Source organism: Silene latifolia, chromosome 3 (assembly GCF_048544455.1).
Source record: "Silene latifolia isolate original U9 population chromosome 3, ASM4854445v1, whole genome shotgun sequence".
Lineage (NCBI taxonomy): Eukaryota > Viridiplantae > Streptophyta > Magnoliopsida > Caryophyllales > Caryophyllaceae > Silene > Silene latifolia.
Genome location: NC_133528.1, coordinates 30,392,547 through 30,464,635, shown reverse-complemented (window position 1 = coordinate 30,464,635; position 72,089 = coordinate 30,392,547). Strand labels below are relative to the sequence as shown.

Genomic DNA, 72,089 nt, shown 5'->3' with positions numbered 1-72,089 from the left:
TTATAGTTTGTTTTTATTCGTTTATCGTTTTTGTTTATCGATTGTTTAATTAACTACGAAACTAGTTTAGTCCGAGTATGAGTTAAAGTACCACCATGAACACCCGCGTTGACCTGAGATAGGAAAGAAATCGCTACATCAGTCGGTCGTACACCCCCGTCTCATTTACATATCCTCGTGTTCAAGGTAGGGCATAAATAAAACGAACTTCTAACTTCGCTCCTCGTTTTGACCCTTTGTTTGTTTCTGTGGACAAGGCCCTCGGGAACTGCGTCCGCGGGATCCACACTAGGCATAATCGACTCGAGGTTCTTTGAAGAGGTTTTGACTCAATAAAAGTAAAACAAGCTCGAAAATTACAACTCGATAAACAAATTACAAATTACAAGCAACAAAACAACGAAGAACAAAAGGTATAAAAAACGAAGCAAGAAAGACAAAGAAAACGGCCAAGCTCACGGCCCAAAACCACGACCACCCTCACGGCCAAGACAAGGCCACCCTAGTTCCTAGGTTAGGTTCATTGGTTAGATCGAATGATTGCGAAACGGATTAGAAAATGAATTAGAAAACAAGTTATAAGCGACGTTGATCGATTGAAAAGAGGTCTTGCAATTGTGTATTCTACACGGCTCAAAATGGGTCAAATTAGGTCAAGTTCGCTAATTAATTTAACTCATCGAGTGTTAATAAGAAGGTGCTAATCACGCACTCTTATACTAGCGAGAAATTAGGTGAAAAGAAAGATGTATTCAATTAGGTTATAGAATTGTTAATCGATTTTTAAAGCTACGTCGATGCCACCTAACATGTCTAATTAAGTTATCAAATTGACCTAATGTCGTCTAAATACGTCATATGTTAACAATCAGAGGTTAAACTAACATACAACGGATCCTAGGGTGTGTCGAATTGGCCGAAATAACAAAGGGTCAAAAGCGAGGAACGGAAGTTAGAAATTCGTTTTATTTATGCCCTACCTTGAACACGAGGATATGTAAATGAGACGGGGGTGTACGACCGACTGAAGTAGCGGTTTATTTTCCCATCTCAAGTCAACGCGGGTGTTCATGGTGGTACTTTAACTCATACTCGGACTAAACTAGTTTCATAGTTAATTAAAACAAACGATAAACAAAAGCGATAAACGAACAAAAACGAACTATAAAAGAACAAACATAAAACGAAATAAAAAGGGAGAAAGAGGAGGATTTGATGCACCCTCAACCTACATGTATCGTTGACACCGTCTTGGGTCGTAATCGATGGTAGATTTTATCTCGAGAGGCCGTCGTCGACGAAGAAACAAGCAAACACGCGTTTTTTTACAAATCTGGACAGCAACTTTCAAACGATGATTTCTCCCTCGTTTCACGACGAAAATTCTATTTAAAAGATGTTTTGAAAACTAGAAAGAGAGGAGAACAGGGATCTTAAAGCAACCCCTGCTCGTTTTGGGTTATTGGGCACGAAAAACGAGCACAAACAGAACTGGACAGACAAGAATAAATCACAAAAACAGAGTGTATAACACTCTTTTTTCGAGGGATTTCGTGTACTCTCAAGGGCAATTTGGCTCGTAAATCTTTGTCTAATGTGTAGATGGATGTTGTGTGGTTAATTAGGAACAAGAAAATCGAGTTTTGATGGAGGTTTGATGGAGGAACGAGTTGCTTTTCGAGGAGGACACACAAACAGTTCAGTTTGTGTGTCGGTTTTGTTTAGGGTTTTTGGGAGGCAATTAGGGTTTGTTTCTGAGGTTTAAAGCTTGTGGGTGATGGTAGGATGTATGGAGAACTTCGAGGAATGAATGTATGGTGAAGGGGTGGTATTTATAAGGAGTTAAAATAGGTTAAAAGAGAGGGAGGGGCAATCGGGCTTCATCCCGTATGGCTGCTGTCCAGCCGTTTTTGTGAGGGTTTGAGGGAGGTTTTCTTGGTGATTAAGCTAGGATAATATGGGTAGGATACTAGGGTATGGGTTAGGGTTAATGGGTATGGGTTTTGGTGGTGTTTGGAGCGGGTTTGGGCTCGCGAATTGGCTGCCAAAACAGGGGGGGCTGCATTGGTTGCGGGCTGCTTGTGAGGGGTTTGGGACGAGAATTTGGGCCGTGGTATGGGGGGTTCGAACAAGGGTGGATGGGTAGAGGCTTAGGTTGGTTAGTGTACTCGAGATTCGTGCCAATTCGTAAAGAAAACGGGCTCAAAAACCGAGCTAAAATCGAGCTTCAAAACACATGTTTAAAACGAGTTTTCTTCGCTTTTTAAATCGATTTTTCAAATCAACTAATAAATTAAAGTAAATGACTTTTCAAATCAAATATACTCATAAAATGATTTATCAAATCAAATATTTATTTTATTTTCAATAAAATAAACTTGGGAAAATAAATTCAAAATAAAATAAAATAAATTGAATTTACCTAAAAAACCATAATTTAAATATCATTTAAATTAACAAAATGAACTCACTAAAAAAAACACTAATTTAAATATCATTTAAATTAAATAAAATACTTCATCGACGACGCCCATTCTACATCGTAAAACGAGCTCCAAATAATGACAATGACGACTAAAGAATACATGTGTCCTATCATCATCGGGTGTTTGTCGGGTTCCCTATAAATTCCAATATCGACGGATACGGGTATCTACAGAGCCCCCACTTTGACTGAGGCTTGGACAAGGCGAAAGTCAAAGTATACCCCAGGTCCCTTTCGACCTGAGGATTCTTCGGGTCGTTTATAGTCCATTAGACTTGCGTATATAAGCTCGCCAGCCATAAGAAGAGATCATACCTGAAACTTCGTTGGGGATTGACTCTTGCTTCTGTTGCGTCAAATTGTCATCATTGGTCATCGACCCATAAATTGCATATATGGTGGATTGAGCCTTATCCTTAGGCGCCTACGTATCCGTTTCTGACGGAATCAAACCCGCGTCGTAGTTCGGCAACTGCTGACACATGCCCAAAGTTTATCATCTGCTGGCGTATGTCCAAAATTCATCATCTGCTGACGTTTGCCTAAAATTTATCATCTGCTGGCAGGTGTCCAAATGGGACGGGACTTTTCGAGGAGGTTGCCGCCGCTTTCATCATTTGCTTTCAGCTAAGGAATTCTTCCATTTCATACTCTTGTATTGAATTGAATTCTTGGTGGATGTCATCCTTTACATCTTGATAATGGTCTCGAAGCCAACGGCTTCGAGCCCCTGATTTGATTAATGGCTCTAAAGTCGAAGACTTTAGAGCCCCCAGTTGAAGCATATCCTGCTATATTTGAAACATAGAAAACGTACTAGCAATAATCATCACATAAGCACATTTGAATCATCGATCCTAAAATTAGATCATTTGAAAGATTGGGTCATCGACCCGAAAATTGAATTTGAAAATTTTGAATAATTGGGTCATCGACCCGCATTTCGAATTTGTCACCACTTAGAAAATTGGGCCATCGGCCCTTCAAAAATTGAATTTTGAATTTTTGAATTTCGAAGGATTGGATCATCGACCCACAAGGATTCCACTACTTGGATCATCTATCCACAATTCGCAAAAAGTTTTTGGAATTTTGAAATTTTTTGAAATCGAACCTTGATGGGTGAGCATGAAATACGACTCAGACACTCCGTATGACCCGTAAACAACGTGGGCGTAGCCCGCTACTGTAAAACAAAAAAGGAAAATAAAACCGCAAGTGTGCACGGGTTTTAATTCAAATATTGACTTGTTGGGGGGTAGAAATGTAAATTGGCCGTTCCGGCGCCAAAAGATGGCAAATGGGAATCATAAGGTCGTCGAACTTGGGACGGAGATTTCGTATGGCATGGACGTGCTCCCGAGGGCACATGGGAATCAAGATCACTTGGCATTGACAAGGTGGATTAAACTCACGGAGCAACAACGTTGGCTTCGCCCAGACACTAAACACGGACTCATTTTATGAGAACACTTAGACATCACACATCACTCTTGTTGGGAACATCCTGTCACTCTTCTCCTCGCCTCCTTTCTTTTCAGCGAGTTTTCATCATTTCTTACCACCGCCTTCTTTCTTTTCAGCGGGCTTTTACTATTTTTCTTCCACGCCTTCTTTCTTTTCAGCGGGTTCTTTATATTTTCGGTTCCCAACACAAACCTGCATCTATATGACTCGGCATCTTTGCCTAAACCGTTCGATAAAGCTCATTCTGAGACTTGATACTATTCATCTGAACCTATATCCTTATCCTAGCCTACATCGAGTGCTAAGACTGACTCAAACAAAGGTGGCTTCATTTGGACTTGGTTAAGACCCGTAAGAAACCGACAAGATGACAACTTGGTTGATGAGTGGATTGAATCCCTTGTTCAGAAGGACTGCCTACGTATTCGCGTGGAGCGAAATCAAATCCGACGTAGTTCGATCAAGGTGCATAAACATGGCATTTTGATTGTATGTACACACTCAAAGGTTTCACCTAAGGTATCATGTCGTATCCCATTCTAGCCTGTAAGGTACCGTTAAATCCCGTGTCTGGGGTTAGGTGTAAAAGGCTTGAATCTTTTGGGATGTGGAGCTTGGTAATAACAAGTTGGAATGGTTAACCATCATTCTGAAGGTTTGTTTTGTGGTGCTAAGGCTAAGGGCTATGGCTGCTGATGTGGTTGGAATGGGTGTCTCGGGTTTGATGAGACCCGAGTACAAATGGGTTGGGAATCGATGTGGGTTCAAAATTTCATGTCTGGACCCTAAAGGCTTGGCTTTACTAACACAAGCTAACTGATTCTCAGAATCCCTAACTATTCCCTCATAAATGCCTCGGGAAGGACTTAGGGGCATGGATGACTACTGATGGCACTACCTGACCATTTTGGCTTCGCCTTGAACTCCGATCAACATTTCGACATTTCTTTTTCTTTTTTCTTTTCTTTTCTTCTTCTTTTCTTTTTTTCTTTCCCTTTTTCTTCTTCTTTTTCATCTCTTCTCTTTTTTCATTTTTCATTTTTTTTTCTTTTGCTTTTTTTTGTCCTTTTTTTTTTTTTCCTCATCTTTTCATTGTTTTCATTTTTTTTCTTCTCTTCTTGAAAATGGTCTTCTGTTCATTCCCTTAGTCACAAATGGATACACCTTAAAAATTGGGCTTCGCCAACTAAATTGGGTTAGAATTAACAATTCCTTCTTAGAACGGGTTGATATCTTCTCTCTTCGAGAGGGGATGATTCTATGGGGAAAAGGCTTGCCTTCCGTCATCGATAGGGGAAACAAGGAGCTAGTCCGGGTTCGTCATTGAATCATCTAAAAGCTTGTCATAAGCACTGGTTCTGATGGAGGTTTTCTACCGCCAGACATGGAATAGGTAAAGGAATCAAACACGGAATCCTATTGTACCATACGTTTTGAAATGGGACATATTTCTACCCCAGGGATGCCTTTGAGTGTGTTGTGCATTTTATCATGCTTTCAGAATGATTGGGGATTGAAAACAAGACAAGTTTGGAAACGAAATTACAACTTTTTTATTGGAATGAGAAAAGTTTAACAGACTCGAAAGAACGATTCCTAGGACACACCCTTGGTCATCGCGGAACAAACGACTCAACTTCAAGAAAAGAAAGTCCTAGACTCGACTCGACTAAGAAAGAAAACAGATCCCGACTCATAATTTTTCAAATCTGGTCTTGAGCTTTCCCTTGTTCAGCTGTCAGCTTAGATGCTCGGCTTTTGTCCTTGATCCCTTCGATGGTCTGCCTCCATCCCGAGGTAGTCCTCTGAGGATCTACGCCAATGATGAAGGTTGGTGAATCGAATTGTCTTTTATTAACTTCGTTAATGAGAGGAGTACATTCTAGAGCAAGACTCCCGACTTGAATTTCATTCTTCGGGTTTGGCAAGAATTCAGAGCAATCCACAAATATTTTCCCGATAAACACTCCTTTCCAGTGACATGGGCGGATAAGATGGGAATAATCGACATTGTCTTCGACAGAAACAAAGTTGGCGTGATCGCCAAATGGATTGGTGATGTTATTAGGTTTAACAGCTGGGATCGGGAGCGTTCCGTTCTCAATCATGTCTTGAATTTCGTGCTTGATCGATAGCACCTTTCAAGATCATGGCCTTTCCCTTGATGAAAGGCACGAGGGCATTTGGTTTATACCATTTACCTTGTTGATCAGTAGGAGGGTCCGGAGTTGGACCAATAGGCTTCAACTTTCCTTGGGCTATGAGCCTTTGGAGAGCATATGTATAAGTGCATCCGATATCGGTGAATGCCCTAGGTGTTTGGCGTTGCGACTTCTTCGATTGCCCTTCTAAGAGATTGATGGCTTCATCAATATGGGTCGTTCTTTGGGCCTTGCCCTTAGACGATGAGGCCCCTTGGTACCCTTTCGGCTTTTCACCGCCTCGCCCTTATGACATCATCTTCTACCTTTATCCCGATTCTTATCAATTCTTTGAAAGATCCAAAATTCTGTATTTCGAGCATTGCGATAAATAGGTCGTAGATTCTTTACGAACTTATCTACCATTTCAACTTCATCAAGCTTCTTGGCTAATTTCACGCTTTCAGCGCGCCATCTTGCAAGGAATTCAAAAACCTTCTTTGTCTTTCTCGTGTCATCACCTCCAATGTTCTTATGTTGGTTTGAATCTCGACATTATCGCATAGTGCTTGCGAGAACTCCACCGTAATATCTTCGAAAGTGGGGAAGTTCTTAAGGTCAAGATTATAGAACCACGCCTTCGGTGTTCACCCGAGATTGGGCAAAAATTTCAGAGAGCATGTCGGCAGGTACTCCCTTCAGTGCTAAGTACCCTTTATAGGCCTTAACATGGTGGATCGGATCTTCGGTGCCCTTGAACTTTGGGATGTCGGTGAGTACCATATTCGTGGGCAACTTATCCCGAATCGGGGCATATGCCCTAGCATTCTCATAGTGAATGTTCTTCCCCTGGGAGAGTTTCAAACGGTCTTCGATGAACTTGAACCGTTTCTCCGGATCGATCGAGGGTGGAGGGGAATCTTCACCCAACTTAGATTCGATTGCATCCATTCGGGTCATCATGAGGTTCACGGCCTCAGTGAGCTTGTTAACAGCATCTTCCATTGCTTGACGTCGGGTTTTTGGCGGCCTTTCTACAAGAAAACCCCGTACTGAGTCAATATTTAAAGTAAGAGCCCCTGCACACTTAAGGACACGACCCCAACTTGACTCAAACAAAGACTCGACTTGAGATTGACTAACCAGAGGTTCGACTCACGGTTGGATCTAGACCTTGGTTCATTTTAGACTCGACAAAACGACATGACTCAAACTGTCATAAATCGTTATAAACCGGACTCGGTGTGGCCAAACCCGTGATTGGACTAACATAGCCCATAGGTTCGGGTGAAACGCCCTAAATGGCCTAGCTTGGGCGTTTTTGTGGACTATCCTAGACCAAATGGTCGACCAACATAACTCAAGGCCCAAGAGGTGAGCTTGGGTGACCCAACAAGGTCGTGTTCTAGACTCTTAGAACGAAACACACCCGGCCTAACACGGCCATGACCTGGACATGACTTGACGCATTTCATGCTTGGTTGAGGTTCGAGAGGCATTTTGGATTGGTTTTGAAAAAAACGAAAGATTGATTCGAAAATGAGATTTGAAATGGGCAAAGATGCCTGGCTATAAAAGCTCATTTTGGGCCGAAAATTCTAGTCCTATTTGGGCAGCATTCCGCGTTTTTAAAACCATGCTATTTTGAAAGTAAGTTGTTCAAAAGTTCGGTTTTGAAAAGGAAATGGGAAATTTCGAAAAAGACTCGGGAAAACAAATTGCACATTGTCATTCTCATGTTATAAGGATGTATGCTCCTAGACATTTCTAAGTCTCGGCAAGTCTTCTATAAGAAGGTCTATGCCCTCCATCCTTTTGCGGTCTTATAGAGCAAGGTGTCTTAAGGTAGAGTACCTAGAAGATCGTCCCCACCATCAAGAACCACGCGAGGTGAAGTGGAAGCGAGCAATGTGCAGCTTCCTGGCATAGTGGGACGTCGCCCCCCACGCATCACGAAGAAACGCTGGGACGGCCCGGGCAAGTCCTTAAGGGTTTATGCATGAATCGTAGCACTATGAGTAATGTTTTACTTTCCAACACTTTCTTTTCAAGTTTCACCTCGGAGGAAAAGACCCTAGAAACAAAGTGTAACTAGTCCTCTTTTCCCCAGCGGAGTCGCCAAACTGTGGACAAGGCCCTCGGGAACTGCGTCCGCGGGATCCACACTAGGCATAATCGACTCGAGGTTCTTTGAAGAGGTTTTGACTCAATAAAAGTAAAACAAGCTCGAAAATTACAACTCGATAAACAAATTACAAATTACAAGCAACAAAACAACGAAGAACAAAAGGTATAAAAAACGAAGCAAGAAAGACAAAGAAAACGGCCAAGCTCACGGCCCAAAACCACGACCACCCTCACGGCCAAGACAAGGCCACCCTAGTTCCTAGGTTAGGTTCATTGGTTAGATCGAATGATTGCGAAACGGATTAGAAAATGAATTAGAAAACAAGTTATAAGCGACGTTGATCGATTGAAAAGAGGTCTTGCAATTGTGTATTCTACACGGCTCAAAATGGGTCAAATTAGGTCAAGTTCGCTAATTAATTTAACTCATCGAGTGTTAATAAGAAGGTGCTAATCACGCACTCTTATACTAGCGAGAAATTAGGTGAAAAGAAAGATGTATTCAATTAGGTTATAGAATTGTTAATCGATTTTTAAAGCTACGTCGATGCCACCTAACATGTCTAATTAAGTTATCAAATTGACCTAATGTCGTCTAAATACGTCATATGTTAACAATCAGAGGTTAAACTAACATACAACGGATCCTAGGGTGTGTCGAATTGGCCGAAATAACAAAGGGTCAAAAGCGAGGAACGGAAGTTAGAAATTCGTTTTATTTATGCCCTACCTTGAACACGAGGATATGTAAATGAGACGGGGGTGTACGACCGACTGAAGTAGCGGTTTATTTTCCCATCTCAAGTCAACGCGGGTGTTCATGGTGGTACTTTAACTCATACTCGGACTAAACTAGTTTCATAGTTAATTAAAACAAACGATAAACAAAAGCGATAAACGAACAAAAACGAACTATAAAAGAACAAACATAAAACGAAATAAAAAGGGAGAAAGAGGAGGATTTGATGCACCCTCAACCTACATGTATCGTTGACACCGTCTTGGGTCGTAATCGATGGTAGATTTTATCTCGAGAGGCCGTCGTCGACGAAGAAACAAGCAAACACGCGTTTTTTTACAAATCTGGACAGCAACTTTCAAACGATGATTTCTCCCTCGTTTCACGACGAAAATTCTATTTAAAAGATGTTTTGAAAACTAGAAAGAGAGGAGAACAGGGATCTTAAAGCAACCCCTGCTCGTTTTGGGTTATTGGGCACGAAAAACGAGCACAAACAGAACTGGACAGACAAGAATAAACCGCGAAAACAGAGTGTATAACACTCTGTTTTTCGAGGGATTTCGTGTACTCTCAAGGGCAATTTGGCTCGTAAATCTTTGTCTAATGTGTAGATGGATGTTGTGTGGTTAATTAGGAACAAGAAAATCGAGTTTTGATGGAGGTTTGATGGAGGAACGAGTTGCTTTTCGAGGAGGACACACAAACAGTTCAGTTTGTGTGTCGGTTTTGTTTAGGGTTTTTGGGAGGCAATTAGGGTTTGTTTCTGAGGTTTAAAGCTTGTGGGTGATGGTAGGATGTATGGAGAACTTCGAGGAATGAATGTATGGTGAAGGGGTGGTATTTATAAGGAGTTAAAATAGGTTAAAAGAGAGGGAGGGGCAATCGGGCTTCATCCCGTATGGCTGCTGTCCAGCCGTTTTTGTGAGGGTTTGAGGGAGGTTTTCTTGGTGATTAAGCTAGGATAATATGGGTAGGATACTAGGGTATGGGTTAGGGTTAATGGGTATGGGTTTTGGTGGTGTTTGGAGCGGGTTTGGGCTCGCGAATTGGCTGCCAAAACAGGGGGGGCTGCATTGGTTGCGGGCTGCTTGTGAGGGGTTTGGGACGAGAATTTGGGCCGTGGTATGGGGGGTTCGAACAAGGGTGGATGGGTAGAGGCTTAGGTTGGTTAGTGTACTCGAGATTCGTGCCAATTCGTAAAGAAAACGGGCTCAAAAACCGAGCTAAAATCGAGCTTCAAAACACATGTTTAAAACGAGTTTTCTTCGCTTTTTAAATCGATTTTTCAAATCAACTAATAAATTAAAGTAAATGACTTTTCAAATCAAATATACTCATAAAATGATTTATCAAATCAAATATTTATTTTATTTTCAATAAAATAAACTTGGGAAAATAAATTCAAAATAAAATAAAATAAATTGAATTTACCTAAAAAACCATAATTTAAATATCATTTAAATTAACAAAATGAACTCACTAAAAAAAACACTAATTTAAATATCATTTAAATTAAATAAAATACTTCATCGACGACGCCCATTCTACATCGTAAAACGAGCTCCAAATAATGACAATGACGACTAAAGAATACATGTGTCCTATCATCATCGGGTGTTTGTCGGGTTCCCTATAAATTCCAATATCGACGGATACGGGTATCTACAGTTTCGGCCAATTCGACACACCCTAGGACCATTTGCATGTTAGTATGACCTCTGATTGTTAACATATGACTTATTTAGACGACATTCGATCATTTAAATAACCTAATTAGACATGTTAGGGTGCTTCGACATAGCTTTTAAAATCAATCGACAATTCTGTAACTTAATGAATGCATCTCTCTCTCTCTTTCACCTAATCTCTCGCTAGTATAAGAGTGCGTGACTAGCACCTTCTTAATAACACTCGATGAGTTAAATTAATTAGCGAATTTGACCTAATTTGACCCCTTTAGGCCGTGTAGAATGCACCTTGGCGTGACGTATCTCAATCGATCAACGTTGTTTCTAACTCGTTTTCTAACTTGTTTCCTATCCCGTTTCGCAATCATCTATCTAACCTAATGAATCTAACCTAAGGATTAGGGTATGCTAGATCGTGTAGGCCGTGTTTGGCCGTGTCCTTGTAGTCCCTTTTCTCGTCATTTTCTCATCTTTATCTCGTTATTTCGTATCTTGTAATTACTTTATTTATCGAGTCGTGTTTGGTAGTTTGTTTGTAATTTTCAAGTTAGTTTTCTTTTATCGAGTCAAAACCTCTTCCAAAAACCTTAGTCTTATTTGGTTAGATGGTTGTGCCCCAATGCATGTAAGAGCGTAGTAAATCGCATGTTGTTTAAAGCAACATGGCCCGATTTATGCTAATGCATGCTTTGGTGTGTGGCCTTATGTCTAATTCGATGAGATTAAGTGAAAGCACACATTACGAGGAGTGACCCAAGGCCGTGAGTCATGTAAGCCGTGGGCCACCCCTTTGTGCACGGTTTCCTAGGCCGAATGGCCGTGTATTGCGTCGTGTGTATAACGTTGTATTTTAGATCGAGTTGTATCTTTAATTTATCGTTGTGTCGGCATGAAATGCCTGGGTTGTAATAGGGTAGATCCCAACGGCTCCCCCATTCCCATCAAGCCTTGTTTGTTTCGTTTATATGTTGTTAGACCAATCAACCCACATGCTAAATTACAACTTTGACAAAGTTAGTTTAGGTTCATCTAAAACGACATAGAAATTGTTGTCACATGTTAGGGTTTTAAAACGATGTTTGCATATCATATATCGTAGTAGCTATGACCTTGTTTGAAATCCAATACTTGACTTAGTAGAGGCCGTTATTGACGGGCGGGTTTAGGTGTCCTTATGGGCTTCCTAACACGTACCCTCACCCCTTACTCAAGATCTATGGTTTGTGGATCCGTCTAAATACCATTGGATTACGAGAGTCATTCTAATCGAGTGATATAGGGTACAAGTCTTTATCTGTAATCACTCGTAGTCGATTGGCTTTATGCTTTTCGATGAAAGGTGTAAAGTTGACTTGAACGGTTCCAAGTTCCCAAAAAACTTGGTGGCGACTCTAATTTGTCTTAATTCGATTCGAAAGAACCTCGAGTCGATTATGCCTGGTGTGGATCCCGCGGACGCAGTTCCCGAGGGCCTTGTCCACAGATAGTAATAGATGTTGTGTTGTGGTTATAGGCTGTGCTTGATTGCTGGATGTGTCGTGTGTTGGTGTGGATTGCTTGCAGTTGCTTAAAGGTAGGTTCGCCTACTCAGTTTCTGTAGATAGTTTAGTGTCTCGATCGTTGTGTCTTTGTTGTGGTGTTTGTGTGGCAGCGTGTATATGATTGTTGACTGATTCAGACGGTTGTGATATTGTATTGTGATTGTGATTGTTTGTCTCTGGTTCTCGAGATACGTTCTCGGCTGAGTGGAGTCACTTGCGGGAGTGGCTTCACGCCTTAGTTTCGCACTTCGTGGAACCCGCCACGGAAGGGGATGTGCACATTAATGGGACAGGGTTATCGCTCGGTATGATGAGCGGGAATTTGGTGGGTACGGCTGCGGTCCCCCACTGGCAGGGCTGGTCCAGTGGACAGTCGGTGATGGAGGTTGATCGGTGTGGTGTGCCTGTGTGTGGCTGGTTATGTTGTACTGTATTGTTAGGTGTCGTTGGCTTTGTGGTATCTTATCTCAGTACTGACTTTGTGTGGTTGTCTTGTTTGTTTATGTGTCTGCCGTGATCCCTTATGGTGAGCAGTCTGTCTTAGCAGGTGTTGATATCGTTGATAGCTGGAGTCCGGGCAGGGATGAGTCTTCACGAGATTGATAGTTGATAGCAAGTAGTCTTTGAGTTGTATCTTTTATATCATCAGTTGGTTTAAAATACTTGTAATATAACATAATAGTTCTTTTATCGACGTTTGATTATTGTTGTTCTCGGATAACCGAGATGATAATGCTCTTATGTGCTAAGGAAGGCCTAGTTAAGGCTCCTATGGATATGGGGGTGTTACAAGTAGCATAAACTACATAATTGAGCTCTTAAATGCGTGTAAAATAGGGTGTAAAACATCATATAAAAGACACGCATCAAAGCATCTATTAGAAAGGGATAAACCTCTTCTCTGAAGATTATTCACAGTTGCAAGCTGCCCCTGAACTGCCATAGAGAAAATAATCCTATGACTAGGCAGAATCCCAAAGTAATTAAGACTAGTAACCCAATCCCCAACAGGAGTAGGCTGCCTGAAGAACAAATAGAGAAGTTTGACAGAGATATGTGAGCCAGCACACCAGGCATGTAACTGGTGTTGAGCCTGCTGAACAAATCCTGAAAGAGAGACAAACTTGTCCCTAATTTTGAGGATATATTTAATACTGGAAGGGAACTGGACTTTACAAGTAACTGACCATATGGTCTCCTGTTTCAGGACGTAAGTCTTGACCCAGGTGGCCTACAAACCAGCAGCACGGATATAGAGCTTCCAGACCCATTTCATAAGTAATGCCTGATTCCAAGAGAGAAGGTCCTTAATATTGAAGCCACCATAGTTCCAAGGAACATAAATTTTAGACCGGCTTTTGAAGACCATTCTTCTATCACCAACTAAATATTCCAAAAGAAGTCTTTGCTGAGTTTATTAATGTGATGAATGACCTCCATGTGAAGTAGGATACTGGAGCACCAGAAATTATCTAGACCAAAAATCACAGAATTAAGAAGCTGGGCTCTACCAGCATAAGAAAGGGTTTGAGAAGACCAGTGGTGAATGCTTCTCTGGATCTTAGTGACTAAGGAGTCAAACATGGAATTTTTGAGTTTAGACGTAGCAAGAGGGAGCCCTAGATATCTGAAAGGGAACTGTCCCAAACAAAACCCAGTAGCATCTAAGATCTCTTGAATAATAGGATGAGAAACCCCTCCAAAGTAGACATTTGTTTTATCAATGTTAGCATGTAATCCAGAAATAAGAGCAAACTGAGAGAAAGAGAAGTTTTGACAGCAGTGACAGAAGGCACGTCTCTCCTCACAAAAATCATTAAATCATCAGTAAAAATCAAATGAGTGAGATTAAGCCTACTGCATTTAGGATGGTAAGAAACATGAGGTTGAGAACAAAGTCTTCCGAGGGACCTAGATAAAATTTCCATGCTAAGGACAAAAAGGTAAGGAGAGAGGGGATCTCCTTGCCTAGTTCCACTGTTACCTGGAAAAAACCCAGAAATGGCTCCATTGATGTAATACTACGGTTTTATGTGTCCTGGGGTACTCTATCGAGTGGGGCTTACTCTGTCGAGTAAGTTGGATTTTATGCAAAAACAATAGTCTGTCTGATGGGTACTCGATCGAGTAAGTGTGGCACTCGATCGAGTAAGTGACATACTCGATCGAGTAAGTCGGTTTACGGGTGATTTGTGACAGGTTTGTTAATAATGCAGATTAATATATATTAAGTTCCGTCATCTTTCTTTAAACACTTTTACAAAACCTAAATCACAGTCAAGAGAAGTTTCAAGTTACGTTGTCTTGTCCCTTCGTATTATTAGCAAATCCAGAAGCTAGAGGTGTCGGTTTTCATTGTTCTTTATACCGTTGTGATCCTTGCGTCGTGGGTAAGTTTTACATATCATTTTTATATCATTTGGTTAATGTTGGTTAAACCCTAATTTGGGAATTTGGGGGTTTTTGTGATTATGTGGTTACGGTAGTGATAATATGTATGTATCTATAGGAGGAGGCTTTGTTGAGGAGAGATTCTGAGTAGCTGCTTAGATCGTGTGATTTCGTGTTGCTTTTCAAGTAGGGTTCCCTAGTCAGTTCCTGTTAATTGATTTGAGATTTTGTTGTTTTACGTACGTTTGTTTGTCTACTGATCATCGTTGGAGTGTTGGTGTGGTGTTGGTGTGGTGATGGTGTTGGTGTTGTAATGATTGTGGTGGAGTCACTTGCGGGAGTGGCTTCACACCCTAGTTCGCCCTCCGTGGAACCCGTCACGGGAGGGGATGTGCACATTAAGGAAACTTGGGTTTATCGCTCAGAGGTTGATGAGCGGGGATTTGGTGGGTACGGCTGCGGTCCCCCACTGGCGGTGTGGAGTACTTGTTGCGATGGGTACTCTGGCAAGACTACACACTTTAGTGTGTAGTCAGTTGTGTGGAGATTGATTATGGAGACTGGAGATTGATGTGTTGATTGAGTTGTTTGACATTTGTTTTATTGTGGTTTGTATCGTGTAATTAGTACTGACCCCGTTGTTTGTTTTGAAAAACTGTGGTGATCCATTCGGTGATGGCGAGCAGTTATTCAGCAAGTGTGATATGACGCATATGGGATAGCTAGGATGAGTCATCACGTGGCTGTTAGAAGAGTCTTCCGATGTGTCAGACGATGTCTTATAGTTGTGACAATTTTGCTAGTAGACATTTTTGAGTACTTTGTATTTCAGTTAACAGTTTTGGGTTTTGAACATGTAATCACTTAAACCGTATTTTACCTTTAAATTATGTTTTTTCATTGTCTTATGATTATCATTGCCTCGGGTAACCGAGATGGTGACGTTCTTATACCTAAGTGGTCCTGGTAAGGCACTTAGAGCATAAGGGTGTCATAAAGTGGTATCAGAAAGACGATCCTGAAACCTGTAACCAATGAACCTAATGAACATAGGGAGTCAAACTAAAATGAACCCGGGGTAGAAGTTGTAGGAGCTAATGCAAAGACTTGGGAGAAGTCCTAAAGTCGTGAACTCGCCCTACAATTTTGAACCGGTCACATGGGGTACGTGTCGGGATCGTTATGTGCTATTTTCTTGTTTGCATATCTACATAATAACATGTGGTGAATTGGTGGATGTATGAATGTGGAGGATAGGAGATATGGAATAAAAAGGTGATGATTATGTGATTTGTATGTTGGATGAATGAAGGCATGTTGTTTGTTTTATAATGTGGTATGTTAGAAATATGGAAGTAAAGTTGTTTTGCTTGAGTATATAAAGAGTGCGTGAATATATATATATATATATATATATATATATATATATATATATATATATATATATATATATATATCAGAGCCATGGAAGTATATATAATTTATGATAGTTAAGTCATAATTCAACACTCTCTCATCTTATGAGTTTACGCGTACTTAATACGGGTAAGTCTACTGTGAAAAACAAGATGACCAAGAGGTTGAATATCCTCAAAATTTAGAGTTGCTAAACAAATGGACAATTCCAGAAGTTAGCAAAAGAACTATTTACAATTATGGGTTTTTTGAATATATTGGGTTAAAACACAGAGTTAAAACCACAGAGGAATCTATTTCTCTAAATAATGAAGAAATGTATCTTCAACTTTTAAACAATAGTGACTTAGAACCACTAAGAAAATCTAAGCATCAATTTATTCATATTGGTTTAGTCCAAGTGGCTTTTAAACCACTAACTCGGAAGGATTACCGAGAAAGTTTTATTGCGACCTTAAGAGATGGCAGAAATTTGAATTGGCAAAAGTCAATTATTGGAGTTGTTAAATCGATCGGCTCATGGTCCAGTCTATTTTGACGTTTACCCAAATTTACAATTATCTTTAACAGATGCTAATATATTAGATGCTTTAACTTTGAATGTTAAAACTCATGGTTACAATTATGCTAAAGGATCTGAATTAATTTGTATTTGCTACAGGATTTATTATAAACCTTTATATACTTTAAATCCTCAATGTAGATTAGCTGATAAAGCTATAAATGAAACTATTATTATTGAGACCAATTGTAACAGATCTAATATAACTACTAGAAAGGCCATTAAATGGGAAGAAATATCTTTCCCTGAAAATTGGACAATCACCCAGGCTATGCCTCCTCAACCGATTATGGAGACTAATTTACTTGATGTACAGAAAACTCCTGAAGGAGTCATTACTTTAAATTTTGGTAATAAACATATTCGACCAAGAAGTAGTACTTCAAAAATGACTAGATCTTTTTCTAATAGGACTTTTATTTCAGCCCTCGATCAAGATTTAGATATGCCTAGTACATCTAGGTGTTCAACTTCTCAATTAAGAGATGAAGACTTTATTGAAACAGATGAAGATGTTTTAAGAATGCATTCTGATAAAATTTTAAGACGACATTCTAAAAAAGAAGCGGACACATTGTCCCAAATGAGTTTTACTGATGATTAATAAAACCTTATTAGACTTTTCTCCTGGTTCAACAACCAGAAAACTAATTAGTAATGAATTTCAATCTCCCAGTTGGGAAAAATTTAGAAATTGGTTTTTTCATAATTTTGATGAAGAACAACAAGATATTTTACAAGATGAATTCTATGAGTACTGCAAGTCAGTTAATGAAATTATTTATTTTGTTCCTTGGTATTGTTCAACTTATTTATATAATCATTTGACGATCCTTGAAAGGAATTTTGAACTTCTCAATGGAAATGAAGTTAAAGGGGTTTATCCTCCCCTTAAAAGGTTTAAATTAGATGGGTGTTCTTACATGCCCCTTTCAAAAATCTATGAAGATGAAACTATTACAGCAACTACTAAACATTTAAATTATTTAATTGAGCAGAATAATTATGCTAATTTATCTTTGAAAATTCTTGGTGAACATATTACAGATTTACATCATAAAACCAATAAAGTTATTAATCTTCTCAATGAGATTGTCCGAACACTAAAGTCGAAAATCATTGCTCTTCTTCACAAGAGCTGGTTCCTATTATCAAAAATCCTCCTGAAATTAAAAATTTTAATTTTCAATATGATGTTAAAAATGAAAAGCTAATAAGTAAGTTAGTCAAAAGATTTCACAATTAAGTTTAAACACTTTAAATGAAGAATTATACCCAGATTTCAAAGATGATTTAAATGTTATCACAAGACGAAGAAGTTGGGGTCAAGAACCTGTTAATACTTTGTATTATAATAAAAGACCTACACCTGTAGATATTATGCGGGAAGAAAATGCTTTGAGATTATCGATAACGATTATCGTGGAACCGATATTTATGAATGGAATATAGACTATTTTCTTTGAAAAACAAATTCATAACCACTGTCATAGAATGCTTATGTATTCTCAATGTTGTAAGAGTGCAAACAATAGTGATTCTAATGTTGCTAAAATGATAGTATCGGGATTTACAAAGTCAACTTAAAGGATGGTGGGATAATTATCTCACTCATGAACAAAAAATAGCTATTCTTACAAATACAGAAATTAAAGATGAAGTGCCCACAGAAACTGCGGTTTACACTTTACTTGTGAATATACTTGAACATTTTACTGGTCAATATGGAAATAATTATGATTCCACAAGAACTCTTTTACAAAATTTTAGATGTAAAACTTTAACTGATTTTAGATGGTACAAAGACACCTTCCTTAGCAGAGTCATGCTTTTACACAATGCAATAGCTCCCATTGGAAAGCTAAATTTATTGATGGTTTACCACATTTATTTGCAGAAAGAATCAGAAAGATTCTTCGTGGAGATAATCCTTCTATTAATTATAAAAGATATAATTATGGTCACCTTATTAAAGCTTGTACAGCAGAAGGTATAAACCTTTGTAATGAAATTAAATTAAACCAACAACTCAAGCACCGGAATATTATTGAAAGAAACCAATTAGGAGAATTTTGTGAACAGTTTGGTATGGATATGCCTTCTACTTCTCGTAGGAAACAACACAAAGGCAAGGATAAAACTTATTATCCTAGATATAAAAAGAGAAGATATTCTAAAGAAAAATTAGAAGAAAAAACTCATCGGAAAAATCAAAGAAAATTTCATAAAAAATATTACAAGAAAAAAGGTTATGTACCTCCTAAGGATATAAGATGTTACAAATGTAATAAAAAGGGTCATATGGCAAACAATTGTTGGACCCAACAACAAATTAATAATTTGGATATAAATGATGATCTTAAGGATAAGATTTCAAAACTTTTTCTTAATGAACAAAATCTACAAAGTGAAACTGAAACTTTGTCAGATGATTCTAGTAATTGTAGTAATAATTTAAAAATTCTTAAAGATGATTCTTTTTATACAGATAGTAGTTCTGCAACTACTAATTCAGAATGTGAACCATGTGGTCAGGGAAAAGTTTGTATTAATCCCAAAAAAGATGACTTCTTTAATCTTTTATCAAATTTTCAAGATGCAAAAATTCAAGTTCTTACCAATAATAATTGGGTAGATATGTTAAAAGCTATCCCAAATGCAGAATTAAGATCTCAAATTATTGAAAATATACCCAGTACCTCTCATAATAATCTTGAGTATGACAAGATTAAGAATTTTTCAGAAGAAAAACCTTACTCTTTAAAAGAAGTTTATAAACGTCTTCAAAATAAAAATACAACTTCTAGTCCTTCTTCTTTACAAGATATTTTGAAAGAAATGGATAATTTAAAATCTGAGATTAAACGTCTAAAAATTGAAGAACAAAGAAATGATATAAGAATTTCTAATCTTGAACAACTTTTTATTTTTCAACATGATTTGAGAAATAATGATTCAGAGTCCAAAGGTGAAAAGGTTGATAACCATGATATTCCTATCCCTGACTTTATCCCTAATTTAGATGGTAAAGATCAAGCTATGCAACTTGTTAATACTATCCCAGAATTAGAGAGAAATAAAAAATTTCTCCAAACCATAAATATGGTTGCTGGCCAAAAATGGTATGTTAAGATCCTACTCAGGATTAATAATCATTTTTCGAAAGAATTTATTGCCTTAATTGACACTGGAGCAGACTTAAATGTTATACAAGAAGGAGAAATTGACTCCAGATATTTTGCCAAAACTACTCATAGTTTATCTCAGGCAGGAGGAGATAAATTAGATATTGAATTTAAACTCCCAAAAGCTGATATATGTGTTAATAACACCTGCATTCCTTTAAGCTTTCTTTTAGTCAAGAATAAACTCTCAGTTCCTATTATTCTTGGAACACCTTTTATAACAAAGATTTATCCTTTTACTGCAGATAATAAAAAATTAACTGCCAATTATCAAGGAAAAACTATTACTTTTAGTTTCATTATGAAACCCTTTATGAAAGCTATAAATGAGATTTATAGTAAAATTTCTTTAAAAGAAAATCAATTAAGTTTTTTAAAACATGAAGTTAATATTTTAACTTTAGATCAAAAGCTTAATAATCCTAAATTAAAACAAAAAATTATTGATATTGAAAATCAATTCTCTCTATCTATTTGCAATGATCATCCTAATGCTTTTTGGAATAGAAAAAAGCATATAGTAAATCTTCCTTATGAAGAAGATTTTAAAGAAGAAAATGTTCCTACCAAGGCTAGACCTTGTCAAATGAATTCAGAATATTTGGAATTTTGCAAAAAAGAAATAAGTTCTCTTATAGAGAAAAAACTTATTGGACCATCCAAATCACCATGGTCATGTACTGACTTTTTATGTTAACAAAAATCTTTGAAAAGGAACGAGGAGTTCCTAGATTAGTTATTAATTATAAACCTTTAAATAAAGTTTTAAAATGGATTAGATATCCAATACCTAATAAAAAAGATTTATTAGATCGTTTGTATAAAGCTCTCATATTCTCTAAATTTGATTTAAAATCTGGTTATTGCGCGATTCAAATTGACCAATGAGACAGATACAAAACTGCTTTTAATGTTCCTTTTGGACAATATGAATGGCATGTTATGCCTTTTGGTTTAAAAAATGCTCCATCGGAATTTCAGAAAATTATAAATGATATTTTTAACAATTATAGTCATTTTATCATAGTTTATATTGATGACATTCTCATCTTCTCTATGAATATAGAAGAACATTTTAAGCATTTAGATATTTTCAAAAAAATTGTCATATCTAATGGTTTGGTTATTTCTAAAACTAAAATGTCTTTATTTCAGACTAAAATCAGATTTTTGGGTCATAATATTGAGAAAGGCCAAATTATTCCAATCAATAGAAGCATTGAATTTGGATCTAAATTCCCAGATGAAATTACTGATAAAACTCAACTTCAAAGATTCTTAGGAAGTCTGAATTATATTTCACCTTATTATGATGATTTGGCAAAAGATACAGCTATTTTATATGACAGGTTGAAGAAAAATCCATGTGCTTGGTCTAATGATCACACTAAAGCTGTCAGGAATTAAGAGTAAAGTTATATCTTTACCATGCCTTAGTTTGGCAAACCCTCATTGGGAAAAAATAGTAGAAACTGATGCTTCAGACATTGGTTATGGAGGGATTCTTAAACAAATAGATCCCAATAATAAACAGGAATTTTTAGTCCGTTTTTATTCAGGAAAATGGAATTCTGCACAATCTAATTATGCAACGATTGCTAAAGAAGTTTTAGCCATAGTCAGATGTGTTTTAAAATTTCAAAATGATTTATATAACCAAAAATTTACAATAAGAACTGATTGTAGTTCTGCGAAATTTATGTTTCAGAAAGATTTTAAACATGATGTTTCCAAACAAATGTTTGCAAGGTGGCAAGCTCATTTAGCCCCTTTTGATTTTGAAATACATTATAAAAAAGGATCTGATAATCATCTCCCTGATTTTTTAACAAGGGAGTATTTAACTCTATAAGAGTTTGTTATTTGTTTCAGGAATGGATTTTGGTCGAGGCCGTGGCCGTGGCCGCTTTATGCATCCTTCTAATAGAGGGAGAGGAAGACAATCATCCTCAATTATCAGATATGGGAATACTCATAAACCAGGACAATCATCCTCAATTATCGGATATGGGAATAACCCAGAACAATCATCCAAAATTATCAAAACTGGGAATAACCCAGGACCAGGATCATCATCTGGTTATATAAGACCAAATAATATTTTGGCACAATATGGTGAAAAAAGGCTAATAGCCAAAAATTTATGTGATAATATCACAAAGGAAGAATTTGAAGAATTCCAAATATGAAAACAAAAAGAACTTAATATAAGTTCTCCATCTTTCAAAAAAATTATGAAAGAATCTCTTGATGAAAAAAGAGAAAATGGTGAAATCACCAGAAGAAAGGGGGATTATTATACTCCAAAATTCTGACAAGAAATGGGAAGATAATCCCTGGTTATTATATAACCGTTATTTAACGAATAATCAATATCCTATGGAGACTTATAAAAGTCGAAGTTTTTATGAAGGAATCCTTTCTGAAAATGAATGCAATTTTAATCATTGGGAGGATCCAGGAAATTTCTGGAAATTTTCAAAAATTAATATCAAAAGGATAATATCCATTGAAGAATGGGGAATAACTCCATCCACTTCTAAAACTTTGATAAACAAAAATAATATCAAAGTTGAATACAATTACTGGGACTATGTCCATGCTTTTGATAAAGTTTTCTTATATGAAAATCCTACGAAGAGCCACACATGGCTAATAAAAATTTACCCAGAAGTTTTCGACCAAAATTTACCAAATTGGTTAATCAAATGGTGGCAATTTTATGGAACTAATGAAGACATTCTGCCACAAATGTTTAAAAATCTTTATGACGAATGGAAAGATTTGCTTCCAAAAACTGATCAGGATGATATTCCTGGAATTATTCAATTAAATTTCTTTATTGAATTTTCTATTCCCTGGATTTGGAAATTTATCCCCAAAACAGGGTATAATGATCTCAAATTATTTTGTTTAAAACGAGAATCTTATTCTCGCTTTTGGGACGCAATGATGAGACAAGATAAAGATACTAATGAGTTAAAGTGTATTTACACAATCAATTTAATTCAAGATAAGATTGATAGTATGATCATCTTCAATGCGGAAGAATCTGGTGAATTGGAAGAACACCGATTATCGAAGAATTATTTCAGTCGAAAATAAAATCAAGTGAAATTCTTAGCCATTACACTAAATTGGCAGAAAGGGCTTTAGCTCAAAGACAAATGCATGAGGATAGTAAATCCCAGACAAGCGATGTATCAATGGCAATATCCACAGCATCCAATAGCAAAAATAAATTTGACATTCTTCAAGATGCTCAAGAAATGGAAGCAGAGATAGATGTTCAATTATTAATAGAAGAAGAAATAACCAAGAAAAAGGCCAAAGATGCCAAATCAAAAGACAAAGGAAAAACAGTGGAATAAAGACGCCACTCAGAAGACATATAATGGAGCAATAATTCTAGCACAATAATGGAGCATTAGTAATAATTATCGCACTAATAAAGTGGAATAGTTTGTAAGCACTAATAAAGTGTGTTTGTACTTTTGTAAATAGTTTTCTTTTTGCCTATATAAACAGGCAGATGTTTTAGTTGAGAGGCAGGCTTCTCCTACCCCTCTCTCTAGCTCTCTCTCTCTCCCCCTTGTAAATCTTCTTTCTTAATAAAATCTCGTCAACCGTACCTCTTCAATTCTGAGCACAACTTAAAGTTTGTAAGTTTTTCTTGTTTTTATTTTTGTTTCTTATTTAAATATTTTTACTCTAAGAATGAGCCTAATAGGCTAAATCCTTTGTTGAATTATGACAACACTTGAATAAGTTATATATGAAACCATGGATGTGTTATTATCTTAAGATGGTTTTATTACCTATCAACATAAAATAAGAAGGTTTAGTGAGGGTACACATTTTGTTCAATCTGAATTGATAACTGTGAAAGGAGAGACACCGTTTTGCCGTTATGCCGCTGAAGGCGCTAGGCGTTTTTCTTGTCATCTCCGAGTTGTTATCAGGTCAGATTTAACAATTTCGTGGTAATATCCCAATCACTAGTAATGAGCACTTGGGTGTGCGTCCTCGTTCTTATACTATGTTGGTACTGTAAAAAGATCCGCTTAACTTGGTATCAGAGTTAAGCGGATCTTTTTACAGTACCAACATAGTATAAGAACGAGGACGCACACCCAAGTGCTCATTACTAGTGATTGGGATATTACCACGAAATTGTTAAATCTGACCTGATAACAACTCGGAGATGACAAGAAAACGCCTAGCGCCTTCAAATAAGATAACGGCAAAACGGTGTCTCTCCTTTCACAGTTATCAATTCAGATTGAACAAAATGTGTACCCTCACTAAACCTTCTTATTTTATGTTGATAGGTAATAAAACCATCTTAAGATATATATATATATATATATATATATATATATATATATATATATATAAGTGGGATCAGGTGAGTCCACTTAAATATTTGAGTCCATGAATCCATAAAACAATATCACGCACTATACAAAACAATATCACAAAATTTTTTTTTTCAAAATAAAAAGTTGTTTTCGAAAATTATTTTTTTCGAAATTTTTTTTTTCGAAAATTTTTTTTTAAAATTTTTTTTTTCGAAAATTTTTTTTAACAATTTTTTTTCGTGTAAGCTGTGATATTGTTTAGTATAACGTGTGATATTGTTTAGCATAACTTGTGATATTGTATTACAAAACAATATCACGAAATTTTTTTTTTCAAAATTTTTTTTTCGAAAATTTTTTTTAACATTTTTTTTTTCGTGAAAGCTGTGATATTGTTTAGTATAACGTGTGATATTGTTTAGCATAACGTGTGATATTGTATTACAAAACAATATCACGAATTTTTTTTCAATTTTTTTTTTGCAAAAAGCTTTTTTTTCCAGCTGTGATATTGTTTAGTATAACGTGTGATACTGTAAGCTGTGATATTATTTAATATAACGTGTGATATTATATCATGGACTCACGGACTCAAAAAGATAGGGTGGATTCATGTGATCCTAATTCTATATATATATATATATATATATATAGTGTAAAGTTCTTATAAGTCCTTCATATGTTTTGAGTCCATAAGTCCCTCCCATAACCCTTAGATCATGCTTGGTGGGTGCTTGAGATTGAAAGTAAGAAATACACTTAACACTAATTAATTCACTTCTCTCTCTAGTTTTAATAATAGATTTACTAATTCATTATCATACACAATTAACACCACCTTTTGTCTTATACTTCAAAGTTTATGAAAATTTTGTTAACACTTTTCCTGTTTTTTTTTCGTTTTTTTTTTTTTTGAGACAAGTTTTCGACATTTTATGATTTTACGAGTGTAATTCTAACAGCAAAAAATGTAATTTTAATCTACGAAGCGGTTTTGACGGATATTATTTTGAAATTTGTAATTTTAAGGAATGTTTACGAGAATTTTGCGTTTTAGGAGTTTAACTTCAGTCTTTTTTGAGTGATTTTGACGAATAATATTTTAAATTTTTGTAATTTTATCACAACTTATTGTAATTTTAGCATTTTACGAGTGTTATTTTAACGACAAAAAGTGTTATTTTAGTCCAGAAAAGTGTAATTTCAGTCAAATAAGAGTGTTATTTTAGTCCGGGAAAGTGTTATTTTAGTCCAGGAAAGTGTAATTTCAGTCCAATGAGAGTGTTATTTTAGTCCAGCAAAGTGTTATTTTAGTCCAGGAAAGTGTAATTTTAATCCACTGAGAATGTAATTTCAGTCCATTGAGAGTGTAACATTAGTCCAATGAGAATATAACCAAGTCCATTGAGATAAATAAGTGTATTTCTAACGGATATAAGTGTATTTCTAGCAGAAAAACTGTAATTCTAGCAGAAAAAAGTCTAATTTTGGCAGATAAAAGTGTAATTCTAGCAGAAAAAAGTACCAAAATTTTAAAAAATCAAATTTCTTTTCAAAAACCTACAACTAAAATATACCAAAGAAATGATATTAGGATCATATAAGTCCTCCTCCCTCATCTCGTCTTTAAAAAAATGATATTAGGATCATATTTTACAACAATAACCACCACCATCCTATTTTACAAAAATAGATAAGAAATTTTAAAAAAAAAAACAAAAAAAACAGAGAAAACGCAACCACACGTCCACACCCATAAACAAACACAAAAGCAAAGAAAAGAACCCCACCTCTAAAAGGTAGATCTGGAACTCGAAAAAAAAACGATTTAAATTAAGATCTGAAAAACAGAAATCAATAAACCAACAAAAAAACAACAGATGTAGAATATACTGCAACAAACAAAAAAAAAAGAAAAAAAAAAAAAAAGAAGAACACGGTGGTCTAAAGGAGTTGTGGTGGACGGCAAGGGAAGCAGCAGAAAGAGGACGGAGGAGGCGGCATGGGGGAGGTGTGAGGGCGGCAGATCTGGGGTGGAGTTGTGGTGGATGGAGGATCTGGTGCGTGTGGTGGTGGCGTGAGGGTGGTGTCGGGTTGTGGGTGTCGGGGTTGTGGTGTGGGGGTTGTGGTGTGGTGGCGGAGAGAAAGTAGGGTGGTCGGGCCGCGGGAGTGAGATCGACAATGGCGTTGGACGTGGTGGCTGTGGGTGGTTGTGGTTGTTGGTGAGCATGGGCCGGAAAGAAAGGAGGGAGGCTGGTGGGCCGGGAAGAAGGGAGGGAGGGTGGGTGGTGGTGTCGGGTGGGAGTGGGTGGTGGTGGTGAGTGAGGAAGAGGAATGATTTATTTTTTGGGGTTTTTTTGATTTTTTTGGGTTTTAGATAGATGAGGGGAATGTTATTTTGTGAGATGAGAGATAAAGTGGGTGGAAAAATAATGTTATATAGTTAATTAGGTGTTTGATTAATGTAGATTAGGAAGGGTAGTGAGAGAGTGGGTTTAATTAGCCTAAATCTCCTTTTTTCTTCACCAAATCTCAGCCTTCTATTTTCCTCATCCAAGGGCTATAAGGGGGATTTATGGACTCACATGTAAGAGGAGGACTCATATGATCCTAATACTATATATATATATATATATATATATATATATATATATATATATATATATATATATATTCGGGATCCTATGAGAACCATCAAGATAATGAGAACTGTGAGAACCACTCACATCTAACTAAATTAGATATGAGATGAGTGCTGATTTAACAAAATTTTAAAAAAAACATCGACCGACATCTCTGATCATCGTACTTCTCAAATTCACTTCTCAAATTAGGTTCAACTCATTCTTACCAGCATTTCCGAAACTCTAATCCGCTTCAACCGCCATCAACGAGGTTCATCCTTTCAAATTAAGGTAATATACTTGTCAAATTAATGGCGATTCTGCTCCATACATTCCCTAATTTGTTCATTGATGTAATTTTTTCTCATATTCATCAATTTGTGTCATGCTATTAACCCTAATTCCCTAATTAAGCTAATTAATTGTTGTTATATGACAAATTCTTCTTTTATGAAATTTATAGGTTGTAGTGCAACGAAGTAAAACCAGCGGAAATTACCGAGAAAGGCTCGCTGTTTCTGGTATATATTACTTCTCATCACATTACAGATTCTTTGGATTATTTATCTTATAAATTTCTGATTACAGTTAGTAGTAGTTGTTGATAAATTTTATGCTCGAAAATTGTTGGAACTTTTGCTTACATCACTTTTCTACAGTTTAAAATAGTTTGAAAATTCAATTATTATTTAGCAAGTTCTATTTTTTTTCAAATGTCGCTTATTGTGTTTTGTTTGTTGAAATCGATGTTTTGTTGTCAACTAAGCCGGATTTTGTTGATTTGTTGCTGAAGCTGTTTATATTTCAACTTCAAACAATACAGATTTAGTATTATATGTTTTGAGCCACTAAAGTTAATAATTGTTATACTCATAGGACTAGTGGCTTACCGACATAATCGACGCAAGAGAGGAATGAACAAAGACTCCCGAACAGTCAACGATCTTGAGAGAGATTATAGGTGATTAAAGTTACGTTTGAAGGTTTTAGGTTTGTAAAAAGTAAAAGTGAAACTGTTACAACTTAATTTATAACTCTAATCGTCTCTAATCGAACCGCGAAAATAATTCCCGTCAGACGGGATACTCGGTCGAGTATAGAGTATACTCGGCCGAGTATCCCTTACTCGGTCGAGTATTACCATACTCGGCCGAGTATTCCTGGACAGTAACCTAACCAGAAACACACGACACATTATTCGGCCGAGTAACAGGACTTAGAAAAACGTAGTATTACAACTGTGGTCCCTCATTGGCGGTGAGGATTACCTGTTGTGATGGGTAATCTGTCAGGGTTACACACTTAGGTGTGTAGTCGGTTACTGGTTATTGATGTAGTTGGAGGAATGTGTGTGGTGACTTGGATATTATTTGATACCTTTCTTATCTTTATTATTCAGTGAACTAACCCCGTTTATGTTTTCAAAAACTGTGGTGATCCATTCGGGGATGATGAGCAGATATTGACAGGTGATGAGCTTATGCTAGCCGTGGGATCGAGGATGGGATGTCATCACCTAGAGTCTTAGCTTCCGTTGTCTTAGTCTTTTGGATACTTTATGAGTTGTAGTTGGTTTACATTTCTTATACTTTGGTTTTGGTTTTGAGACATGTAATAAGTTAACTTTATACTTTAATAATTGTTCTTTGATGGTCCCTATTGATATACTTATCTCAGGTAACCGAGATGGTAGCACATTTATATGCTAGGGTGGTCCTTGGTAAGGCACATCGGTATATGGGGGTGCTACACCCCCCCACCCCACCCCACCCACTCCCCCATGGGTTGGCTTCCTTGTTCTTGGTTTTGTCTGTATGTGTCGATTAGTATAACTCATCTGGTTGTGGCGATGTACTATGTGGTCGTGTTTTGGGTCAGATTTGGTGATCCCCTCATTCCCCCTACCAATCGGTCTCATTTACTTTATCACTTGTTTCTGTCAGTGTCGTCCTTTAGTTTGGCCTGGTTGCATGTTTTGCGGTGGTCCTGGGAGCTGTCATTTGGTGAAATGGGTCTCTTTTTAGTGTCTTTAATCCGCCTGATGGATTTGTTGTTGGGTCATACTTCTTCTGATTTTTGTTTCATGCATGTTTGTCTTTGGTGTTTTTTAGTCGGTTGCGGTTCAAGTTTTGGGAGATCTTTTGCTGACCTTTGGCGCTTGTTGGGTTCTTCACTATCTTTGGATTGGTGAAGTTGGGTGGGCTGTTTTGATTGTAATTTGGATTGTATGGGTTTGAGGTTGCTTGAGTTAGGTCTTCAGTGTGGTTGGCTGGTCTGGAGGTGGTGGTTTAGTTTTTATCGATGTTGTCGCTAGTTAATTATCTGTTTTGTTTTATGTTATAATAATCTCCTTCTATTGGAGTCGTTATTGTAGTCTTAGGGCACTTTTGAGGTATTGGTTGGGAGGTTAGTTGGGGTGAGCTTTGTAGTCCTTCTTTTCAGTTTGCTTGGTTCTTTGAGTTGGTCTTTGGATTGTTGTGGTCGATTACCACGGTTTAGGAGATTCTTCTCCGCTAAAGAGAAGGTTGTTCGGCTTGTTTTTCCCCTTTTCTTTATACGCTCGTGTGGCGTAAATGCACCTGGTCCGCCCCGTTGTCCGTTGGCCTTAAGGAATTGTTAGTAATGTTGTTGAAGTGGACGACAGTGCTCGTTTTTAACCTATTCTTCATCGTCCTGCCCTCGTTACTCCAGTTTGCTTTGTTGTAATTTAAATTTTAATAAATGTTTATGTACTCTTTATGCTTGGCTTCGTTGCCCTAGATTTGCTAATCGTGCTTCTAGTACAACTTCGTCGATTAGCTTGTTGTTACTTTTAGGGTACTATAATCACCTTTTTTCTTTCTGACAAAAAAAAAAAAAAAAAAAAAAAAAAAAAAAAAAACTCAAACTCGGAAGTGTAAATCCGTGATGAAATTCTTATAGTTAAGACTAGGTGTTGATTTTGCATATGATAGATTCATAGTTGTTGAAGAAGAATTGTAAATCCGTGATGAAATTCTTATAGTTAAGACTAGGTGTTGATTTTGCATATGATAGATTCATAGTTGTTGAAGAAGAATTTACATGTTCGTATAAATGCCGATGTGATCTTGTTTAGGTGAAATAGGAATTGATTTGGGTAAAGTGTAGACAAATTGAGGTATGCTGGGTTTAGTCAATATTTATCGATTATTATGGTTATGAAGTGAACGAGTTAGTCACACAGTGACAAGTCAACACTAAAAGTCGACTTTTTTGCTGGATGATGGATGGAAGTGGATTTTTGGTACGCCTTTGCAGGAAGAAGAATTAAATGGTAGTGAAAAGTCCTAAAAAAATGTACTCTCACAAGAATAACCGATCAGAACCGATAGTAGTAATAATAATGGAAGTCGCATAAGCAAATCCCCCTAAAATAACAGTATGTCTCTTTCCCACAAAATTATGAGTAAGGGGCCAGACAAATACAGTCATTAGAAGAAATACATGCCACAGCATGAACAACGTACTTGCAATTATGTCGGAAGAAAAAATTTAAGCCAAAGATTATGGAATAACATTCATTATTACAGGATACAAAATTAGTCCAGCCTCAAACATTGGATGCGCCAAACTGCAGAAAAGATCTATTCTTCTGTAGGTCTTTGCCCAAGAACTGGAATATCTTCATATCGTTTCTGCATTATCAAACAAAAACATAAAATAAATTAACCCCAATTCCATGTATCTCAAGGATCATACATGTATGAAATCGATGAAATAGGCAGCCAGAATAACAAAGAGATTTTTTATTCAAGGTTTTATTTGTGGCACGAACAATCAGCCATCAAGAAACATGGACTCTCGGACACACTAAACATACAACCCAAAAAGTGCTCCCTAAGAAAAACCAATTACCGATAGCCACTTCAATAGAGAATCGTGGTCTAACTAAACAAGAAAGACTACTTGCGGGTAGGTGGTGGTAGTGATTTTAATTTTAATTTCAAAAAAAAGGACACAAGCCACACACAACAGAGCTTAGAGAATAATGGATTATGAGACCTACTTGAAATGCAACAGTTTCTTCCATGGTTAAAACTTGGTATTTAGAGAGATCGATTTTTAATTTTGAGGTAGAACACTGTGGCAACGGTAGAGTTAAAAGGAGTTCCTACCATTGTGGATGCCTTCATATTCTACATTTCTACTTATTGGGAAAATTAGCACCCAAGCATAGAATCAAGTAAGAAGGATTCCAGCTAAAGTTTACACCCCAAAGGTACACTCCCTCCGGTCCGGACAATAGCTATCATTTCCTTTATAAATGGCAATGTTACCCCTTTCATTCATGCCTCACCCTACCACCTTTTAACCCTCAAGGCCTAAACCCATCTACCATTCTGCCCAAACTCACCCGATATTCACCACTCACCAGCATCTATAAACCCCGCCATTTTCAACCAATCGACCTCTCTCACCCCTAGCCATTTCCGACCACCCAAGCAAATCTCAATCATCCACATCCCCACTTGTTCCCAAGTCTGGACCACCCCAAGCCAAACCGCAAACAACCCTTTTACAAACCCCTCAAACGTCCTTTAACCGCCAGAAACCTGGCCGGTGATATTGTACTCTGCGACCAATCTAAGTCCCCAAGCCTAACTTTCCCTTCAGCTAACTCCAACCAGCAACTATGTATCATCCCTATTGAAAACTATTTATTGACCCACCATTTTTCCATATCCAAAAAAGACCCAAGTTGGCAAAGATTGTCAACGGATGAAGAAGGGTGACAAGTCGGTGGTGATATGAATTATGAAGCTTGTTGGTGCAAAGGATGAGGGAGTAGAGATAAGTTGGTGTTGGTGTTGGTGTGCGAGTGGTTTTTAATGGTGGTGATGAAGTGGGGTGGTTGTGGTTGGCATGGGTTATGTAGAAAATAGGAAATGGACAGTTATCATTTGGGCTTGACATATTAAAGGGAATTGAAGGGTAGAATTCTCATGTTACACATTTTCATGATCTCCATGTAAAAACAAGTGATAACTAATCACAAAGACAGATACACATTCTGCTAACCCAAAACCCGAGTAAATCCAACCACTCATGTACATAGCGTATATTCACTTTGTTGTGACTAATGTACTAAATATAGGACATTATACTATCAAGGTTTTTGAGCTCAATGACTGAGCTGTGATTCGAGAAACTTACTCGATTAGTCTCAAGACTATCAAGTCTCAACCCACCCAAATCGAAATATGATAATAAAACAAATGAATAGATGACCCCAACAATGAATTTGCTTAATAATGATCCAAATAAGATTGAGTAACAATTAACTTAATAATAGTAACTAAAACACAAAATATAATGATAGCAAACCATAATGACCCGGACTGAACCCAGACCCACATGTCAAGTATGAACCCAACCCATTATTGACCTCACTGAAGGCTGATATCGACTCGACACAACTAGAAGACCTGACATAAAACCAACCCAAGTGATTGCCAGCTATTATACATCACTTGAACCCGCGAGCATGTACCATTTTCTCGAACCAGGTGTTAAGCAATGAGTACTCTTAATATGAAAATCAATGATGGCTCCAATAACTTGCTCAAAATCATCTTCAGCTAAAAAATTGATATACACTACTACAGTAGTACTTGAGCCTTTTCTTACACACACTTTTATAAAAATAAACTAGCATTTGTTATCAGCGAACCCCAATCACACAAACTCTATCAAATAGCCAGTTGCAACTTGTACATTAAACATCCTTGGTTCACACACATCCATTCTCCATACTTAGAAAAATTATTCTCAACGACAAATCGGGTACATTAGCTTATCCGGAGAAGTACATGCTAATAATGACAGTAGATGTCATAGCTCACTAAACTTATATATTATTGGTTTACAGATATCATTTCTCCTGATTGGACTATACCCTTAAGTTTCAAAAATAATACCAATAAACAAAATTTACCAAAACATTCCACGAGAAATAATCTAGATTATGTAAACTTCTTTACAAAGTGTTATGATCAACCTAACAAATGCCATTTATCTCCCTGCTTAATGACAGAGTGTAGGATGTCAAATAACATAGGTATTGCTCTCGAGACACTACCTACTTTCCAAAATAATGTGACATTATCTTAGTGCCTCCAAGAACACCGCCAATAACATTGTGAAGGGAGGTCAGATGTACGTTTTAAACATAATCAAAAACAAAATGATAAAACTATAGTTTTATAGAGGTTGCAGCTTAACCTAGAGCTGCCAGACTACAATAAATCCCAATTAACATATTGATTGGTTCAAAAGCATGGAAAACATTAATTCCTTTGCCACATAAGATACCCTGATAACTAAGAAGTCTCCAAGTATCAAACAATTGAAACTGTGCACCTTGCCAGGTCACACCAAACAACTAAAGAGCCCAAAGCTTCAGTACCTTCACAGAGCTCACACAACGGTAAATAAAACCCTGTCCCCACTTCATTCTCCAACCATCCCAGTCATCAAAACAAGAAACAAAAGTTAAAATGTATCACTATAGCCTAACAACCTCAAATCACAGCAGAAAAAAAAAAACAGTTAGAATCTGCATATTCTCTATACAGAACCTTTAAGACAACGTCAGATAGAAGTCTTATCCATTTTCCCACTTCTATCCCCAAATTAACTACTGTCAAATCCACAATGGACGGTGGTTTCTACTAATTTCCCTACAGCCCTTTGTCTATGAGGATGGAGTGCATTGAGCAGGTAATTATGACATAACCAACTGGTACGAATCTAGGGAATGATCAGCTATCCAGATGAACTCAATCCAGTATATAGAGATGGCAACAAATTCTTAATGGGGCAGTGGCGTGAAGATATAGATCCTGCTGGGACATTCAAAATTAAGCAGAATTTGGAAATAATCAAGTACTTAGTTCTAAAGAAGGTAGCTTAAGTTATCTTCCAATTTATTTTCTCGACCCAGCCTAGAAAGTAGTAGCTGACTAGTAGCTACTGGCTAATAAGCGGGGAGTTAAATAGTGAAGGTAATAAGTAGGGCAACTTTTACATATCAAAAAACAATAACACAACAACAGCAGTTATTGCACAACAAATATATCAAGTAATGGCGCTTGAAAACATACCCCCTGGTTGTTGTATTCCCATAGCTTATGGACTCCATGGTCGACAACCTACAAAACCACACAGAGACACAAAATTCAACATCCTACTAAATATCGAATATTCAAAAATAATAACAATACGTGGCAAAAAGATAGAAAGATAGAAAAAAAACGACATATTACTCAGGCAATAGGCTATGAATGGCTGAAAGTAAGCAGTTATTATCCTCTGTGATTAAGTGGAATTGACCTTAACAACACAAAGAGGAAGAAGTAAAGTACCAAAGGAAGACCCGATCATGTTTTATCAAAAAGAAAGTAGTTGGGGAGAAAAGGCACAAAAAATTTCAAAAGGAACTTTACATTCTTGCCATGGAATATCTACGAGATCAGAAAACCCATAATATATTTTATTTGTTTTTTAAAAAAGTATGAAAAGAGTGATACTAAATATTAGGGCAATATACAAACTCCTCCAACTAAGTTGCAAAATCACAACAGATACATCCCTAAAACACTTCTCACCCTTGCCCAAAAGACGCAAAATAAAGAACATGTTCCCAGAGGTAGTTCATACTCGTGAATGTCGATACACCCATCACATTGCAAGCCTGAAGGTGAACCCATATCCCCATGAAAAACTATTCACCTCCTACATTATCACATCATCTCAAAGGCTCTCATTATGAAATCAAGTCTAAACACGCAGCAACTGATTAGCCTTTCACAACAAAACAAACGCCACATTAAAAGGTAACATTAATCTCCTAATTCACCATTTCACCCACATCTATACAAAATCTAAACTCTTAATAATCTCAAATTTTCAAATAAAGGAAAGGTAACAACTTTGAACACACGCAAAACCTAGCCTCGGTGCAATCAATTAAGGCTCTTATAATCCTCATACTTACGGATCTGTACAATCTAAACTTTCATACATCCTTCGTCTCAATCATTTGTTTCCCTCTGATTAAAATACCGCTCACAAAGAATAAAAATGATAAAACAAATGATTGGGATGGAGGGAGTAACAATTTGCGATATGAATCGTCATATAAAAGATGAGATCTGTATTAAAAAAAAAATTAAAAAGGCGAAAAGAAAGGAGAAAGTAGAGACCCGTTCACCAATGAAAGCGCCGGCGATGACGAAGGTGACATAGACGGAATTACGACGCATAACAACTTTGTAGAGACTTTCCCATAGTCCACCACCGCTTCTTCTTGCTGCTGCTTCCATCTTCGAGATTTCGATCTGTGATTCCTAGGGTTCAATCTGATGAATTGAATTGAATTGAAATGATAATGGAAATGGGGAGAGATTAGGCTTTTTCCTATTTTAATGCACACTCCAGGGAACTTGGTCAATCCCTAATTTTGGGCATTGTCTATTACTATTGGCCGGCCCAGCTTCCAATTATTCAAATTTTTTTTTTCGGAAAATGCACGGGGTGTGTCTTTGAGGTTTGCAATTTTGCACGAAATTCCTAAAATTTTGATCCAAAAAATTTTAAGAGGCAATAACTCGTATTTACGAGATCGGAATGTGATATTTTTTTTCAAATCGATCGTTTTTTCGAGAACTACGATTTGGAAAAAAAATGTCGTATTTGGATCCCGTGACTAGGAGTTTTTGTATGTTGAAGTTTTTTTGACCAAACAAACTTTAAGTGACCATATCTCTTGGTCACGAATTCCAAACTCAAATTTTTTTTTTCAAATCGTAGTTCTCGAAAAGACAATTTATTTGAAAAAAAAACCGTCACATTCCGATCTCATAAACACGAGTTATGACCTATTAAAGTTTTCCGGATTAAAATTTTGGGTATTTTGTGCAAAATGGCAAACTTCAAGGGTACCATGTGCATTTTCTCTTTTTTTTTTTTTAAGGTTGTAGACTTGTAGACCATTCGGGTTAGACCGAATTCGATCCGAGTAGGACGGACTATCATGGCAGTAAAGCTCTTCCTTACACTCTGCATTCCCAGAATCCCATGACTCGAATACCAAACCTCTGTGTAAATTAGAACAACCTCTTACTAGTCAACTAAATGCTCGTAGGCAATCAATCTTTTTTGGGGGTACAATGAGAAAATGAAACTAACTAGCTACTACTTGAGAAGTGGCGATACTAAGAATGTCTTTAGAGAGGATAACATGGAGCTTAGAAGGAAAATTGTCCAAAATTACATGGTTTGTAGAAAAGGTTATCCCTTTTATTACCGCGAGATAGTCACTGCCCTAATTAACTTCTCTATAAACATGTTCAATTTTGATTCGTCTTACGTTAATTAGTTACACTGTCGCGATTTGAACTCTTGGTTGTGACTTTAAAAAATTCAACTCGTTTTACTTCGATTAGTTTACCGTTGTTCCACTTAGTAATTCGTCGCTTTGATTTTATAGTCGATTCCTTTTACGCCGATTTTTTTTAACATTTTTTAATTTGTGGATCATCATAGGTTCTTCAATTGTTTATATTCAATATTACGGTAGTTATTAATTTTGATTTGTCGATTAAATTGTTTATCGATAGTTGAACTGAAATGTTTGAAATGAGAGGGATAGTTCGAAAAGTTCATTATTTATCGACGATTCGAAGTAACGTGTCGACGACCTCTAACAATTCAGTGCGTCTTGCTTCAGACCATTGCTTTTGGTCTGAAATAAGACGGACAACATGTTATCATTTGACAGTAAAATGTTTGTATTTTTCTGATAACATGTTACCATTATTTTTCCCACTATTTTCAGGGTAAAAAGTGACATCTTTAGTGATAACATTTTGTAGATTCACTACTTACATTTTATTAAAAAATGAAAATATTTTGTCGGTCTTATTTGAGACGGGAAAAATGCCCGTCTGAAATAAGATTTTGCCCTAACAATTAGGCAACAATCTACCTAATGAATTAGACCCAAAGTACTCATAGAGTCATAGCCCAACAACCTAGAAAAAGACACAAAACCAGATATTCATCCAAACACTACAAAACCACATAAAACGACCCAATAGAAATAGAAAACAAATATAGATATCAAGTTAAAAGCTTTAAATCCAGCTGAAGGTACGCCATAAGATCATCAAGATAATGACAACCAACCTTTTTTAAGCATCGATCAGGACATTCACATTCTCCTTCCTTTTATAATGACCTTCTTTGTAATATAGCTTTCAAAATTATTGATTCAGAAATAATAATACTAAAATATAATATAATTCTACTATTATTCATTACAAGGCGGCTAGGTGTCACGGTATCTCGAAGTGAACCCTTGACATGAAATCATAAGAAATCAGCTCCACTGGTGTTTGTGCATAGTAGCAATGTGGACAAATTGAACACATACAGTAGTACCAAGGTTCAAACGTTGGTACTCCGTCAACCCTTAACAAAATTGAACGCCGTATGGTATATGTATAAATGTATTGTTATTTTTAACTGGTAAGTGACATGAAACCAAGATCAAGTGCAAATAATAAAGAAAGTAATTATACTTGTAGTAAGATTAGTGGTAGCATTTAGCATTCCATGTTCCAAAAATGAACACAAAAAGCAGCAGCGGCAGCAGCATGTGTACTGTAATACATACATGTAATCGATGAACAACACATACAAATTAAATACAAACTCTAGTAATAATAATAAATAAAAATTCTCTAGTGAGTAATACATACTCAAGGATTATTATTCAAGGAGGGGCTATAATGTGAGGTTCTTGGATTAAAGAAGAACGAGCGACCATAATATTATGACGGATCAAGGAAGCATCAAAGGAAGAACAGTCGATCCAGTCGTTAAGAAACGATTCTTGTCCCCACATATCAGGAATCCATACATGCCCTGCTACTTCTCTTCTATGCCTCTTCAGCCTTTCTCTCGGCCCCATTTCATCGCTCACATCCTTCTCCACTTCTTCTTCCTTTGATCTTGTCTTGTCTTCTTGCTTCGTCTTCGTCACAATATCATCTGCAGCAGTCGATTGCATACATGATAAACTCTTCCTTTCTTCTTTACTACTGCTATTACTACTACTACTGCTGCTGCTACTACTACTCCTCTTCGGTAACAACTGTTGTTGTTGTTGTTGTTGTTGTTGTTGTTGTTGTTGTTGTTGTTGTTGTCGTTGTTCTTCTTCTTCTTTTACGACCGGAATAATCTCGCCTTTTTCTTTCATCATTGATCTCTAAGAAGAGGGAAGATATGGGGTGCAAATGCAAAGGAGAGAGTCTATAATGTGTGGGAGATCTTGAAGAAGAGCTTAATAAGTAGAGAATAATGTGTGGGGATGTTTGTTTCCACGTCCATGTTTCTCTTTCTCTCTTTTTTGTATGGCAACTTAACTACGTACGTGTCTTCTTTGTTCTTTTTCATTTTGTGTTCTCTTCTCTATCTCTCCTCATTTGGGCATTCGATTATCGGGTCTTACAATACCACCAATCCTTTGGAATTGGGTCTTCTAAACCATAGTGCTATAACAGAAGCGATTAAAGATAAAAAGAAACCATAAAGAAAGCAATATAATACAAATTCACATTGTTTGCTAATGCATGGTATGTTGGCTACTACATCCACATGGTAGAAAAGATGAGAGTTTTATTGATATTGAGGAATTTAAAGATTTCACATTTAAATTCAGATAATTATTGTTATTACATGCATAACTGTTAGGGTGTAACTTAGAGAGCTAATATATTACTCTTTAACAGCATTATAGACAGAACTAGATGGCCCAAAACAGAAAACCCTAGCTGAGACAGATATCACCCCCGTTATAGTCGTTGAAAGCAACGACTTACATATTTGTTGTGCGGAAGCGTGAATATCTTTTGTTAGGCCTTTGTTGCGCCGGTGTCTACAATCCCTAATAGTACGATATTGTCCACTTTGAGTCAAGCCCTCACGGATTTACTCTGATCATGTGCTCCTTCCCAAAAGACCTCATACTATTACATTTTGTGAGACTTATAAAGATGATCTTTCATCTTTTCACCACCGATGTAGGACATGAGTTTGTACCCTAACAATCCTCCCCTTAAACTAATGATCATCATCTTGACTCGGATCTTGTCCTCTTATGGAGAACTCCCCACACCTTGCAACCCCAACTTCTAAACATCCTTAACATCATCAAGTCTTGATCACCTCCCCTTAAACGACACACCATATGTCTCACGAGCTTGTGCTACACTTTTGCGTACCAAACTCCTCTGCATCCAATATATCCTGGACTAGGTCTCAATCCACTGCCTCAGCACGTCACATCGGATCGCTTTTGGACTTATCATGGACCGCTTTTTGTTGCTTCCATTAAGCCTCAACCCACCACATCGGGTCGTTGATCGATGGTTTTCTCTTGATACTTCTGTTTTGAGCCTGTCTCAACACAGTGAGACTCATGTCGCTTCTCGCGGACATATTAGTTCTCCCTCAAGCAATAGGAGTTCCACGCCTTACGGTGTATGCTTTTTTCAAGTCTTGACTCGATGCTTCGTCTTGTGTCTAGCCCAAGTCGATCTTGGGCTCTGATACCACTTGTTGTGCGAAAGCGTGAATATCTCTTGTTGGGTCTCTACTGCACCGGTGTCCATGATCCATAATAGTACGATATTGACCGCTTTGGGCCAAGCCCTAAGGAATTTACTCTTGGGCTCCTTCCCAAAAGACCTTGTACTATTATATTTTGTGGGATTTATAAAGATGATTTTTCATCTTTTCACCACCAATATGGAACATGACTTTGCATCCTAACTAGATTCAAGGCACAAATCCAACACATTTTATATTTCTTTCCTCGGTAGGTCTCTCTTAGAACAACAGTATCTGTTTTAAGATGAAAATATGTCAAATACACTCAAGCATCTTTCCTTTGTCTCATCTACCATACTTGATAGCTTTAAATTTAAGACAAGTTAAAACAAATATTTCTTTCTTAAACAAAAAATTTTGTTATTTCCTTATATGTTGCCTCATGCCCATCCCCATAATCTACCTTGCCCAAACCAATTAATAAAGTTCACCATGTCGTGTCATGTTATGTCAAAAGTGTTGCAAGGGCACCACGTACCTCTTACTAGCTCGGTATCCCACTATGCCTAGTAAAGGCCTGTGTCGCCCTCGGGGTGCTAGCTTGTAAGTTTGGCCAGTATTGATGTCATTGGGGAGGGGCGGCGGTGGTGAATATAAGCTCCCCTGTACTCATATATATACCCAGATCTAGACCTGGTAAAGCTGACCTGACTCGAACGACCTGACCTAAGACCCGAAGGTGATCCGAACTTGTTCGGCCCAAATATGATCTGAAACTCGAATTGACCCGATCTGACTCATACCCGGCTCGAACCTTAATTGATCCAATGTTGACCCGACCCGAGATCACCGGACTCATGAGCTGATCCAAAATGACTTAAAGTAATCCAAAATAACCCAAAACGATAAGTACTAAGTCATATTAATGTTGTATACATCAAAATAAAGTTTCATTCGTTACAATCATCCCTAATAAATAGTTAAATTTGCAAAATGATATTTCTTTGATCAAAATAATACTAGCTTAAGTGTTTTACCCATTAACCCAAAAGCGACCGGCCCAAAATGACTCATACCCGAAAGTGACCCGACAACAGGTAGACCTGGCAAAATTGATCTGACCCAACTCGAATAACCTAACCAGAACCCGACACCGAACTCAAGACTCGAATTAACCAGATTCATAAACAAATTAATAATAATTGACCCAAACTCGGCCTGATTGACCTTTTTGCCAGGTCTAAGTCAACAAGTCACCCGAAATCTGAAATGACCCAACCCGTGTAACACCCCACAACATTTAAAAAGGTCCATTGATAAGCTTAAATGACTAGTTCTTAAAGGGATTCAAAGTACTACTCATATCAACAAAGTGCGCTTTCTTTTCTGGTTATGTAAGTAAAAGAAATCCACAGTTAAGCGTGCTTGGCAAAAAAAAAATTGACTGCTAGGAGTATACTTGACAAAATTGACATAACCGGCTCGTACGGCCGTACCTAACCCGACACCCGAACTCAAGGCCTGACCTTGATTCGAAACCCGAATCGACCCAACGCGAATGTTTATTATTGCAAACTGATTATTATCTATGAATTACTTGCTAATAGTTGACCTGAAATTAAAATAACTTGACTCGGCCCGAACCCGACACGAAACCGACAAACACGAAATTGACCCGACTTGAACTGATCCAACCCGGTTGATCCCTTTGTCAGGTCTTAAGATGGGTGACCTCATGGTAAGTTATAGGTTTATCGCGTACCTATGCAAAGATAATTTCCCTAGGCACAAATTAATGTAGTAATAGGGGTCGAACACAAGGAAACGGGAATTACGTCGTGAATTGCTATGGGTAGATTTTTATCAAGGTCGATTACGATTTGGGTTTGGTTTGATGATTAATGAAAATTGCAATGTAAATAATATGATAAAGGATAGTCTAAAGGGTTCGGGTCACTCATGAAAAAGTAAACATATGAACATGATAAACTTGATACTAATAATCTTGTCAATTGCTTAGACTTAAAGATACCCACCTTACGGCATTAGTATCAACCATAGACCGGGTCCTAGAAAAACTCTCGTCCATGACTAGGTCGTCCTACCACACATGCTTAGTCTAATTCAATTCCGTGCCTCTCGACTTTAGAACGAATGAACAAATTTAATTTACGACTACGGCCGATAATCAAAGATTAAGCGTAACAAAGCAAGCATGTGATGGAAACAATTGATCAATATTATTATGGACTTTATTTAATCATATTATATGTTTGATTTTGCATGGTTCCCCTAGCCTTTAGACTAGAGAATTTAGCTACTCATACTAAGATATAAAATGTAAACTAAATTGTAAGGAATATTGAACATGGTTATATGAATTATATTAATTAGGTGATATAACATACGAAAAGAACAAAGCTAAAGTAAATATGAAATACTTGATTATAATAACTATGTGATAACTAAAGCAATGATGTAAATTGTAAACTTGTAATAAGAAATACCTTATAAAGGAGGACTTGTATGGAAGAACAAACAACTAATAACCAAAAGATTGAATAACAAATGCTTGAGAATCTCTTGAAATACAAAATGTTGAAAGATTAACTAAGGAATGCTTAAACAACTTAAACTTGAAATGAAAACTAATGAGAGAAAACTTATAATGCTTGAGGCTTATTGTAGTAAACTTGGACGTAAAATCGGATGCGTGAAACCTAGGAATACCTCTCCTATTTATAGGAGAGGAGGAGAAAACGTAAGAATCGAATGAGCATGCAACCCCGATCGGGGTCGTGTGTTTCCGGATGATTTCTCTTAATTCCTCTCTTAATTGCTTGAGGAATCCAAAGTTTATTCTTTAATGCACCTTAATCACCCGGATAAATGCCTCATCTATCATCTTTAGAGCCTCCAAAAAGTATCTCATGCATGTTGGAATCCTAAGCTTTCCATCTTGACTTGGACTTTGATCATTGGGCTTTGACTTGATTGTTGGCATCATTTGCATTACACATATTGATCCATAAATTTCTCCATGCAAAACTCAAGCAATCTTCACACACTTAGTCCAATATTTGGCCTTATTTAGTTTAGTGAACTTGGTGTATAAAATGATAGGAAAAAGCCTTCAAATGCTTAGATTCCTACAAAAATATAACAAACACAACCATACACCTAGAACACGAGATTAGCTCAAAAATACACTAATTAAAGTATAATAATCAATATAAACCGAGCTAAAATGAGGGGTAAAAGTGTATATAAAATGAACATATCAAACTCCCCCAAGCTAAACCCTTGCTTGTCCTCAAGCAAGAAACCAAATCCCATCAATTGCTATATCCTAAACAAGCTAAGCATAATGATTTAAAAACTCGAAACAACATGGGCAAGGGATAAAGCAAGACATGGATGAGATTTACACGACGGCGTACCATAGAAAACTTTGAATGAACCTTTAAGCTCTTGCATGATCTTTTGACTTATGGACTCTCACGGGACACTCAAACTCTTTTATATGTGAAAGGACAATTTTTGTAAATGAACACTCAACTATCCTCAACTTATAACAATGTGCCCGCAATCTAATATGGTAAACATGTCAAAACTAGCAAGCAAAGACAATCAAATGTAAGCATGATAAAGAAGCCAAATGGGTAGGAAGAAGACAAATAAACATGGGTAAGAAGGGGGAACAAAAGAATTATGGTAATGTGGGGCTAAGTCAAGCTAGCAACTACCAAAATGCAAGGATGCTCAATCCCAATTCTAACCCAATTTTGCAATTCAAACCATAAGAAATTTCTCCAAAATATATTGAATAATGTTTGAGGATTTCTCATATCTTTTCTTCTTCTTCTCTTTCTTTTTCAATGCATACTTCTTTTTTTTTCATGCTTTTTCTCATTCATTCATTTTTCTTTCTTCATTTTTTTTCATTTTCTTTCATTTTCCAATTTTTTCAATTTTTCCATTTCTTTTTTTTTTTTAGCATTAAGATCAAGCTCACATGATTTCAAACAACCAAACATATCCCAATGAGCACCCAAACACTATCCAATAAAGCTACTAGCTTAATGTGACGATCCGCACACTTGAACCCTTAGATTTATTTTATGCTTATGTAATTTCATTTTCCTTGTACATTTGTAGTAAGTATTTTCTTAGTAGTTTTAGAATAGGTTTCCATAAATAGGTATATCGCTATTCTGAACTAAACTTATAAAATCAATATTTCCTGCTACCAGGATGTAAATATCAAATTTCCCTCTTTAGGGAGTACTAGTGAATGAAAATCTACTTCCTACCTTGTACCTTCGTATTGCTTGTTGTTGCTTTGTTGTGAACGACTCTTTGCCTTCACTTTACTAACAAGCCGTGTTTGTGGGATCGACACTAGGATCCCGACTCACACCCCGAGACCCGAGTATCGTGCTAGTGGGCGATCCCTCACTAGTTCGAAGTTGCTTGTCGCTTGCATCTTGCCTTGAGACGGGCAAGGGTGCGCGCCACGGTCCGGCAAAAGTAGCGGACCGTGACATTTGGTATCAGAGCCCGGTCTTCGGACGGGTTTCTGCACGCCGCATTTGTTCATCGAGATCGAGAAAATGGGCGAAACAATCGAGGACCGAGTGGATGCCTTAGAGGACACAATCGACGTTAAGCTTCCCAAACTCGAGGACATCGTGATGCGGATGGCCGCGAGCCTCGAGGAGTTGCAAAAGACGGTTTGTGACCTTGAGACGAAGGTAGACGGGATGGATACCCGCATCCAAGCGATCAGTGGTGCGATCCCCGACGATCGGGAGGAAGAGATCAATCATCTGCATCGAAAGGTCGAGATGTTAGAGAACACTTGCGCCACGCTCGTGAAAGCGGTGGCCAATGACGGGAAATCGGTGGGGAGCCATAAGGTGAAGGCACCTCCACCTCGTGCCTACGATGGGGCGAGGGATTCGAAAGCGGTCGATAACTTTATCTTCGATATGGAGCAATACTTCCGAGTAAGTGGGCTCGACGAAGACGCGGAAGTTGTCACGGCAAGTATGTATCTAGTCGACGATGCCAAGATGTGGTGGAGGGCTAGGTACAAGGAAATCGATGCGGGCACGATTACGGTAACATCGTGGGCCGACTTCAAGAGGATCTTGAAGGATCACTTCTACCCCGAGAACACGGAGTTTGTTGCTCGGAAGAAGTTGAAGGAAATCAAGCACACCAAATCAATCCGAGAATATGTGAGGGAATTCTCTGCATGCATGCTCGAGATTACCGAAATGTCCGAGACGGATAGGACATTCGAATTCATTGATGGGTTGAAGAGGTGGGCACAACAAGAGGTCATGAGGCGAATCCCAAAACTCGTCTTCGGCCATATCGGCCGCGAGCGCCCGCTCGACTTTCACGGGGCGAGCGAGGCACCAAGAGTTGTGGCACCAACGGGGAATACTGGTGTGTCACAAAGTGGGTACAATGGACAAAGGCCACAAAACAGCGCCATTTCAGTGGGGAACAGTCGGTTCCGCTCACAAGGAAGTCAAGCCCAATCGGCGAGCACTACAAACTCGCCCTCAAGCTCGTCTTCGAAGGCGGGAAACTCTACTGCTTCCACGACGAAGAGACCGTTCGCGTGTTTTGTGTGCAAGGGTCCTCACAAGATGGCCGATTGTCCGAGCAAAGCGGAGTTCAATGCCATGTTCAAGGAGATGCCGAAAGGGGCTCAAGAACGTCTTGATGGGGCGTTGGCCGACTATCACCAAGAGGGTAACGAAGACTCGAGTGATGGTGAAGACCAACCACGGATGGGCTCACTTCAGAGGATCAGCGCGATGGGGAAGTACGAAGCTTCCTCCGCCAAGAAATCCGACGGGCTCATGTACGTGGACATGATGGTGAATGGGAAGCACGCACGAGCTTTGATCGACTCGAGTGCCTCCCACAACTTTGTTACGAAAGAAGAAGCTGATCGGTTGAGGCTAGTTTTGCGGGATGCTAACAGTGCCTGCAAGCTTCGGTCAATGGGAAAATGAGACGCGTCCAAGGAGTGGCTAAGAAGGTCGCGGTCCAAGTGGGTGAGTGGGCGGGGGGGAGCTCGACTTCACCACCGTTCATTGGATGACTTCAAGTTAGTACTCGGGATGCAATTCTTTCAGAAAGCATTGGTGGTATTGAAACCGAGTGACGGATCGATGCTACTAATGGGGTCTATCGTAGTGAAGACGGTAGACAGCGACGAAGACAAGGGGCAGCATCGAATTTCGGCTATGAGGGTGATACCGACGCCGAAACAAGGGATGCGACCTTGGAGAATGCCTAAAGGTTCGGTGGAGCCGAGGGCGAACAAGACCCAGGCTAACTACGATGCTAAGTGGCCTGGGGGACGAAAGAAGAGTCTACCCCCTCACCGAGGAGTAGACGATGAGGGCCAAGATGCCCAAAGAAGTAGGCCTCGTACCATCAGGGGGCCGCGTCGATGTGCTGAGTCGACGTCCTGGTTTGCGGGTCAGTCGACCCAAGAGATAAGGCCTCGTACCATCAGGGGGCCGCGTCGATGTGTTGAATCGACGTCCTGGTTTGCGGGTCAGTCGACCCAAGAGAGAAGGCCTCGTACCATCGGGGGCCGCGCCGAAATGCTGATTCGGCGTCCCCGAGATCTCACATTCCCTTGAATGCGGTCTTTGAAGTGACGAGAGACAAGACGAAGGTCCGTTGGGGCCGATTGGAGAAAGCCCGAGAGAGCACTTTTCAAGCAGCGGCAAAGTGGGCGTTCCCGAGAGACAAGGAGCACGTGGTGAACTTGGAGAACATGACGTTCGGCAGCTTCTATGTCAAGGAACTCCAGCTTATCCTTGAGGGGACGAAGAGGCCAGTCATTGTTTGGGACGAAGCGCACATTCAAGCCGAGTTGTACAAGCTAATCCCCAACACTGCATGGACAGTCAAAGCTCACCGAGGATGTCTCACTGAAGCACCATTCAAGATTTTTTGTGTTGCCGAGGGCGGCAACAGATTAGGTGGGGGAGAGTGTGACGATCCGCACACTTGAACCCTTAGATTTATTTTATGCTTATGTAATTTCATTTTCCTTGTACATTTGTAGTAAGTATTTTCTTAGTAGTTTTAGAATAGGTTTCCATAAATAGGTATATCGCTATTCTGAACTAAACTTGTAAAATCAATGTTTCCTGCTACCAGGATGTAAATATCAAATTTCCCTCTTTAGGGAGTACTAGTGAATGAAAATCTACTTCCTACCTTGTGCCTTCGTATTGCTTGTTGTTGCTTTGTTGTGAACGACTCTTTGCCTTCACTTTACTAACAAGCCGTGTTTGTGGGATCGACACTAGGATCCCGACTCACACCCCGAGACCCGAGTATCGTGCTAGTGGGCGATCCCTCACTAGTTCGAAGTTGCTTGTCGCTTGCATCTTGCCTTGAGACGGGCAAGGGTGCGCGCCACGGTCCGACAAAAGTAGCGGACCGTGACACTTAACAAGGGTAGACAATTTCAATGATGTAGTTAAGGATAAATCTTGTGAAGGGGTCAAAAAGGCTAAAATATCATGTGAATGACTCCAAAATGCTAAAACAAATAAATGCATGCTTACCAAGAAATGACATGAAGACCATACTCGTGCGTTTTGATGTAACACACATTATAAGGAGACACCTACACTCACCTAAGTGAGACCAAATAAAGATGAAATGGCCTTAAAGGAGGTTCTACCTTACCATTTTGTAGCTTGCCAAAAGTCAAGATCAAGCCTATTCGGTTCATTCTTCATCTCCCACCTACTATGTCAAGACATCCCCATGTAGCTAATATCCCATCATTAAAGAATAAATCATTAGCAACAAGCTATTATTAGGATACAAAGAGGAAAGTAGGCAACAAGCAAGCACAAAGCAAAAATTTCTCTCAAAAATTTTCAAATTTTCTACACTACATGCAAACTACACTATATGCAAATGCAATCCCCCCCCCCCCCCAAGCTAAACATCACATTGTCCTCAATGTGCCAACTATCCAAATCACCCAATCAAACCATAAAAAAATGGCTCAAAGCACAAAACAAGGACGAGAGGTTATGTTTAATGGGTTGCAAGATCTAAACTAATATGCAAAGCAATTAAAAACTTACTCAACTTGCTAGCCCCCCCCCCAGCTAGCATGAATTCGGGGGATTTCTTCATCAATCAACTAAGAAAAGGGCCAAAAATTGAACCCCTTCCTCCCTTTCTTCTTCTTCTTTCCACTACCACTTGGTTCTCCTTGTTGGCCACTTCCACTTGAGTCATCCCCTTGAATAGGAGTGACATACTCACCAATATCTTGACCACTACCAAGACCATCACCATAACTACTAATCCCACCATAGCCATCATAGCCACCATAGCCTCCATAGCCTCCTTGCAATGCCTCAACCCCATAATCCGAACCACAAAAGTCCGGGTCGGGTTTATATTGAGCAAATGTACCTGCATCATTGTGAGGAGGGGAAGGGGGAATAGGATATGGAGGAGGAAATCCACCCGGAGGATAAGTATAGAATGAAGGGTGTGGCCCCTCGGGTTGGATAACTCCTTGCCTAGCAAAATGATCATAAATAGGATGTAATGCAAGTCGTTGGTCATCACGAATTTGATTAACACCTAAGTTCATTTCCCGCATCATATTCATCATTTCTACGCTAGATGGTGACTCAATGCTAGAGGTGGAGTGACGTGCTTGGGAGGATTGACCTCCCACACGTCTCTCAACAGTGGTAGTTGACTCACTTCTAAGGGCTAAATGGTAGGTCGGTCTAACAAAGGGATCACTTCCACGACGAGGCTTAGTGTGAATCAAAGCCTTTAATTCTTTCTTTTCCTCGGGTAGACGAATGGAGTCTTGTCTACCTATCTTCCAAATCATGTTGGGATGAGCATCTTTAAACCAATTACAAGAAAGAAAATATTCATATCAAGACCAACTCCCTTAGCCCTAGACTCAAGCAATGGTCTCAAACCGGTAGTCTCTTGGTTAAACCGACACAAATGGTGAGCAATTTTAGTGACCAAACCACCTAAGACAATGCAACTATTCTTGGTGTTAGTTTGTTTGGTCAAGTGAACCGCAAAGTGGTAGGGGATATTGATTCCCCACTTCTCATCACCATTAACATTCAAGAAAGCACCCAAGATTTCTAACTCAATCTTCCTCACCGAGTGAGGTTCATTTCTACCAAAAAAGGTCCATCCCATAAACCTTTGCCAAATCCTTATGTCGGGATAATGAATAAATTGATGTGGTGTATGATCAAAACCCGGAAAAGTCAAGTGAGAAATGGCATCCCAAGTTAAAACGGGGTTATAATCATCGGGTGATTCGGTCGGTAAGTCTTTGTGAGGCAAATCAAAGATAGCGGCGAAATCCGCTAAGTCTAACTTATGATCTTCATTAAATAAGCGAAATGTAACAAAAAGAATGAAACCGGGTTTCCTAAACCTATGAAACTCGAAAGAGCTCAAGAACTCAAGGGTGAGTTCGGGGAAGGTCTTATAATTCATGGTATAACAAGATTTCATGCCAAGATTTTTAAACAAAGCTTTAACATTTTTCTCTATTCCAATATTGTTTAAAGATGCTTGGTTAATGAATTTCGTTGGTTCCATACCTTTGCTTCTCAACATAACCCAATTGTTGTATTGAGCTAGTGAATTGAAGATCATATTTGGAAATTCCGGGTCATGCCATTGTGGGACTTCCTCCATTTGGACATCCGCCGCTGCATTTGAAGGCTCCGCCTCACCTCTCCTTCTCTTAGAAGCACCTTGTGAAGGAGCTTTTCTTGGTGCCATATTTCTGAAATTTTAAGACAAAATTCATCTTAAGGCAAACTAAAATTCATCCTAATAGGCATAATAGTATGAATTTGTGAACTAATTCACACTACAAACATGTAATAATCATTCTACAACCAATTTCTAGTACCATAAAGCACAAAATCGAATTCCCCCAAATTGATTTAGGGTTTGCATAATCCAATTAATTGATTGCAATAGAAGAATTTAAAGAGAAAAGAGAAGAGATCTTACCAAGTTGATGTTAATGGATGAATAAAGCTTGCAAATCAATGAAGAACTTGAAGTTTCCTTGTGATTTTAGGTAGAAAAATGAAGAAAATGATGGAGAAAGGGATGAGGGAGTACCGTTGGGTTTGCTGAGATATGATAGAATCTTTCTTTTTTTTACATACCCGTCAATTAGCAAAAAAGAGCTACAGGACCACGACCCCGATCGGGGCCACCAACCCTGATCGGGGTTGACTGCAATTTCGCGTTTTGACTTCCTCGCCTATGGGGGTGATTCGTTTTTCTTTTTTCGAAAACCACGTCCCCGAACGGGGTTTTTGCATGGGGTTGCGTGTCAAATGCACTCCATTTTCTCCTTTCTTCATTTTCACCTAGAAATCACAAAAGAAACATCGTCAAGTTGAGTATTTTATTACTAATCTACGAAACACAATTAAATTGCAGAAAATTAAAAAAGAAAATAAACAAAAGCAATAAAAAGCTTGGGTTGCCTCCCAAGAAGCGCTGGTTTAACTTCCCGCACGACGAAAAAGCTTGAGCGGTTTAAGATTTCTTTGGTACAGGTTGAACGGTCATTTCCTCTATCACACCAACGATCACATTCTCATAGTAGAGCTTCAAACGATGACCGTTTGCTTTGAATTTTTCGCCCTTGGTGGTCATCACTTCAACGGAACTGAACTTGTTGACATTTGTGACGGTATATGGGCCGGTCCACCGTGATCGTAACTTTCCCGGAAATAGCTTGTATCGGGAATTGAATAGAAAGACCTTATCACCAATTTGAAATTCTTTGTTTAAGATCTTCTTATCATGCCATCTCTTTGTTCTCTCCTTGTAGAGACGGGAGCTCTCATAAGCTTGCAAGCGGAATTCATCGAGTTCATTGAGTTGCAACAACCGCTTCTCTCCACTTAACTTCGGGTCCATGTTAAGCTCTTTAATTGCCCAAAAAGCCTTTTGTTCCATCTCAACGGGAAGATGGCACGCCTTTCCATAGACTAACCTATATGGTGAAGTACCAATAGATGTCTTAAACGCGGTACGGTAGGCTCATAAGGTATCATCGAGCTTCATACTCCAATCCTTTCGTGATTTGGCAACAACTTTCTCAAGTATTGACTTGATCTCACGGTTGGAAATCTCTACTTGGCCACTAGTTTGTGGATGATAAGCCAAGCCTCTTCTATGATAGACTCCATATTTTTCCAACAAAGCATCAAGTTGTTTCTCACCGAAGTGAGTACCACGATCACTAATGATTGCTCTTGGAACACCAAACCTCGGGAATATGATCTTCTTGAATAATTTAATCACGTTGCGAGCATCATTGGTAGGAGTAGCAATTGCCTCTACTCATTTAGAGACATAATCAACGGCAACCAAAATATACCGATTCCCTTTTGAGGAAGGAAACGGTCCTTGATAATCTATGCCCCAAACATCGAACACCTCTACTTCCAAGATTCCATTGAGAGGCATCTCGTGTCTTCTTGATATGGAACCCGTCCTTTGGCAAGCATCCCAAGCCATCACGAAATTTTTGGCATCTTAAAACATAGTTGGCCAATAGAAGCCGGATTGCAACACCTTCGCAACGGTCTTGGATGGTCCATGATGACCACCATAAGGAGAAGAATGGCATCCTTCTAGCACCCCTTTCACATCCCATTATGGGATACATCTCCGGAATAGCCCATCGGAGCAATATTTGAACAAATGTGGATCATCCCATAGGAAGAACTTGACATCATGTAAGAACTTCTTCCTTTGTTGATATGAAAGGTTGGGTGACAATTCTCTTCCAACTAGGTAGTTGGCTATGTCGGCATACCAAGGAGTATTGGCTTCCAACATCATTAGAACATCGTCGGCGAAGGAATCATCAATAGGTAACTCAATACCTCCATCTTTGAACTTCAAACGGGATAAGTGATCGGCAACAACATTTTCGGCCCCCTTCTTGTCTTTAATCTCAAGATCAAATTCTTGCAAAAGCAAGATCCATCTTATCAACCTTGGCTTAGCTTCTTGTTTGGCTAGGAGATGCTTCAATGCGGCATGATCGGTATGAACAATGACTTTGGAACCAATCAAGTAAGAGCGGAATTTTTCTAAGGCATAGACAATGGCAAGTAGCTCTTTCTCCGTCGTGGCATAGTTGATTTGAGCCGCATCTAAGGTTTTGCTAGCGTAGTAGATAGCATGGAGAACCTTGTTCTTTCTTTGTCCTAGCACGGCACCTACCGCATAGTCACTTGCAACACACATGAGCTCGAATGGCAAGTTTCAATCCGGTGATTAGATTATAGGTGCGGAAATCAAAGCCTTCTTGATCCTATTAAAAGACTCAAGACAATCATTAGTAAACACAAAGGGAGCATTTTTTAAAAGAAGCTCCTTAAGGGGTTTGGCAATCTTAGAAAAATCTTTAATAAAACGGCGATAGAAACCCGCATGGCCTAAGAAACTCCTTACACTCTTCACATTTACCGGTGGGGGTAGTTGCTCAATAACTTGGACCTTAGCACGGTCCACTTCAATTCCTCTCTCCGAAACAATATGACCAAGCACCACTCTTTCATTCACCATGAAGTGGCACTTTTCCCAATTTAACACCAAATCAACTTCTTCACAACGCTTCAAAACTTTGGACAAGTTAGTCAAACAAGCATCAAAAGAAGAACCATATACACTAAAATCATCCATAAACACCTCCATGATAGACTCAATGTAGTCAGAAAAGATGCTTATCATGCAACGTTGGAAAGTGGCGGGGGCATTACAAAGACCAAAAGGCATCCTACAGTAGGCAATTGTACCATAGGGACATGTAAACGTGGTCTTCTCTTGGTCATCCGGGTGAATGGGTATTTAAAAGAACCCGGAATAGCCATTTAGGTAGCAAAAGTATTTGTGACATGCCAACCTTTCCAAAATTTGGTCAATAAAAGGTAATGGGTAGTGGTCTTTCTTGGTGGCTAGATTTAGCCTCCTATAGTCAATGCACATTCTCCAACCCGTCACAATTCTAGTTGGAATTAACTCATTTTTATCATTTTTTACTACGGTGGTTCCTCCTTTCTTAGGAACCACTTGGACCGGACTCACCCATTTAGAATCGGAAATCGCATAGATAATTCCCGCATCTAACAATTTAAGCACTTCCTTTTTTACTACTTCTTGCATGTTAGGATTTAGTCGTCTTTGACCTTGGACACATGATTTATGATCTTCCTCAAGATTGATTCGGTGCATGCAAAATTCGAGACTTATGTCTTTTAAATCGTCAAGTTTATAACCAATGGCTTTCTTGTGAGACCTCAAGACATGAAGCAATTTAGCCAATTGAATCTCATCTAATTTAGCACTAACGATTACCGGACACATCCCCTCATTATCAAGAAAAGCATACCTCAAATTGGAAGGAAGGGGCTTAAGCTCGGGTTTTTGTACCTCAACATCTTGAGGTGTAGCAACCAAGCCTATAAAGTGTGAGCTCTCCTCCAATGATAGCTCCTCTCCATCCAATTCTTTCTCCAAAGCATCAATCTCCTCATTTCCTATCTCATCATTACCTGCAAATGATTCTAAAAGCAAGAGTGCCTCCAAGGGATCTTTAGACAAAGATCGAGGTGTAGAGTCTTCTATAACAATGTCAACAACATCCAAAATGTCAATAGAATAACAAGACTCTTCTATCATAGGACTCTTCATAGCACTATTCAAGTTATATGTGACCTTATCGTCACCCACTTCCAATGTAATTTTACCGTTCTTGCCATCAATCAACCCACCCGCGGTGTGTAAAAATGGTCTTCCCAAAGTGATTGGGATTTGGGCATCTTCGGCCATGTCAAGAACAATAAAATCAACCGGAATGAAAAACTTACCAACTTTAACGGGAACATCCTCCAAAACTCCCAAAGGGCATTTTATAGAACGGTCCGCCATTTGCAATGTGACACTAGTGCATTTTAAGACTCCCATATTAAGCTTAGCACAAATAGAGTAAGGTATTACACTCACACTTGCACCTAAATCGCATAAAGCTTTATCAATTTGGTAGGTGCCAATTGTGCATGGAATAGAAAAGCTACCGGGATCTTTTAACTTAGGAGGGGACTTGTTTTGCAAAAAAGCACTCACCTCGGCGGTGAGATCTATTGTTTCAACCTCATCAAAAGTCCTCTTCTTAGTTAAAATGTCTTTCATGAACTTAGTGTAAGATGGAATTTGAGTGATTAATTCGGTAAAAGGAACGGTTACCTGTAGATTCTTCACAACTTCTATGAATTTACCGAATTGGGAATTCTTTTGATGCGTTGCCAATCTATGAGGAAATGGCACTTTGACTTTTTCCGGGATCTTTGCTTCAACATCTTTCTTTGGAGGAGCATCCTCCACTTCCTTGACTTTCTCAACAACAACAAGTGGGTCATCCACTTTCTTGGGAATTTCTTCAATTTCCTTATCATTTGGAGAGACCTCCAACTCAACAAGTACCTCCTCATCATCTTTGGGCATGGATGGCCCATCATATTTCGTACCACTTCTTAAGTAGATAGCATTAAGGGTAGAATGTGGTTGCTCACCTTGAGGGGGTAGTTGACCCGATTTCCTTGAAGAGCTAGATGAGGCCAATTGAGCCATTTGTTGCTCCAACATTTTGATTGCGGCATTTTGAGCTTGCTCATTCTTTTGGATTTGAGTCAACAATTCCTTTTGCATACGGATTATCAAGCCCTCAAGCTTACCTCCCTCTTGGTTATTTTGTTGGGCATTTTGTTGTGGAGGTTGAGTTTGTTGGAAATTGTTTTGTGGGGGCCTTTGTTGATTTTGATACTCCGGTGGAGGGATATATTTTTGTTGTTGAGGGACATAGGCATTTTGTTATGGTGGGGGTTGTGGTTGAGGATTTAGCACATTGTTGCTTCTATAAGACATATTCGGGTGAAATCTTGAATTTGGGTTATATGTGTTTGAGAATGTACCCGGTGGATAAGCATTTTGTGCATTTTGTCTTAAGGCTAAAAAGGCATTTATCTCTTCAATGGGAGCTTGGCAATGAGCGGCATAGTGACCCGCACCTCCGCAACCTTCACACACAACGATTTGGCTCGTTGAAGACATGACATTGACTTGTTGAATGGAATCTCTAGCATCCCTTTTCGCCAATTGTTGTTGGAGCAAAGCAATTTGAGCTAGCAAAACAGAGTTGTTAGAGGATTCTTCTTTACCTTTAGATGGCACAACTCGGGAATTGACATATTGGGCATCATGGACCGCCATAGATTCGATCGTGGCATGAGCAAGGTCGGTGTCAATTTGATCAAACTGCCCATTGTTGGCGGAATCAAGAATCCTTCGGAACTCGGCACAACATCCATTATAGAATGTTATTGCTAGAAACCAATCATCTAGCCCATGATGTGGGCATTGCCTTTGAAGCTCTTTGTACCTCTCCCAAGCCTCATATAAGCTCTCAAGAGCTTGTTGACGGAATCCGGTGATTTGGCTCCTCAAAGTTTGAGTTTTCTCCGGTGGAAAAAACTTTTGATAGAAAGCAAGAGCCATAGTCTCCCAATTGGTGATTCCCATTGCGGTGCGGTCAAGGCTATTGATCCAAAGCTTAGCCTTGTCCTTCAAAGAGAAAGGGAAAAGTATTTCCCTAATTTGGGCTTGAGTGACGCCCGTTTGACGGATCATGGAGCAATAGTCACAAAAGTTTTGCACATGCAAATTGGGATCCTCCAAAGGACTTCCCCCAAATTTCTTCCTCTCCACAAGGCTAATGAAATCCGGTTTGATCTCGAAGTCCGGCGCGGTGATTTGAGTGGTTGTGATTCCGGCCGGAAGCATGGCCGCGGTGGGCTTTGAGTGATTGGATAGTTTCACCATCTTTTTGGTAGTAGATGGTGATGGTGGTGGAGATGATGAACTTGAAACCTCCTCCTCTTCAAGGGCTTCTAGATCGTCTAAGTAAGACTTTCTAGCACTTTCAACTTGTACGGGAGAAGTGGCTTCTTTCACTTCCCTCCAAAAACGTCGTCTTCTCCTAAATGTTTTCTCGGGATCGGAATCCGGTGAAAGCAATTCTCCACTACGAGAGGACCTTGGCATAAGACAACAATTTCTAGAGAAGTGATAAGTAACGGTCTTGAGGAACAAGTGTTCCCCAAGACAAAGGAAAACAAGATAAAAATCGACAATTCAAAAAGCAATAAAACCGTTTCCCCGGCAACGGCGCCAAAATTTGATAGGTTTATCGCGTACCTATGCAAAGATAATTTCCCTAGGCATAAATTAATGTAGTAATAGGGGTCGAACACAAGGAAACGGGAATTACGTCGTGAATTGCTAAGGGTAGATTTTTATCAAGGTCGATTACGATTTGGGTTTGGTTTGTTTGGTTTGATGATTAATGAAAATTGCAATGTAAATAATATGATAAAGGATAGTCTAAAGGGTTCAGGTCACTCATGCAAAGGTAAACATATGAACATGATAAACTTGATACTAATAATCTTGTCAATTGCTTAGGCTTAAAGATACCCACCTTACGACATTAGTATCAACCATAGATCGGGTCCTAGAAAAACTCTCGTCCATGACTAGGTCGTCCTACCACACATGCTTAGTCTAATTCAATTCCGTGCCTCTCGACTTTAGAACGAATGAACAAATTTAATCTACGACTACGGCCGATAATCAAAGATTAAGCGTAACAAAGCAAGCATGTGATGGAAACAATTGATCAATATTATTATGAACTTTATTTAATCATATTATATGTTGGATTTTGCATGGCTCCCCTAGCCTTTAGACTAGAGAATTTAGCTACTCATACTAAGATATAAAATGTAAACTAAATTGTAAGGAATATTGAACATGGTTATATGAATTATATTAATTAGGTGATATAACATACGAAAAGAACAAAGCTAAAGTAAATATGAAATACTTGATTATAATAACTATGTGATAATTAAAGCAATGATGTAAATTGTAAACTTGTAATAAGAAATACCTTATAAAGGAGGACTTGTATGGAAGAACAAACAACTAATAACCAAAAGATTGAATAACAAATGCTTGAGAATCTCTTGAAATACAAAATGTTGAAAGATTAACTAAGGAATGCTTAAACAACTTAAACTTGAAATGAAAACTAATGAGAGAAAACTTATAATGCTTGAGGCTTATTGTAGTAAACTTGGACGTAAAATCGGATGCGTGAAACCTAGGAATACCTCTCCTATTTATAGGAGAGGAGGAGAAAACGTAAGAATCGAATGAGCATGCAACCCCGATTGGGGCTACTCCACCCCGATCGGGGTCGTGTGTTTCCGGATGATTTCTCTTAATTCCTCTCTTAATTGCTTGAGGAATCCAAAGTTTATTCTTTAATGCACCTTAATCACCCGAATAAATGCCTCATCTATCATCTTTAGAGCCTCCAAAAAGTATCCCATGCATGTTGGAATCCTAAGCTTTCCATCTTGACTTGGACTTTGATCATTGGGCTTTGACTTGATTGTTGGCATCATTTGCATTACACATATTGATCCATAAATTTCTCCATGCAAAACTCAAGCAATCTTCACACACTTAGTCCAATATTTGGCCTTGTTTAGCTTAGTGAACTTGGTGTATAAAATGATAGGAAAAAGCCTTCAAATGCTTAGATTCCTACAAAAATATAACAAACACAACCATACACCTAGAACACGAGATTAGCTCAAAAATACACTAATTGAAGTATAATAATCAATAGAAACCGAGCTAAAATGAGGGGTAAAAGTGTATATAAAATGAACATATCAGTAAGGTTTCCGGGATGTGCATGAGTAAGGACAAAATGCGTTGGAAAGGACTCATGTTTATAAGTGGGCCAAATGCATAGCCTAACGAGCTATCATGAGTAACTGCTCCCGGTCTACGTTTGTAACACCCCACGATAATTGAACATGTCTATTTATAAGCTTAAATGACTAATGCTTAAAGGGATTCAAATTACTACTCATATCAACAAAATACACTTTTTTTTTCTGGTTATACATGCAAAAGAACTTTAGAGTTAAACGTGTTTAGGTGGGGGTAGTCATAGGATGGGTGACCTCCTGGAAAGGTTTCCAGGATGCATATGAGTGAAGACAAAATGCGCTGGAAAAGACCCGCGTTGATCTGTGGGCTAACAGGCTAAGTACATAGCTCGCGAGCTATCATGAGTAACCGGTCCCGGTCCACATTATGCCGGGATGTCACAACCTGACCCGATCTTAAATGTATGATAGACCAGAATGAGCTGACGGAAACTGACATGGTCATATTGACTTATTTGCCACTTCTACCTGTACCCACCAAGAAAAACTCGACTCATACCCGATCCACCACTCATGGCGGATACAAGTTTATAAAACCATACCCGCCTCAAAGAGTGAAAATATAAAACCTTATTCGCCTCACTTACCCATTAACCGGCTAACCGCTACACCATAATATTATTTGATAGATTATTTCGCAAAAGTAGGTTCAAGTACTATTAATTTTCATTTTTTTTTTTTTGAATTTATCCTTATAATTTTTAATTTTCACTGAAGTCAATAAGTAAACTATATAAAATAGCTATTATTAATATTATATTTTAATCATAATAAAATAAGATTTAATGAAGTGGTAAGATGCAAAATTCATCCTCGCCCCATTATCCACAGGGGTACAATTTGCGTACCCACACCTGCCTCCCACCCGCCAAAGCTCTACCATATCCACCCCAACTGGGGCGGACGCGGGGCGATATGCACTTCTACCCGTCCCACTGACATCCATATCGGCCATCGTTCAAGCTCGATTAGGAAACATGTGCAAGTGCTATTGATGAGTCACATTTATATACACTTTTTTGACTCCCTTTAACTTGTTTTTGATACGGTTTTCGTGCTAATTGCGTCATTTATATGCCAATTATATTAGAATGTCGATACTGCCGCTATTTGGTGTTTAATGCGGGAATAATGCATTTATGGAGCAAAAGAGTAAAGTGGAGTACCGTGGATTTGCATGACGGGATACACGGAAAATGACACGGAAATCTAGAAGACTAAAAGAAGAGAAGTGAAGAAATCCACATGAGAAAGAGCCGAGAAGAGTGGATACTTAATCAAGTCAGCCAGTACTCGATCGAGTGTCCTAACTCGATCGAGTATGCAGTCTGCTGAAGACTTTTCCGGATATTACCTAAAACACGTTATTTTGTAATATAACTAGAAGACTCGTGTTATGTTATTAGGTTACGCTTTAATCGTCATTAGAACTCCAAAAACTCTTAGTTAGTCGGCTACGTCATTATTGTCGGATCTACTCTCTTTAATACGGTACTTTGTTAATCTTTCCTCAGTTAATAATCATTCAATAATTAGTTTATCAATTGATCTTTTGTTATTCTTTGTTATTCCTTGTAGCATGTTTATCATTCATTTGTTGTTGTTTACTTTATAATTATGAGTAGCTAGTTTTTTAATCTAGGGTAAAGGAGATCTAGGTTGATTAGAAGGGGATTAACTGATTAATTGTTAGTAACATCGCATGGATTATCGTTTGATTATTGTTCTTCTTCTAATTAATTGATTTAGGCTTGAATCGTTAATTAGTCTATCGAATTAAGACTTTCCCCGACCGGATTAGGATTGATATAGGCTGCGAAATCAAATAGATACAGTTTAATTATAGCGATTGCATGTTATTCTAGATCTAAAGGGCATAATTGAATTGACTGATCTTGTGACCTTTGGTAATTTGATTTACTTTACAATTGATTAAATTACATCCCCGGATAATTGACCTAGTAAACCCGATCTCTAGACCTTTTAATATTATTGATTACATCCTTTATTTACATTGCAATTAGTTCATAGAAATCAACAAACAACTCTTCAAGAAATTGTTACTTTTAAGACACTTTTAAATATTAGCAAAATGAATAATTACCGCCTCCCTGTAGATTCGATACATGTCTTACCGCTAGCTATTAGTTAGTAGTATGTAGGTTTACTTTGATTTAGGTGACACGACTTTAGTCTTATCAGCTATAATCAATCAATATATATAACTAAAGGAGGCTTTTTTTTTCTAATTATACTATTAGCTTTAGAATTAAGAGATAATTAATTATTTACAATTTTTCTATTATAATTAGGAATATAATTTTCCTATTAGAAATGAGAATTAATTATTTATTTTACAACTTTCCTATTAGAAATAGGAAATAAATTAACAATTTATTAAGGCTTTTTTTTTCCTAATTATACTATTAGAATTAGGAGATAATAATTATTTAAAAGTTTTCTATTATAGTTAGGAATATGATTAATGAGAATTAATTAATTATTTTACAATTTTATTATTAGAAATAGGAAATAAATTAATTATCTACCATTTATTAATATTAAAAAAATTATTCATTAGTATTTGTTCACTTTTTATTAAATTAGAAAGAAAAAAACCTTTGATATATTTATAATATCCAATTTTATAACAACTTCCGATTAAAAAAGTGAGATATTATGAGGCTAAAAGGCCCTAGGCCGAACTGGGTTGTGACAAATGTGCATGCATAATACATACTACATGGAATTTACTCATGTAAAGAGTAAAATGAACGCTGAAATATGCCCCTACTGCTTTTGTTATTGCTAATGTCATATTTAATTATACATAATATGAAGTTTATTTTTTCAAATGTCATATGTATTTCTTCTACTAATTTTAAAGTTATTTCCCTCACAATACACTTCAACTTCTATTAATAATTTATAATTATATTATTTACATTCATTTGTCATTATATAAAAGTATATTAATCAAAATTTAAATAAGATATTCACAAATTATTGATAAGTATAAAGTTTGATATCTATTTTTCAAGGAGTATTAAAAGATAAGAAAGTTGTTGCTAATTTGCGAATCGAAATATCATATTATGACAAATGAGTAAATATTTTGAAAAACTTTATTGTGCGATTGTTTTACAATTTAAAGTAAAAATGGTACCACGAGTAATAAAATAGATTTGAATGAGGCTTGAAGGTAAATTAGATACACTTATTATAGAAATATGTATAAGGTTAAGATTCAATTCAAGCAACGATCAACATTAAAAAAAAGTCATGAAAAACACATAAAAGGGTAAGAGTAGTCTTTCCCTAATATAGTGAAGACCGTCTCTCTCAAGCTTTTCTTCTGACAAATTTACATGCATAAAAAACGATACTATTCAAATATATAGAGCAAACTAATTATTGTTGATGCTATATATTGTGTTTTTTTTTGTAAATTGAGCACATCATCACTATAATTTAGGGAGAGATACGAATTGGGGAAGGGTGTGGCATATTCGTCATGCATAATACAATGCTTTAATCACCTTTAGGCAAAAATATAAAAATAAATGAAAAAATTTAAACCTAAAAGGGGTCACGTACTTGCCAAATCTTCTATAAATCTCTGCCGCACTAATATTCTCATGAAATTTATGACATTTATTTCATATTAATAAAAAAATGATTATACTACTTCGTACAATTTGTGATTTATAACTTTTAGCTAACTTATTTGAACTTACTTAGATTTATATATTTTAAGTGAAGAATATTAATTATAAATATGAAGAATACTAATTATAAATATGATAAAGATAAAGTTTCATCTTTAATTTTCTCAGAGATAGAAAAAAAAAAACTCAATTTTTATTTTCCTATAATATATTAATTAAAGGTTATAATGTAAAATAGGAAATTACACCACAATCTACTATTTCAATATGTCGATGATCAACACTCAAAATAGCACATTTGTTATTTAAATAGTGTAAAAACTCTCAAAATGCTTAAAAAAAAAATGTTCAATCTGTCGTTATTAAACAAAACCTAAGTTTCTGCATTTTTTTTGTCATGTTCAACTTAATCTTTACGGGATGTAAAAATGATGAAGTTCAAAAAGTAGCGATTAGTTTTCTGTTAGTTAGAAGGACTTTTCAAGAGAGAGACGAAAGCTTTGCATTTTAGACCGTTTTATGTGTGAACCGAAAGGATTAAGTAGTGGGCTAAAGGCTGTTTTGAGTGGGAATGAGGTTGATTGCGATGAGTTGGTTGACTAAAGTTTTATTTTGCGGGTAAATTAGTGGGGTGGAGGGAGGGTGAATTTGTGGAGGGTGATGAGTTTAACGAGGATAGTACTGATAATAAATAAGGTTATTTATCAGCAAAATATCGCTTGCTGTAAAACATATAGGTAACATGAATAATAATAATAAGAAACCTCAAAAGATCATATTGATAAACTTAATCTTGATCCCATCAATTCAAATTAAAGTAAAATCTTAATTCTAACATAATTGTCGGGAGCAAGGGTTAGTTTCCATTGGATTGTTGATTTTTCTAGAAGTAGGGGTTTAGTTTTTCACTTGGTTGGATAAATTTGAGAGAAGTTTCGAAGAGAAGGATCGATCTTTCAAGGGATGAGATTGTTTTAGATCATGTGTGTGAATATGGAAGAAAAATAGGGGTCTGTGTGAAGGATTTTGTTTCAAATGAGAAGATGGGGGCAAGACTATTGTTATAGGGGGTGTCATAAGCAGCCCTAACCATGTAGTATTGCGTTGGAATTTGGTTCACATTCAAAGGTACGTCTATAGTTTGACCGGGAGATATAACATTTAACTACCTGTAAATATTTTTACGTGACTACCATTTGACCCAACAATGATTAAATTATGGTTGTTATTCTAAAGAATGAGATTTGTTGCATCATTGAGTTGATTATGCAAAGTAGATATTATTGTTTTCCTTGACCAATTGAAAAACAAACAGGTATTAATGAACAAAATCTAAAAACTCTCTAAGTTTCAAGTATCATATATATAAACTTCATATCGGTTTTATTTTCCTAAAAAAAACAACATTGTCAAGAGCAAGTGTTAGTTTCCATCGGATGGTGGATTTTTCTAGAAGTATGGGTTTCGTTTTCAACTTGATTGGATAAATTTGAGATAAGTTTTGGAGACAAGGATCGATCTTTCAAGGGATGAGATTGTTTTAGATCATGTGTGTGAATAGAAAAGAAAAATAGGGGTATGCGTGAAAGATTTTGTTTCAAATGAGAAGATGGGGCCAAGACTATTGCTATAGAGAGGGGGGGCATAGGCAGCCCTAGCCATGTATTATTGCGTCGGAATTTGGTTCACATTCAAATATTTTTACATAATTACAATTTGATCCAGCAATGATTAAATTATGGTTGTTATTCGAAAGGAGATTTGTTACATCATTGAGTTGACTATGCAGAGTAGATATTATTGTTTTCCTTGACCGGTTGAAAAACAAACAGGTATTAATGAACAAATTCTAAAAACTATCAGTTCAAGTATCATATATATAAACTTCATATTGGTTTTATTTTCTTAAAAAAAAAGTATTTTATTAATCAAACACTCTTTTATTCTTAAGTCAATATTATGTTAATGAGAATTGTTTGTTGGTCATGCGGCAGACATAAAATGTTAGACATGAACGATGTACTATATATATGTTTATATTCCATTTTATTATGAAATTTATCACACATTATTTTAATATCCGTGCAACGCACGGGCAAGAAAACTAGTAAAATATTAAATTAGGACTATTTTCTTAATAATATATTTGACATTTTTCAAAAATAAAATAATTTATAAAAAATTAATATTAAGATTTTGTCTAAATAATTTTTATATATTCATTAAAAGTTTGTAATTTGAGAGAATAAAATTGCAGAAAAATAAGAAGATAAAATTTTTAGATTGAATGAGAGCAAGAGAGAAGTAGAAGACTTTTTTTAAGGAGATTGAATGGAAGGCATGTGTGTTTGGGATGCGGCAATTGTCTGTGTCGATGAGCCTTCCTTGTAGAGTTGTAGGCCATCATATCGTCCGTCCGGCGTGCACCGTCCGAAAAACTAGCATGTCTAGGTCTCATATTTGGATCGTGCTGAACCCTGCCAACCTGGTCACTAGTGACTCAAGTTCATTCCACCCTTAAGCTCAATGCTCCCACTTCATGCAATACTAGCCAGTATTGAGATTTTCGTGTAATTCTCCTATATGCTTTTGTGTAACAATTATGTGAAAATTAACTAAATAAGCATGTTATTAATGTATCTTAAATTGTTCAACTAAATGACTAAATAGTTAGATTGACTTGTTATAAGACTCTAGCCTCTATGTATTGTGTATTATGTCCGATTGTCTCCAACCGATCAAATGTATTGTGGACATTATTCGGTAGGACGTAGGATCACAAGGGAAACAAAGTCTTCCGCGAGATATTTGGTATTGCTGATTTTCTACGTGTCGGTCTCATATATCAATACGAGAGAAATGAATAGGGTTACTGGTAACCGAATATGTGAAACCTTAAAGAGCAAATTCTCATTCAAAACAAATATAAACGTTTTAAGCTTAAGACTAGTCAAATATGACAATTTGGGAGGAATAAAACAAAAGTAAAATACATTGGGGAAAAACAAAAGATTTGTTATTATTAAGACGGATACAGCCATCTTAAGGAAGACTAGCTGAATCTTTAGAGACGAGTAGATAACAAAAACGAGTATGAAGGAATTCCAACCTCAAAGTGAAGGTCAAATTAAAACATGCTCAAAAGAAAATCTAATGTAGATTGTTGTCATATTTTTAGCATTTATGCACCCTACTAAAAAGCTAATCACAATGGTAGGCATTGTGAGGTAGAGGTTGAATTAGGGAAACAGCATCAAGGTCAAGTGGAAGATATTATAACAAGAAAATGAATGTGGGAAATGAAATTAATGGAGAAGGTTGGCCTCAGCATCTCAACTTGGTTGGCATTTAGAATCACAATGTGACATGGAGTAGGAATAGCCAAGCAAACAGATATTATTTGAACAAGATGTTGACAATCTACCTGCACTACACACCATTTCTTTTGTCCCTGGACCTCCTTGTTTCGTCCGTCTACCAACAACTCGAGACTTGTCAAAGTCTTTATGTGTGGCTTCCTGATCGCTGGGGTTAGGGATTATGGCCCACAACTCAACACAACATACCATTTGCTGCTCCGAAATATTGTCCAAAGAAAATTACGCAAACCGTAGTAAGATGTTACCATCTTATTCAAAATGACTATGTGGTAATATTGCTGACGAGGGAAAGACGGCTATGTACGAGCTAGAGACGACACAAACATAAGTAATAAATTATACCTACAGATATGGTTTACATTCAAAGGAAAAATACCGCGTAAATAAGAATCAGGCTCTAGGGAAACGTGTGCGCCCTTTCTTCCTCAAAAACTCTGGGATCTCAACCGAGATACTTTCGCTCACGGATGGCCGTCTGTTGATACCAACGTTACTGTCTCCCTGTGCTGCCTGACTCGCCTGCATTTTTAATGCATATCAGAAACATAACTTCTGTGGCTCTGTTGCTCTTTACTCTTGAATATAATTAAATAATTTGTCTAGTTACCTGGAGGACTCTATTTTCACCATCTTCTTGACGTTTGAACCCTGTCGCTATCAGAGTTATACTGACCTGAGATGATAGAAGAGGAAGCAACATTATAAAGCCATGATTACATCAAACTTCCAATCTCAACTACACTAATAAAGTCACTACTAGCCTATCTGGACTGCAATAACAAACGTCAATGTCACGCAGAACTGTGTATTTGTGGAGATTTGATAGAGCAGTCACATTGTGATTGAGAAGTGTATGGAATCCCATCAAGTAGTTACCAGTCTGCTGAGCATAAATTTACTCTACAACAACATGACCCAATGCTCAAAGGCTTCTGCAAAAGGCAAGAGAGGGTCGGATATACACACATTACCCTTTTGTTAGCAACACAAAGAAGCTATTTCCAGATGACTCTAAATAGTCACCTAAAGGGGTCAGGAATTTTTGATGAACTATGACCCTTCTCAAAGTCACCTCAACATTTGTATGTTTCATTTTTCAAGACCACTCTAGCATAAAGTGTTCCTCATACTCGATTAGAAGTATGCGATATGGGTGTGTGTTCAAGTGTCGGACTCTGCTATTTCTATGTAAAATCCGCATATTTTTGGCCAAAAAAGAGATGCCCAAGTGTCGTACCCAAGTTCGAGGGTCGTACACAGGTATGCGAGGGAATAAAAGAAGTCAGAGTAACATAGCAAGCAATCAAGCATATAACAAAAGCCACTTCTGAGTTCTGAATATTACTTTGGTTTCATCAAGGATAAAAATATCAATCAGAAGCTCGTAAATCTCCTAAGTAGGTAAGAAAGCATCATGAAAAACACAAATTCTCATTATAAACGGGAGATATCCGTCTATAGTTATAGACGGGCCAAATATCCACCCATTTTAAGCATAAGACAAGCAACAAGTTGCATGGTGGGACCCAAAAATGTCACCACTTTAAGCATATTTGACCCGTCTTTCACTTTAGAGTTTAGACGGATATATCCGTCTATAGTGAGACTAGCTGCATGAAAAATAAGATATTACTTCCCTTGTTCCAATTTCCCAATGTAAGTATACTTATTCGATTTTGGCCCATTCTATTTTTGATTAATTGAATGTATACGTTGCTATTTTGGGTAAGTAAGGACCTTGTTAAACGAATATAGCACCCTCACTTTCTTCAAGCTCTTTGACCCACTATTTAATCAAATGACTTGTCTCATGCCAAACTCTAATTTATCACCACCAGTCCTCCACCCACCTCCACCACCAGCCCCACCCCCACCATCAACACCAACACCACCACCACTACACCACTCTAGCCTTACCTCCACCTTCTCAAAGCCCATTACCACCACCCATCACCATTGCTCCTATGGCGAAAGTCACGACACCACCCAGCCTTGCATCCATCACAATGCGACATCGACCACCGCGGCCATCCGACGCGGCCATCCAACTCCGGACATGTCCACCAGCTAAATCCGCTTCCACCACCACCCAACATCATGAATCCCTCTCGAACTGTCAACACTACGCACCACCAAATCTGACGCCGCCCTCAACCTCTTCCAGATATGACAGAAGGAGCGGTGAGGTGTGTGCAGGTGGTGACATTGGCAAGCGGTGGGTGGTGCATAAGTGGTGATGGCAGTCGGTGGTGGTTACGATGCACAAATAAGGACTGAGATGTGGTTGTTGTTGGAGGGCAGACCAGGAGCAGGTGGTGATCCGTAGGTTGTCTTTGTGGTGGTTGTTCAGTAGAGAAGTTGGGAGTGTAGAAGAGGAAAGAATGATGCAAGAGGATGGGGTACTAGGAAGTATTAGAGGCTAAGGGCAATAAGGTAAAAAGTGAATTTAGAGCCCACATTATCGCCTTCCCTAAATAACAGTGCAAAAAGCAAATGTAAACTACCACAAGGAACAGAGGAAGTAACATATAGCACACCTGGCCACTTAGTGACGGATCTATCACTGCCCCAAAGATCAGATTGGCACTCGGATCTACCAAATCATATATAACCTCTGCTGCAGCATTGACCTGCCACAGATCACAGATTTAATATTTTGTAGACAGACACAACAAGAAAAGCTGTACCTGAAGCACTCAAAAATTTGATTGACCACTACTCTATCAACAAAGCAGCAAGGTTTGAAGGGCAGTTCAGTTCTCCTAAGAGAACTTTCTCTGTTATTATCTGTTACTGAATTTGTTCATGTCCGCACTCAAATTTGACATACATGATTATTTCGCATAACGCATATGCAACTATAATGCCTTGCGGAGTCCCCCACCAAAGTAAGAAAGACTCAAACAATGTCAACAATCAGCTAGTAAGCCTGCTTGTCAATGAAACCCCTCACTCCATCCAAATTTAATCCATACCCGATCAACTATTGTTAGTTTTGACATATTTCCTCAAAAAATACAGTACTACACTAGCTTGAGTAGCTTCAACTTCTTTTAGATGATATTATGAAAATGATTGTTGGATACGTGCATCTAGAAATAATACATCATACTCCCTCTGTCCGAGTCATTTGTTGTCCTTTTCCATTTTGGGGGTGTCTCAGTCATTTGTTGTCCTTTCTATTTTAAGAATGAACTTGATGAGTAATTTGATCATTCTCATTCAATTTGTTCCACTTGTCATTTAGTTATTGGCCCTCTCCTCTTTCCTTGGTCTTTGTGCCAAAACCAAAGGACAACAATTGACCGGGACGGAGGAAGTATATCTTTATATATTTGGAGCAATCAATAAAAGTCAAGGGAGGACAATAACAAGTCAATAACGACAATTAAAAATGAAATTAGTACGGAGTACTTAATAAGATAGGTATGACAACTTGACAAGATTAGAATCAAGTAGCAAACAGCCACAAAAAATTCAGAAATTTTAAAACAAGATCAGAGTCCAGTAGCAAACAGCCACAAAAAAAAAATCAGAAATTTTAAGAAAATTCCCCAACTTTAATCAGAATACGACATAAATGATGCATTGCCTATCAAGTCCAGAAAACAACTGACAAAAAGGATACCTCTAGCAAAGTTAAATCACTCCCACCAGTAATATTCCACACGATTCCAGTGGCTCTTTCTATACCAATATCCAGTAAAGGAGACTGAATTGCATTAAGGGCAGCATCTCTAGCTCGGGTCTTACCTGAAGAACAACATATCAAAGTATATACCACCAGTAAAGGTTCTGTTCAAGTAATGATTCAGATAACATCAACAATAGGACATTTTAAAGCAAAAACAGAAAACTGGTCAACCAAATTCAGCTATTACAACACTAGCAGCACTCTTTTGCATGCTTCCTACTGCTACACATTTAAGTTCAAGTTCCAAGTCTTCTCAGCATATATACTCCAAATTGATAACAAAGCTATGTTATGTTACGTTCAATCACATGGCTAGACACCAGGAACAACCATAGATAATGGAGAGCTTTATTACGCAAACTACATTTTCTTACCCAAGTACTTGCCTGCAGTGAAACGAATAGTAAAGTATATGCCGTTCATTTTGAGTTTAGGAGCAGAAGGTACCCTCAAGGCAACCCCCCCCCCCCCCCCCCCCCCCCCCCCCCCCACACCCAACACACCCACACAAAAGAAATAGAGAAGCCAATCCCAAATGGTTTCTGGAATTAAGACTTTGTCGTTGTTATTACTGTTGTATGGTGCAATTAAATAAGATTTATATACCAGTAGCCATCCCTATGCCCATCAACGAAGAGCCAGCATCCGCCATAATAGCTCTCACATCAGCAAAGTCTACGTTCACCAACCCAGGTATCTGCAAAAACCACGATGCGTGTAAATGAATTATAAGAAGATCGTTACTAGGAACTTAGGAAGACAAAACTTGCACATGTCAACATTCTAAAAAAAAAAAAAGAGAAAGCATCTACAGTCTGGCAACAGTTTACTGTCAGCTACATTGAGTAATTAACTAATTATAATTCAACTTTCCAAAATTTTTAGGTCTGTCAAAATTAATAGTCTGCCAAACATGGATATATCATAGCAAACACATCTCCGCAATGACGGCACTTATCATATACCTCAGAATACAACAACAACAACAACATCAGAATTATGCCATGAAAAAATAAATAGTAATCTAAAAATACCTATTCTTTTGTAATTACTTTTAACTTTTTACCAATTGGTTTCTACCTCTTGCTTGATATAGCAAAAAAAAAAAATACTCATATAGGAGGATTTCCCTCGAGAAAAAAAAAAAACACAGAAACAATTGTAGTAGCAACAAATGTCAGAGAATATCATTTTATGAGCATTACATCAACCTTATCAACCCTATTGGAGAATCAGGAAACTTTGGTACCATTGAATAGCCATCCCGATATTGTCACATCAATGAGAATTAAAAGGAGAACTAGAAACATTGAAAGCAAATGAGCTACAAATCCCACTGAAAAAAGATTTTGGGATGGAATTTCTTTTGGACTTACGAAGTAGTTCCCATCTCCTGTGAGTATGGCCTAGTCTCTTGTATGAATCTCACACGTCAAGTCTCAATTTGCATTATAAGGCAATTGTAGCGCAATCAAGTAGTCATAAGTCATAACAATTGCTTTCTAGCAGACCTCACATATTAATGACAAGTGTTGAAGAGCTCCAACCCTCCTTTTATGAATTTCACATTTAAAGTCTTTGATCTCTATCAAGGGACCTCACGCATTAAGGGAAAGTGCTGAAAAGCTCAAACCCTTTGATGTTGTCACATGAAAGAATCATCCGTAGATGGAAAGAGAGGATCTGATCATTTTCTAAACCAAAAGGTTACTCGTCTTATTGTCAATTGGTTTTAGAATGCAACCTCCGCTGGACTTATAAAGCGAGTTATCTCTCCTCTCCTTGTGAGGCACATTTATCATTTATCAATGATCCACATGCTGTACATATTTTTCTTCAAAGTGAGTTTAAATTTTACACCGACTAACTTATCATAATAAGAGGTTGTAGACAACTTAAATAACTGAATGACGAAGAATATCCTATACCTATAACATTGCGTGAATGCAATGAAATGTTCTCAACAACTGAGCCTGTAATTCCATTGCCTATTATGGACACGTGGCGATCATTTCATTGGCTAACTCTAACTGCCAGATAGCCTACCTCAAAGGAGAAACTTGAAATATTTAGTATAAACATCTACGCGAGAGCTGGCAAAAAGATTATACCATATGAGGCATGCATTGATTCCCGTTAAAAAAAAAAAAAAAGCATTTGCTTATTAATTCAAAGGTGTTTGCCATCTACTAGCTTAACGGTTGTACAAGCACACCCCTTTGAATTGCCTCTTCGTGATATATTTTACCCTAACCATTCCTTTGCTTCTTTTGGTCCTAACACATTTTACTCACAAGCAAGGAAATAATTTGGGTGAACGTTGAATAATAAAACTAACTAATTTTCTTGTCGTATATTAACAAGAAAATAACATGAGAAGCCTTTATATTATCACATACCGTAATTATATCTGAAATTCCACGAACACCCTGTCGTAAAATATCATCAGCCAGATTAAATGCTTCTGTGACCGGGGTAGAAGGAGAAACTGCAGTAAGTAACTTATCATTTGGAATAACAATGAGTGTGTCAACACTGTCCCTCAAAGCTGCAATTCCTTCTTGGGCTTGAACTGCCCTTCTCCTTCCCTCAAAAGAAAATGGGGTTGTCACAATTCCGACAGTCAAAATTCCCATTGACTTTGCAACACTTGCGATAATAGGAGCCGCACCAGTGCCGGTTCCACCACCCATCCCAGCCTGTAGAAAAAAAGGTTAGTAAGAATGCACACCTTCCTCAAGACACTGAACATAGCTTCTGCCAGTCGATGTTAGAAACTTAGACCGCTACTGTGCATCAATAAGACAATATCTGTCCACAGTTTTTAGTTTCTTACTAGTTACTACCATTATTTTATGGAGCTACATTGGTTTTGGATTACGGTGGAAAGTGGCTACACTTCGTTTCTTGTTATGTAGCGGTCCTCCGATGCAATTCTGAAAAGTTTCGTTACGGGGCATCCAGAAGCAACCTCTTTGTGTGAACAATAAAGGGGTGACTGGGTAAGGCTATGTATCTAGTATCTACACTCTACAGGGCCCCTTTGTGGGACTCCTTGAGGTATCGAGTTAATAATTGTAGGCAGCCCACGCATGAATATTTGGAATTGTAAGACACACTATTCCAAAAGCTATAAGACATTTCAAGCATTGTCAGACTCCAAATGACCAACAGCGGTAAAGTTGCCAAACATAAGAGGATAGAAATTATCTTCAAGTTCATATGAAATGAACAAGTCAGAAAAAGGTGAGCACTAGGCATACAAAGGGTAATCAAAGTGTTCAATAATTCAATCAGAAAACGCCTTATTAGTTATTATGGATTCAGTAATGTAAACAAGTAGAATACGCACCGTGACAAAGACCATATCAGAGCCATGAAGAGCCTCTTCTATCAGCTCTTTGCTTTCTTTGGCTGCATTCATTCCAATATCTGGGTTTCCACCAGCTCCCAAACCTCGAGTGAGCTCTTGACCAATTTGCAGACGGTTCTCAGGGAAAACAGGGGACATTCTCATTGCTTGCACATCAGTATTGACAATCCAAAACTCAATACCTTTCATAGCATTCTCAATCATTCTATTAACCGCATTTGAACCACCACCACCAACACCAATAACTTTGATCTTTGCCAAATTGGAATCATTAGCAACATACGAGTCCCTCAAACTCTCAGTCCCATTCCCAGTAGAAACATCAATCCTCGCGTTGTTGCTATCGACATCAACCCCTCCCCCTCTGAGCAAGGAAATTTCCGGGTGAAGATTGAGGAACGGGTCATTGCTATTAGATCTATTCACACTATGGGAATTCGCGGAGCATTTGAACTTAAGCGAACATGAACCCCCAATTCTATTCCCATTCGGCCATATATCCGACACTGTGACACAACCAATTCTACCTAAATAGGGAAGTCTTCTTCCAAAAACAGTCAATACACCAGCATCATAACAAGGAACAGACTTTAACCCACTTGTTACCATTTCGATATTTTTAATACAACGACTCCACTAACT

General features: G+C 37.8%; 2 protein-coding genes and 1 non-coding gene across 3 annotated transcripts in view; 1 reads left to right on the top strand and 2 right to left on the bottom strand.

Annotated features, from left to right (window-relative positions):
- Nucleotides 1–30,063: 30,063 nt before the first annotated feature.
- LOC141647487 (cytochrome b-c1 complex subunit 9, mitochondrial) lies at nt 30,064–35,250 on the bottom strand. The gene is made up of 3 exons (XM_074455696.1): nt 34,956–35,250; nt 33,855–33,902; nt 30,064–30,386 (listed from the first exon to the last, which is right to left on the bottom strand). Exons 1-3 carry the CDS (start codon nt 35,073–35,075, stop codon nt 30,336–30,338), a joined length of 219 nt encoding a protein of 72 aa, XP_074311797.1. The 5' UTR covers nt 35,076–35,250; the 3' UTR covers nt 30,064–30,335.
- A 19,618-nt stretch (nt 35,251–54,868) lies between these two features.
- On the top strand, nt 54,869–54,975 carry LOC141650859 (small nucleolar RNA R71). The gene has a single exon (XR_012546871.1). It is a non-coding gene; the product is annotated as a small nucleolar RNA R71 (small nucleolar RNA).
- A 9,566-nt stretch (nt 54,976–64,541) lies between these two features.
- LOC141647486 (cell division protein FtsZ homolog 2-2, chloroplastic) overlaps nt 64,542–72,089 on the bottom strand; it is an 8,110-nt gene continuing 562 nt past the window's right edge. Inside the window, exons 2-8 of the mRNA XM_074455695.1 lie at nt 71,427–72,089; nt 70,474–70,773; nt 68,681–68,771; nt 68,009–68,133; nt 66,918–67,010; nt 64,988–65,053; nt 64,542–64,899 (exon numbers count right to left, since the gene is read on the bottom strand). The exon at nt 71,427–72,089 is cut by the window's right edge and continues 24 nt beyond it. Coding sequence (XP_074311796.1) covers nt 64,771–64,899; nt 64,988–65,053; nt 66,918–67,010; nt 68,009–68,133; nt 68,681–68,771; nt 70,474–70,773; nt 71,427–72,056 — 1,434 coding nt within the window. The 5' untranslated portion in view covers nt 72,057–72,089 and the 3' untranslated portion in view covers nt 64,542–64,770. The remainder of the gene's footprint in view (nt 64,900–64,987; nt 65,054–66,917; nt 67,011–68,008; nt 68,134–68,680; nt 68,772–70,473; nt 70,774–71,426) is intronic.

What these genes read in the sequence shown, in the direction of transcription:
- LOC141647487 (XM_074455696.1), bottom strand. Translation starts at nt 35,075, where the DNA reads ATGGAAGCAGCAGCAAGAAGAAGCGGTGGTGGACTATGGGAAAGTCTC. An exon ending in GCGCTTTCATTGGTGAACGG is followed by an intron (nt 33,903 to 34,955) that starts GTCTCTACTTTC and finishes GTGGTTTTGTAG; the next exon opens with GTTGTCGACCATGGAGTCCA. An exon ending in GGGAATACAACAACCAGGGG is followed by an intron (nt 30,387 to 33,854) that starts GTATGTTTTCAA and finishes TTGATAATGCAG; the next exon opens with AAACGATATGAAGATATTCC.